Source organism: Oryza sativa, chromosome 8, assembly GCF_034140825.1.
Source record: "Oryza sativa Japonica Group chromosome 8, ASM3414082v1".
Taxonomy (NCBI): domain Eukaryota; kingdom Viridiplantae; phylum Streptophyta; class Magnoliopsida; order Poales; family Poaceae; genus Oryza; species Oryza sativa.
The window spans coordinates 11,483,776-11,555,218 of record NC_089042.1 but is presented as its reverse complement, the minus strand read 5'-3'; the positions used below and the strand labels follow the sequence as shown (position 1 = coordinate 11,555,218).

Below are 71,443 nucleotides of genomic sequence, written 5' to 3'. Positions count from 1 at the left end.
TGTAAAGTCTGTTGTCCGTGATCAAGTGAATTTACCCTCGAGAAAAGAAATTGAGGCACGAGCCCTGTTCCACTGCAAACTGCAACCACCGGATCACAAGTTACACATGCGACATGACCTATACACTTTCCAGCAGAGAAGGTGACATTGGCAACTCCCGCTCTCATTTTATTATGTTGCCAAGTAGGATATGTACGTGGTTGATCCGTGTATATCCAACAATCCGCCCAAATCCTTATGCCACATAATGAATATCACGCTTCTCAATGATGCCGTGCATCATCGTCATCCACTCATCCTCCTCTGCATAGTTTTTTTTTTATATAGGTAGAGCATATCCTTCTTTTCCAGTGAGAATTATCTTCTCAAGAGTGCAATTCATTAGTTCATGAATCGATTTTTGTTGCCTTGCGAGAGGGATGTACAGTACTAGCACAGTAAAAAAAAAAAAAAAGCTCGAGGCTCGCGAGCAGCTTGAGCTTGGCTCATACTAGGCTCGATTCGAGCTCGGCTCGAGCTCCAAACGAGCCGAGCCCGAGCCTGAGAAAAACTCGCGAGCTTTACCAAACCGAGCTCGAGCTTCTACTGAGCTTGTTTGTATATAGATTATATTGTATGTTCACCTTATTAATATAATAAACTAATAGATAAATATATATATATATATTAATATTTATTTACACAATAAATTAGCACGTGTTAACACAATATATTTATTTGAATCATTTTTCTACTTTTTATTAGTGTGATTAACTAGAAAATATTAAACTTATCAAGAGATTATCATTAAAATATATATTATACTACTTATGGCCGAGCTCGGCTGGCCGAGCTCGGTAGAGCTCGAGCTCGAACCGAGCTTGCCTAAAAGCTCGAAGGTGCAACAGGCTCGGCTCGAGCTTGTGTCGAGCTCGAGCTTGGGCAGACAAGCTCGCTCGAGCTCGGCTAGTTGATAACCCTAAACAGTACTACTACACAAACAGCGAAAAGGCGTTTCCGAAATCGGTTAGACGCCCCATCTCCCCCCAATTGGAGATTCTCACAGGTGGACCATCCAACCGCGTGAGAAAAAAAATAATTATTCTAAACGGATCTCTTAACTCAGCCGATTGTGATACTACATATATTTTCGCAGGCCACTGAGTTAAACAGCTCACCTGGACAGAAGGTGGCTAAGATAAAGATTTCTTGCCTATTTCAAATTAAAATTTGAAAATATATCTCAAATTAAAATTTTTCAGTTTTTGAGTGGCATTATTATGTAGTATAGTACGATAACTAGGGGTAGTGTGTAACATATAAAAATATATACTCCCTCCATTAATAAATGTTTGACGCCGTTAACTTTTTTAAACATGTTTGACCGTTCGTCTTATTTAAAACATTTAAGTAATTATTATTTCTTTTCCTACCATTTGATTCATTGTTAAATATACTTTTATGTATATATATAGTTTTACATATTTCATAAAAAAATTTGAATAAGATGAACGGTCAAGCATATTTAAAAAAGTCAACTGCGTCGAACATTTAGGAAGGAGGGAGTATTTGTGTCAACAAATATATTGGATATGTGTGAGTTAAGACATATTAACATATGTTTCTAAATTCGATTACAAATGAGCCATCTCGGATCGCATAACAATAGTCTCATAACATATATTATTTTTTTGAGTAAATTTCACGAAGCTATGGATATATTGACCAAACTATAAAAATGTACATAGATTTAACACAAGATTTATTGTAATGGTTAGTGATAATTTGGTCAAAGTTTGAGGTTAGTGATAATTTGGTCTAATAACAAAATAAATTACAGATTCCGCTAGAAAACCACCAGATGAATTTATTAAGTCTAATTAATCCGTCATTAGCGAATGTTTATTGTAGCACTATATTATCAAATTATAGCGCAGTTAGGCTTAAAAGATTCGTTTCGCAATTTTCTAACGAATTTTGTAATTGGTTCTTTTTTTTGTCTATATTTAATATTATATACATGTGTCTAAACATTTGATGCGACAGCGTGAAAAATTTGTTTGGTAACTAAAGATGCCCTTATTTCGTCTTCCGGACCTTTTGGCACTCAGCCAACGGAAGGCCCTCACGCCATCTCGCCTGATCGCGCCCAGATCTTTTTCACCGAGCCGGCGCTTGCGTTTTGATTGGCAAGCAACGCGAGACCTCGAGACGCTCGTGATCGAGCTCGTCCGCGTCGCCTTTCCCTTCCCCTCCGCTGCTCTGCTCCGCGCGCGCGGTGCACCGTGCACGCCTCTGCAGCACGCATTACTAACGTGCGGACTCAAGGGCCAGAGGCAGCGGCGCTGCAGCGCATGGGCGCGCGAGGCGTAAACCCCCACACCCCCATCGTCATGTGGGCATGGGCATGGGGACCCTGCCTGCCCGTGTTGACCTTGGAGGTGCGGTAGCCGGTAGGTCCACACCACCAGGCCACCGTCTCGTACTAGTACTGCAAGACTGCAAGCCAAGTGGTTTGGACTTTGGAGTCTGGGGCTAACCTGTTGCTGGGCTGTACAGTAGTACGCTCAGAGCCTCAGATGCAACAAAGGCCGGGAGGGATGGCCCACACACAGGACGGTGGGCTTTCCCAACGGAATAAGTTCATTCTAGGTCCCTTAACGTGACGTCCAATTCAAATTCCGTCCCTAAACAACAATACATATAACACGTCACTCAATTTAAAATACCGGCATACTTTACGTTCTAGAGCAGTATAGTCTCCCTTTTTTACTGACGTGATGGCTAAGTCAACATAGACCCCATTATCAGCGGCCTAAATTTTTTCCACTACCTCACCTCTCTTCCCATCTCTTTAGGACTCCACGCTCAACGGCTCCAGGGCTAGGAGCTAGTGATGAGCGGCGCGTTCCGGCGAACGGTGGCGTGACAAAGCAAGCATGCAACACTGGGGGCGCTGCATCCGCGCGTGCAAAGGAGGAACAAAGTAGGTAGTGCTGGCGCAGCGAGCGAACAACAATTGGACAGGCTTGCGGCGGTCGGCGGGAGAGGCGCGTGGCGGGTAGAAGCTCGACAGTGACAGACGACGACCAGCAGGGAGAAGGGTGTCAGCTAGCGGGAGAGACTCTCGGCGGTCCCCTTCCTCTTCCCTCGCCACTAGTGGTCCCTTCCCCTTCCTCTTCCCTGCCCTATCGATGGGCTTGCATTACTACGGCTACCACACCAGGTCTAGCCCACCCCGCATGCCCACTGCTCATGCCAACCCTCAACAAGCCCAACTCTACCCCACTGCGTGCCGCCCCACGCGCTCCGCCAAAGCCGATCTCGTCACGCTACCTGTTGGCGGTGGCTGCCGCGTCGCCGACCTCCTCCACCTCATCCTCGACGTCATCATCTTCGTTCACGTCATTGAACTACTGCTCCCTCTCTACGCAATGTGTCTGGTCATCCACTCTCCTGCCATAGCACTCGACGTCGCCCACCCAGGGCGTGGCGGTGACTGTGGCTTTTGGGGCGTGACGGTGGCCACGATGCACATCCTCTTGGTGTTGTTCCAAGGGGAGTCCTTCTACCAGACGTCGCATGCTCCCCAGGCCGCGTTGTCGGTGTCCCAGCCGGGAGGCGTGGGCCCATGCTGGAGCGATGAAAGAGCGTGTCATCAATGCTGGAGCTCGAGAATATGTGGTCACAGCACCGATGGCTGACGACAAAGCCCAAGGTGTCGGACCTCCTTGCCCACTGCCTTGACTACAGTTGTACCACGAGGAATCAACCCTGCGTGTCGACTGCTGTCCACCTACTCCGGCGTTCCATGGCGTTCGACTCCACCACATCCCTCTCCCCTTCATACCACTATCCTCCTCACCACCTGCCATCAACCTTCTCCTCACACCTGCTTGCCCCGGTGAGATGGGAACAAGAGGAGGAAGAGAGAGAAGTGAAGAGGCCTTGACATGTGGGGCTCACGCTGACTCAACGCTGTTGACTTGGATCAAATTGCCACATCGAACAGAATCATCAGCTATATTACCATGGGACCTATATCCAATTTTTTTATTAATAATAAATAATATTATTTAAATTAAATTATTAGTAATTAGAGGATAACATTTACCAAAATAAGATGGCCGCTACTAGAAACAGCGTCCAGATGTGGACGCTATTACCATTAACGTACAGATGTGGACGCCAATTGGATCGACGTCCAGGTTGGTGCGGTCATAACCTGGCGCTAATCATCGCGATTAGGAAAAAAGAAAAAAGAAAAATCCCCCAACGCTAGGGCAGGGTGCCTCTGCCGCCGTCCAAATTGACGCCGGGAGTCTGCCGCCGCCGCCGTCCGCCTCAACCTCTGGAGTCTGTTCCTCCTTCCGACTGAGCGTAGGGACTACCCACGAGGCAAATGGCGCGGCAGCGCTAAGGCAGAGGGCCGCCGCCACCGCCGCCGCCGTCGTCCACCTCGACGCCGGGAGTCCGCCGTCGCCGTCCACCACCTCAGGAAGACCACGCCACCGCCTGAATCGACTTTTGAAGTTCTGAGAGGTGGCTGCCGTCGGCCGCTTCCATCCGTAGCTTGCTGTCTTCCCTGGAGGCTGCAGCTGTTGTCTGCCTCGACTCCTGCCAAGTGCTGTCATCTGTTCTCATCTTGGAAGCTTGCAGCCACCATTGACGTCCAAGCCCAGAACTCCTACAGTCAAGGTGATTCAACTAACTTATTTTGTTGTAGCCTATTTAATAAACATTTTGGAACACAATTTATGGATGGTAATTACAGGAGATGAAGAATCAAGAACCGGCTTCACAACTTCTAAAAAAAAAGAACCGGCTTCAAAAATATAACATAGGTTCATCCTAATAAGTCTAATGTATAATAGAGATCTTTATAAAATATATGTCTACTACATCAGAGTTGTCATTGGAGTTCCAACTTCGGAACTGAAATTACATTTATTCACACAGTAGAATTGAAATACTGATTTAGCTTATTGGTTGTTAACATTTTGTGCAGCTAAAAAATGGCTGATAGTGATCGGTTCAGTGATTTACTATGGATGCCTCATGGGCAGAACAAAGTATCTAAAATTTCAGAAAATGTGAGTTGTCTACTTAGTTTGGTTTCTTGTCGATTTGTAAATATATTCATCTAGGTTCCCATGAGTAATTGTTTTTATCTTTGATGTAGCCTAGTAGTTCAATGAATATACGGCACCATCGCGTTGGAATCCCTTACCACCCATTGTGCCGATCGGCTCTACAAAATATTGGTTTCTATCAAATTGCAAAGATGAGGAGTATCAAAATTGACAAATATTTGATATCTGCTTTGGTAGAATGTTAGCGGCCTGAGACAAATAGCTTTCATCTACTGATAGGGGAGATGACAATTACTTTGCAAGATATCAGTTGCCTTTGGGGTTTGCCAATCAGTGGAAAACTAATTGTGGGCCAATCTGATGGAAATTGGAGTGATATGATTGAGAGGTATCTTGGGATTCCACCAGAAGATCAAGAAATGAAGAAGAAAAAGAGGAAAAAGGAAGATGATACATTTGCACTGAGTTACTCATGATACTCCATAACTCTGAGCAAATTGCGTGATCGCTTTCGTGCCATGCCCAGTAACCCAACACAACGGGAGATCGATTGGCATAGTCGAGCACTTGTCTTAGAAATTCTTGGCTCCATTATTTTTACTGATTCATCTGGAGATAGTGTGCCTGCAATGTACCTCCAATTTATGGATAATTTAGCGACCCGCACTGAATACAATTGGGGAGGAGCTGTACTTGCTATGTTATACAGGCAGTTGAATAATGGTGCTGAGAAGGCAAGATCAGAAATTTTTGGCCCTCTAGTATTGTTACAATTGTGGTCATGGTCACGGTTGCCATTAGGTCGTCCAAAAAATATAATTCAAAAGACGGATGAAGTGGAGGAGCAAGAAAAAAAAGAATCAGATGGCTATCCTATATTTGGGGCCAAATGGTGTAGTTATCATGAATTCCCCACCCCACATAATTGTGGTAATGTTTTACATATCTTTTGAATTATGTCTCATTGTAGATTCTTATAACAAACAACATATATGTCAACATGCTTATCTTTTTATACTAATATTATACAGGCACTCAATAGTACCGAAACCAAATTGACTTGATTCGAGAAGGTACTGTACAATGACAACCATATGAAGGTCTCATAGAGCATATGCCTATCCAAATTCAGAATGACCGTACTTGGTGGTTTGCTAGACTACCTCTCATCCATTTTTGGGTTGTAGAGTTCCATTATCCAGAAAGGGTAATGAGACAGTTTGGAAGAAAACAATTAATTACACCACCGCCTCCACATGGTGAGGTTGAGCTTCGGAAGCTACGCAAAGTGAAGCATGTAGGAGGAAAAGGGTGCGATTGGAATAAATTCCATGCCAAATATGTGCAACAATATGATGGGATTGAAGCAACAATCGTTCAAGAGGATTGTCCTTTCGACGCAGCTAGCTTGAAGGAGTATAGATGTTGGTTCCAAGCAAATGGTATGTTCACTGTGTTTTTTGATTCTCAATGCTTGGGAGGACTTGAAAACTCTATCCCATACCCTCGAGATAACATGGAGTGGACTGGGTACATGCCTAGTGGTCCACCCCTAGCTCGCATTGTAAGTTATAGATTTCTTCCAATTACTCTTTATATTGCAGTGACAACCTAGATCTGATTTTAACTCATAATTGCAGGGATTGCGTGAGATTAAAAATGCAGCATGGGGAATCAAATGTTGTATTACTAATGGATGCAAGAAGATAGGTAAATCTATATTGATCACATGTCAGGGGAATATTAGGGATCTTAACTTGGAATACAAATTGCAAAACATGTTGTCTGAGGCTGAACTACCAATTAAGGTTGAAGAAATTCCATCTGATGACGATGGCACTACTGCTTGCACGCCAAGTCCTCCAAATGAAAGTTCCGTTGATGTATTTGATGAGTGGATGATCTCAGGAAAATGTTTTAGTAGATATATTGATCTAGGTGTGGAAACTACTAATAGAGTTCCCACAACACAAGATGCAAGCCAAGTGACTCAATGTTTGGAAAATGAAGATCTGGTAAAATTCTAACACTTGTGTGTATGCAAATTAACTTTGTAATGTATTTAATATATGATATACTATTGGGTGACATGACAGGTGGCTTCAAGAGAAGCATCAGCTCCACTGCATCCTGGTGAAAGAACGTCAAGTCATTCAAAAAGTTCTATCCAAGTGGTTGATTGGACTAGTACTGAGAGGACTCCTATGTTCAAAAAGAACACTCCAAGTTAGGAAGACCATATATTCTGTTGGATATAATTTTGTAGAACTTTTGGAGCTATATGTTCTACATATATGTTAACTGGAAATCAGCCACTCCAAGTTAGGAAGACCATATATTCCTGTTGACATATATGTTCTTTTCGACCACTGTCTTATATGGGTGCTATACTATGTAAAATATGGTCACGCTGTCAGTGGTTGAATGGCGTGTTACTTTACTTTGTACTGACTTACTATATTAATGGATTTTTATGTTGCCAACTTACATCCCATTTGAATGAGCGCATGCTATTTACTTCAGTTTATTGCCACGATATGTGTGTGCTGTAGGGAACAAATCCTTGTTTAAACATGTGCTCAGATACATCCTACAAATAGCAGTACAGCAGCAATTCTATTGTGTAAATCAAATCATACGAAAAATTGATAAGGTAATTCAAATTGAACTGTCTGTACTCTCAAATAAATACTTCAAAAACAATGTTCGTTGAGCTCCATTCATGTTCAAAGCCAACCAGAAGAATGTCCTATTCCTGGACAACTATAAGCTAAATTGACACTGTAATTTATAGATAGACTACACGATGCGTAAAACTATATGGTGCCAGAGGGTCCATCAACATGTGTTCTGCTCGACGTTGCACCTACAAAACAATCAAAGAGAGTCATATATCAAGTAAAAGTTAACTAACAATTATAATGCATATAATTCCCATTGTTTGCTACCTAAATTGTCGCTATCTCTTGTGGAACGGTGTGCCTGGTGTCCAAGTCGTCTTCCTTACATTTCATCCATGTACATTGGTATCCTGTTATGCTGACGACGGCCTAGATTTATCTGTCTAGGATCAGGAACAATTATTGGACCAGTAAATGGTGGCCATTCAATTTGATTTCCATAAGGAAGAAATTGTCCAGCCCAGGTAATAGCAAGTGCTTGAGAAGAGTAGAATGGATTGATCAACTGATTTTCATTAAGATTTCTATGTTTGCAAACTGCCAAGACATGAGCACATGGAACACCTGTCAAATTTGGCTTTTGACAATCACAAGATGGTGTGTTGTTGGGTTGCAAAACTATCTTATACTTGAAGTCCCTCAGTGTGTAAACCTCATGGTTTCCTTGTTGCATTGGGACTAACTCTTGTCGACCTTTACCTCATATATTCCAACTTCATCTCCATACGAGATTACATTCATATGTCCAGCCTTATTTCCTCGCTTCACTAATAGCTTATCAACCCTTTGAGACCATTGCTTGCCATTGTTAAGTAAATTAACAACATTTCGCCTTCTCTCAACAAACCATTCTAAGCACTTTGAAAATGTTTCCTCCACAATGGCTGCCACCGGTAACCTCCGAGAAAACTTAAACACATTGTTCAATGACTCAGATCCATTGCTTGTCATCATTCCCCAACAATATCCTCCATCCTTGCATTGAAATACCTTCTCGGGCTTTTCTTGCTCATCTTTATCTTCCTGCAAGTGCTTTCCAACCTTTTTAACATATGTTATTGCCTCAGGACAAATATTTGCAATTGATGACATTCCTTCATCAAATTTTCTAGGTTTCTTTTTCTTCACTGTCCACTTAAATGTCTTGAGCACTATTTCATTGCGACAAAATTTCCATAGATTCTCAGCTACATGCTGTGAGCAAAGGCGGTGCACACATTCACCGGCGCTCTCATTCCATCCAATGTGGGGCTGCTTAAACAACCATTTTATGGCTTTATGTCGATCAGATATAACACACAGAAACTTAACTTTCCATAGCCTATTACCTCACTTCGTAGCCATCTCATAAACCACCCCCAGTTTGCACTATCTTCCTTTTCCACAATAGCAAATGCAAGAGGTAGTAGTTGATTGTTAGCATCATATCCACAAGCAATCAACAATCTACCCTTGTACCTCCCTAACAAAAAGCATGCATCAACACTTATAACTGGCCGTAGGTAGGGAATGGCATCGATACAAGGTCCAAATGCCCAAGCAACACTTTTAAATGCTCGCCGTCCTTCCTGAGTCGTTGGCTTTGACAAAAGGACATACTTTGTACCTGGGTTTTTAGCTTTTATAGCTTGTAAGAAAGGGATGAGGAGGCCATATGAACCTTCCCAACTACCAAAAAGTTGTGCTATTGCCTTATCTCTGCCTCGCCATAATTTACTATAAGATGGCTTCACATTTCTATATCTCTGTTGGACTAGTGACCTCACATTTTTTATACTCAATTCCAGATCATCCCTTAATGCATCACGTATCACATTAGCAATCATAGAAGATGATAACTGAGCATGATCAAATCTATCAGCCGGTGCTCGACAGGTGTGAGCATAGGGACATTTCCTTATCATCCAACCTGAACCTATCTTTGTGGGAGTTGCATAGAGCCTCCACATGCAGCTATTATTCGTGCATTCAGCTACAAGTTTAGACTGACTACTTGTGCTATACTTGATTTCTGAATTTTTACATATATGAAACTCACCTATAGCAATTTGTAGGTGCTCTTTTGAATCAAAAGACTTTCCTTCTGTTAGTGGGTTAGAAAATTGATTCTTACGTCCAAAGAAACTCTCGTATGCTGTTGTCTCCTTCAACACAGATATATCATTAAATGCTTTTATAGGATTTTGTCCAGATGCACGCATAAAAGGAAATGCATTGACAGAATGAACAACTCGTGGTTATGGGGGCTCATCATCTGAACTATTATTAAGGGCACCATCACAATCCTGCTTGTTGTCATCGTCTAGTCCAAATCTATCCTCACCAACATATGTCTCCTCACCAACATATGTGTCTTCTGCAGTATTGTCATCATCTATAGTTGGTTGTGTTTCGGAAACCACATTATCCTGGTTGATAGGTGAAGACAACTGAACTGTTGAATGCATACCATCTGCTAAAGTGGGTACAACCTTTGCTTGTGAATGAACTGTACCTGGCTCCAAAGAAACACCTGAGCCATTCCTTTCCGAATGCCTAGTTGATGCAACCAAGGTTGTACTATTAACCTGACTTAATCTTGCTTCCGTATAGGCGCATTCAACATAAAGCTCAACAACCTGCCCACATGTCTTCTCAAATATCATCCTCCATCCCCTGTCTTCATAAATAGGAATCAATTGAAAATATTGTGGCCCAGGATTTCCGATATCAAACCGAGCTTGGATATTCATTGCACAATGATCCTCAATGTATCCAAGGGCCTGAAAAATTTCTTTTTTGACTTCCTCAAAGGTCGTAGCCTCCACTGCCGGAAAAGTTATTTTTGGAGGAATATTATATTCTGCACCCTTAGCTCCATATTGTATTCTCCCATCAACATATACTAGAACAATAATCATTTTTTCTCAGTCAACTCTGCAAAACAAACTAAACAAGTTAGCAAAACAAGTTATATAATTAACTTTAAGTTAGATAATAATCTGCTGATATATCCTTTCAAGTTTTAAAAAATGTTGTTTTGCTTATTAAAAATGTCAATGAACAATAGTCATTTTATTTCCTGGTTGTGTCTTCCAAACGAACTCAACAATTAACAAAGGCATGGTATATGTCTACTAGTTGGATAATAATCTATACATATATTCAATAAAACACTAATGTCATATATCAAGTATAGGTATGAACAATGTAGTACATATCAATTAATGCTAATTAGATGAGGGTGAGCAGAGACATGCTATAAGTGAAAAGACATGCATGCATGATATAAATTGCAGGGCAAACCTATTGCTCACGACGAGAGAGCTGCCAATGCACACGGCGCCGTGGCTGGATTGCAGGATTGGTGGCGCCGTAAAACACGGACAAATCGAAGGCCCCGGCGTCGACGACGAGAGTGGCTTGGACGACGAAGCGGATGGATCAAAGTCGTAGAGAGGGTGAACTCGTATATGAGTTACGACGATGCGTGGCCGGTTGCCGGCATGCGCGATCGAGCGCTCATCGCTAGAGTTAGGGTTTTCTTTTGATTGTCAGGGTTTTCTTTTGATTGTTCTCACTCTATTCGTGGCTTGGCTGCACCAGGGAGGTGGACGCTGGTTCCAACAGCGTCCAAGTATGGACGTTGTTTACAACGGCGTCCAATTATGGACGCTTTCTATATTAGCGTCCATCCTACTCCTATAAATCCCCCCAACGATTTACTAATTGTTTAATTTAAGGGTAATTATTTATTATAAATAAAAAATTCGGGACCTATATTGTGTTTGTTTTAACGGTTAATGGACCTATTATATAGTTATTTCGGTTCAATGACGAAAATCAAACTCACTTTCAAGTTAAGAGATCTAAAATGGACTTATTCCTTTCCCTGCAATCAACAATTAATGGGATGGCCGACCGGTGTGGTTGTATTGGGACTGGGGGCACCAGTGCACCACCTGCACCGCCTCGTGCTCACGAAACCCGATCGATCGGTGATCTGCACCGTCCATCGCTCCACACCCAATTCCCTCCGGCCACACCGTATCGCATCGCATCGCATCTCGGAAAACGGCATATCCGCGTCCCCCCCGGCGGGGAAGTCATAGAAATCGACTTGGCCGCTACGAAACCCAGAGAAACACACCCCGGCGGCACGGCCCCCTCCGCCTCTCGTCTCCCGATCCCGCACGCGGCCAGCTACAAATACGCGATTTGCCCTCTTGCACGCGTCGCCCCGCGCACCGCACCGCACCCCACCCCCGCACGCAGGAACGGAAGGTGGGTCCCCCCCTCCCTCCCTCCGCTCGCCGCCGCACGAATCTCGAGGCAGGCCGGAACCCTAGCATGGCCGGCGGCAAGCGCCGCCACGCGCGCAGCAACCCGACCGCCGGCGGGCCGCGGCACGGCGCCGGGGCCGGGCGCCGCCGCCCCGTCCCCGAGCTCCCCTCCTTCGTCTCCCCGGCCTCCGTCGCCGCCGCGTTCTCCTCGTCCTCCTCGGGCGGCCGCGGCCGCGGGGGGAGGGGCGGGCGCCGCGGCGGCGGCGGAGGCGGGTCGTCGAACTCCGCGTCCGACTCGTCCTCCCACGCCGTCCCCTTCAGCTACGCCGCGCTCCGCCCCTCCGCCTCCTTCGAGGGGGCGACTCAGGTGCTGGATGTCACCATCGACACCGCCCCCTGCGCCGACCCGGCCTCCGCCTCCGTCCCGGTGTACTCGTACGGCCCGGTTGGCGGGATCGGGCTGGGGTTTCACGGCGAGGAGGAGGATGAGGAGGAGGAGGCTGGTGAGGCTGGGCTGCATCTCGGATTGGGATTCCGGGGTTGCAGCAACGAAGAGGTGGAGTTGGAGGAGGCCACCTTAGTGACGCCGAGGAAGCCGAAGGAGAAGCCTAAGGGCAAGCGCAACGAGGGATTTTTGTCCATTGGGGGAATTCGGATCTACACGGAGGACATCTCATCGCCAGAGTCGGGGGTGGGTGACTCTGATGAGGAATCGGAATCAGATTATGAGGGGAGAGATGGCAATGATGATGGTGATAGTGACGAGGAAGGCAGTGATGTCAACGAAGGTGGTTCGGAGTCTGATGAAGAGTTGTCTGGATCAGATTCAGAGGAAGACTTGAGCATTGGTGATTCATCAGTTGATGATGAGGTTGTTGCCGATTACATGGAGGGGATCGGCGGGAGTGAGGAGCTGTTAAGCAGCAAGTGGGTGGCTGGAATGAATTTGGTCGATTCAGATGATGACGATGAGATGGATACAGATGAGGATGAGGATGGGTTCTTGAAGAAGGTGAAGGGACAGCTTGAGGGTTATGCCTTGATGAATGCATCCGAGCAGTATGGGATGAAGAGGCCGAGCTCAGCAGATCGGTTGAAGGGAAAGGGCACTGCTGTCAGGGCTTGTGACCGGGACCTGGCAAGTATGCGAGTGATGGGTCTGGATGCTGTGATGATGGTAAAGGATGTACGCATGGCAAACAGATTAAGAAAGGGAGCAAAGGTGGCTTCATCATCTTCTCACCTCTCCAGGTCCTGGCCTAATGAGGGTAGGAAGAGCAAGAAGTATCAGAGTGTACCAGGTAAAATGCCTTCACTGTTTTCTGTTGTTTTTTCTTTTATGTTATCCATTGTCAAATATGGGAAAATTAGAACAATCAGCGGGCAAGCACATCTCACTATGTATCTTGAATTGAAAAGTCGTAGTGCTAAGACTGCCAAGCTTCCATTAATCATGGAATGTTCTTACTAGTTGTTTGTGTATGTTAATAACATTTAGGTTTGATTTGTTTTAAAGCTTTTAAATTTTTTGTTTCATAAAGATGGCATAAAGTAAGTCTGGTTGTATGCTATTGTTTCCACTTTACAGAGAATTTGAGATAATAGCTGATAAGTATTGCCCAATTTCCACTCTCTTTTTAATAGAAGTCATGGGCTCATGGCAGATGGTGTGTATTGATTTTAGAAAAATAGCACTAGGTTGATCAGTGATTATCTATTGTGTACCTTTTTAATACATTGGCGCAACTAGCTTGTTGTGTTACATTATGATTGTCCGTCTCCATATGGAGAAGTAACTCAATGTAGACCTTTCAAATTGAAAAGTCTGCAGGGAATATGATTATCCTTGGAAAGTTCAGCTTCTTAAAAAGTTGCTCGGCCACTGTTTACATTAATGCTCTTCTTTGTTCACGTATGTTACAATTATATTATGTTTGTGTGCCTGCTCAAATGTTCATGTTCTCATTATATTTAACCTATATTGCGATGGGTTTGTAAAATTTTTTGTATGTGATTCAGGTGAGAAAAAGAAGCATCGGAAGGAACTCATTGCAAAGAAGCGCCGCCAACGAATGCTAGGCAGAGGAGTTGATTTAGATCAAATTAATACTGTGAGTCTTATAGTTGCTTTCACATGAAGTGACCTTATTCTGAAAGTTATGCCCGTATGATTCTAAATCATCATAGCAGGAGTCTAGTTATTTTCTAATTCTCCAGCTCAATCCCCTGAAAAAAAAGGCAAGCACACAGTCATTAATGTCTATGATATGGTATAAAGATATTAGGGATTGTACAAAGTTCAGTGATAAATGCAAGAAAATAGTAGTAATACAACATTATGTGAAGAGACCTTTTACATTTTGAAACTCAGGGTCTATGCAATGTGATTCTGTCCATTGAGTTTTAAACCGGAGGATGTTAGTGTGGTGCTATCTGGATTCAGTTTTGTACTCTGTTTGTTAAAGTGGAGGTACAAGATAAGATGTGCACAATATGGAGAAATGCACATCCCTAGAGAGAGTTTCATATCCACTGTAGCTCTTCTTATGCTGTCTGTTTTCCTTTATGTTGGTTTTCTTAATCAAGCTGGTTATGGGTAAACTTTGAGCTTTCATACTCGCATAGGATTTCTTATGCTTTCTGTTGTTGGATGGTACTTGGTTATTTTCCCTTCCCCATTCCTTGTTAGTATAAAATGATGTGTGGCCTGGTTCTGTTTCTTATGTGCAGAAATTGAGGAAGATGGTCGTAGATCAGGTTGATATGGTATGCTTCCAACCAATGCACACTCGAGACTGTTCGCAGGTATTAGATGCATGTCTGTCTATCATTGATTGTTTGTATTGCTTGTTAAAGCATTTGTATTCAAGCGCATGCTAATTGTGCCATTATTGTTGTTAAATTTGTAGGTTCAACGCCTTGCATCTATTTATCACTTGAAGAGTGGGTGTCAAGGTTCAGGAAAGAAAAGGTAAGTGCCATATGAGTAAATTTACCGATCCTAGTAGCACTCCCATGTCATGTTGAATCTTGCCACGGACACATTGGTTTGATACAACATGTCATAATGATGAGTCATTTTTCCCATCTCTTCGATGATGATAGGCATGTTAGTTAGTTTCCTTAACTCCTTGAGGTATGCTTATGTTGCAGCGCGGTGAGTGATACCAAACATCATCATTATGCATGCGAGTTCATGTCATTTCAATGTGCCTGGAATTTTTGCATTGCTAGGGCTCAAACTAAAATCTTTACATAATTGTCGTTGTATTAAGTAATGCCTTACTGGTGTAGGATCTTGTTCTTTCCCTATACCCCGACTGCTCTGACTGTTACAGATCCATCCTTAGTTCCTAACCGACTTACCCACTCAAATTGCTCTTGTTTTATATTCGCTATTTTATTTTACTCTTTAAGGTAGGAAGGTGCATGACCTCCTGCAACAAACCATCTGTCCTTTATGGACAGTGGTAAAGGGTGCAGTGGCTTATTAACCACTCCCCTGTTATGCATGGGCACTGATACGAGAGACGTAAGACAATGACGTGTTTCCTTGTCGTGTTCATCGCGTAAGCGATGTGTCTGCGCATATAGCAACTGCCATAACCTGGTTATCTATACCAAGATGGTTATGTGTTAGTTGTATGCAGGACATTGCACCTCCCAACCATCTTGTAGCATTGCATTTTTATGCTTTCTATACTTACCTGCTGTTTACCTATTTTATATCAATTATGACATGTAATGGAGATAATGGTAGTTGCAATCTTTTTCTTGTTTAAAATCAGTTTATGTTGGCTAGTCAAGCCCATGTCCATATGAGAAAATTGACATCATATGTGGTTTTGCACTATATTAAAAATTTAGTTGGTGAGGTTGCAAATTAAATGGATACCCCAAATTTCAATTAACTTGCATTCTAATTATTTTGTGTAAGTAAAAAAAAATCATATGGAAATTCTTTGATCTGCTGAATGCAGCTGCGTTGAGTCAAATGCTAATACAACATTCTTGCCGTAAAGTCAATAATTCTGTCTTGCAGATTTGTCACTGTGACATTAACCGCGGATTCTTCTTTACCATCTTCTGAGGGCCAAATCCGACTTGAAAAGGTGTGTATACACTGCTCATATTGTTAGTCGCCACTCTGTTCAATTTTGAAGTGCTTTGATTCGTTCAGCCCTTCATGAATTCACATCACATTTTTCCTTTTTTTATGCCCCTCGGTTTAATATTATAGTCACTTTGGGTTTGTCCTAAGCCAAATATCGTCAAGTTTGACCAAGTTAGACAAATATAGCAGTATTTTCAACACAAAATAAATATACTATAAAAATATATCCAATGATGGATTTAATGAAACTAATTTGATGTCGTAAATGTTGGTATGTTTTTCTACAAACTTGGTTAAACTTTAAAAGGTTTGACTTAGGACAAATCTAAAGTGACTTATAATATGAAACAGAGGGAGTAATAAACTATGTCGAATCTCAGTACTGTAGTATTTCTACATATAACATAAAACATTGTACATCATTTTTTTGTCTTGATATTCACCAAAAAACATTTTATTTGGCATAATTGGTCTTGATATTTTGTTTTATTGCAATCATGTTATCTCCTTGCCAGTGTTAATTGTTCCAATCTTCTGTCTAAATTGCTTTTCTTCTATATTTCAGCTCTTGGGAACTGAGCCTGAGGACTTTACTGTCAATTGGGAGAACTCTAAACGTCCAGCCCAAGTGAAGGGCCTCTCAGCTCCAGGAAAGTTGGCAAGGAATCAGACTTCCAGTGGAAAGAAATCTTCCAAGAAACAAGTATCATTTGCTGAACGTCCTGTATCTTTTGTCTCCTGTGGCACTATGGCGGAATCTGTTACTGAGACAATTGCAGTTGCCACAACCAGTGGTGAAGTCTCATGTGAGAAAATTGTTGAAAGCGACTCTGTCAAGCTGGGAACCTTTGAGATGCACACCAAGGGCTTTGGTTCTAAGATGATGGCTAAGATGGGATTCATTGAGGGAACTGGCCTGGGCAAAGATGGCCAAGGCATGATGCAGCCCATCCAGCCAATTCAACGTCCCAAATCTCTTGGACTGGGAGTAGAATTTGACAGCGAGGCTGAGGCAATCAAGGCAAGGTCAGAACCACCAACCAAAGCAAGGTCAGAACCATGGCGGAATTTGAGGAAAGTGGAGATTGGTGGCGTTGGTTCCTTTGAGAGGCATACAAAGGGCTTTGGATCCAAGATGATGGCGAGGATGGGGTTCGTTGAGGGCTCTGGCCTGGGGAAGGATGGCCAGGGCATCGTCAACCCCTTGACTGCGGTGAGGCGACCCAAGTCAATGGGGCTGGGAGCTAAGAATAAGTATTAATACCATATGTGCCTTCTATCTATCTATGTTATCTATGTTATGTACCTTTTACAGCCGCTTGAGTTTGATAACCTAGTTGTATATATGCTAGGAGAGCATAACCCCGTTGGCCGCGGCAAACAGCACGCGAAATCGTGGGTTCCGATGCCCCTGGCTGTAGGCAGTAGGTTCTATCTTGTTTACATTGCGGCATTTCACATTTTTCATTCCCTGTTGTTTTGTTCAATTCTCTGGAGGAAAGTTATTTATTTCCATGGTACGTCTCATCTAGTGTTTTTGTGTCAACTTGTCTTTCTGAAGTAATGTGAAGCTGCGATGGATGCCCTGTGATCTCCCTGTGATCTTTGCATCAGCAGGTTGCATTCGTCTTGCGTCTCGAATCCCTCTGCTTGTTTGAACTTGAAATAATTCTAGGATTAAGCTTTTATACTTAGCGGTTGTAACACTAAACCCTAAACTAGTTCTAAAATTGAAAACTGCATTTGGCTTATAAGCCAAATCCAAACTAGTGAGTCTCTTCATACACAGAATGGCTGGATCTGGTTTCTAACCAGTAAGTTTAAACAGAAGTTCTCTGAACGATGAGAAGACCTAGCAAATTGTTTGCCTATCTCTCGTCTCACGAAAAGGTTCCCGTAGACCTAGTAAAGTTGACAGGTTGAATAAAGCTTAAGCAAAGCTATGTGTAGTCACACTTGACACATGGATAGATCTTAAGCAAAGGCAGTGGAAGTCAAACAGCTGACACGTGCAGATATAAATACAAAGTGAAATCTTGTAATAGTGCTCCTTTAAACCAAACTCAAACTCGTTTCTATCTAGTACTACTACGGTGTATACTCATGAAGTACAAAATGGAAAACACCAAAACGAGGAACAAAAAATAATAATCTTATTATCATGTAGTAATAAAACGCATAGATCACCTACATAATGAAATGACGTGGACAGTGCGGACGATGACGCCATGGATCAGTCGAGCTTGACGGCGGAGAAGAGGTAGTAGACGAAGGCGAAGGAGGCGGCGAGCCCGACGGCGCCGGTGGCGAGCATGACGGCGAGCGCCATGAGCAGCGAGTAGCCGACGTAGAGCGCGGCGGAGACCGGGCCGCTGAGGCTGTGCAGGTCGAAGACGAGGTAGTAGACGGCGTAGCCGAGGGTGTAGGCCGCGACGGAGCCCGAGGCGAAGAAGGCGCGCCACCACCACCTCCAGTCCTCCACGCAGAGCCCCATGTAGGTGAGCACCACCGACACCTCGCCGCACACGGCCACCAGCAGCGCCATCACCACCAGCAGGAACCCGAACACGTAGTACACCCTCCCCAGCCACAGGCTCGACATGATGAACAGCAGCTCGATGAACAGCGTCCCGAACGGCAGCGTCCCCGCCACCGCCACGAACACCCACGGCGAGCACTGCGCCGCCGGCACCTGCCTCGCGATCTTGTTCGTCTTCACCGGGTACTCGAGGTGCCCGACGCGGGATGCCACCAGCCCGCCGGCGAGGGTGAGCGGCACGGAGACGAACGCCCAGAGGAGGAGGATCACGGCGAAGAGCAGGAACGGCACGGCGCCCGTGCTGCCGTTGTACCAGAGCACGCAGTTGAGCGCGGTGAAGACGGCGAAGCCCGCGCCGGGGAAGGCGCAGGAGGCGCGCCACGCCACGCGCTTCCACCCGGCGCTGTCCCCGTGCCGCACCGTCTTCCAGAGCCGCACGGCGGCGTACCCCGCCGCGAAGCCGAGGAGGAGGTAGATGCCGAGCATGCCCGTCACGAGCGCGCCGCGCGACGCCGGCGACATGAACCCGAGCGCCGCGAAGAGGATGGTGGCGACGGCCATGGCCAGGATGCGCACCCCGTCGCCGACCATCACGCAGAGGAGCACCGGGTGGGCGGGCTCCCGGAACACGTCCCCGGCGACGAGCTTCCACCCGGCGAGCTCGTCCGCCTGCGGCGCCAACCCCGCCTCGCCGCCGTGCTCGTCGTACTGCGCGAGGTCGCGCCGCACGGTGCGCAGCAGGATGACGAGCAGGATGGCGGCGAGGAACGCCACCACCACGATGGAGTTGAGGATGGAGAACCAGTGCACCTTGGCGCCGCCCATCTCCAGGTACGCGTCCCACCGCGACGGCCACTCGACGCCGCTCTCCACGAACGCCACCTCGTAGGAGAAGACGAGCGGCCGGTTGGCCCGCACGCGCATGCCGACCACCGAAGGGTCGCACCCGGCGGCCGCCCTCGCCGGCAGCTCGTCGTACATCTTCTTGCCCTTGATCGCCGCCGCATCGTGCTCCACGCTGCACGGAACGACCTCGAACCCGACGACGGTGTACCCGCCGCCGTCCTTGCTCCCGCCGGCGAAGCTGATGAGCTCGACGGCGTCGGCGGTCGCCATCAGGGCCTCCGCCCTGGTGGTGCCGTTCCGCGGCTTGTTGACCAGCACGGTGAGCTTGAGGTGGTTGTACACGTAGTACTCGCCGTCGTCGGCGCGCACGCCGACGGGGAAGCCGGTAGACCGGACGAACACCCCTGGCGCGGCCAGGTTCTTGACATACCGGACGACGGGGAGCGTGTCGAGGAGGAGGTTGACGTGGTAGGCGTCGTCGATGCGGAACATGAGGAGGTCGGCGGTGGCGGGGGGAAGCGGGTCGGTGCGGCAGAGGAAGGCGGTGGCATTCTTGAGCATGGAGAAGCGGTACGGCGAGGTCTCGATGCGGTCGCCGAGGAGGAGCTCGCCGAGGCTCTCGGCGGCGCGGTTGACGCCGCCCTGCGGCGCGCAGAACGGGAGGGAGTAGTAGGGGAAGGGGAGCTTGGACGACGGCGAGGTGAGGGAGTTCACCTTCGCGGCCAGCGCCTCGCCGGGGCGGTAGCGGTGCGGGTAGCTGCCCGGGAGATAGAACGCGGCCGCCGGAGAGTGGCCGGAACGGAGCAGGAGGATGAGGAAGATGGCGAACGTGGAGCGGGGAGCCATTGGCGTCGCCATGGCCATTCTCGCGTGCAGGAGGATGAAGAGGTGAGCTGATCAATGTGTGTCGTGCAAAACCTGTTCTTATTGAGTACACCTGCTTGATTATCAAAGAAGAAAAGAAAAAAAAAGGTACTTTACTTATCAGTTATCACCCATGAAATGGGAGTTTTTGAGAGCATGAACTGGGTGTGAAAAATCGAATAGGTTTACTTAATGGGATTGTCCAATTTTTAGATGAATTTTGGTCAGTTTTTCTCAACATTAAGTGAAAATCTAACCATTCTTATTATCATTCCCCTTATTCTCTATTGAGTAAATTTCACAAAACTACGGGTAGTTTAACTAAATTATCACAAAACTACATATTGAAAGTGTTACAAAACAAAACTATATATTTAATATAAAATCTATCACAAAACTGCATATTTAAAATCGAATATTAGATTTAATACCAGAGTTATCATAAAAATAAAACTACAGATTCTATAGTTTAATAATCCTTACCACTACTGCTATGTTACGGTTACAAATGTTGTAGTTTAGTACTAAACATGAAGCTAAATTTGTAGTTTTGTGATAATTGTATTATTAAATGTATAGTCAGTGATCTTTCATCCTAAATCTACAGTTTTGTGATACACCTTTTTAAAATATGTAGTTTTGTGATAGTTTCATCAAAGTATATGTATTTTTGTGAAATTTATACTCTTCTCTATTTAAACACACTCACTTCTATATTTTAGATAAAAAGGGTCAACTAATAAATTGTTCTAACATATACTAAAAAATATATAAGATAAACATTTACAACTAAATACAAAAATATTCAAACTCTACAAAAAAAAGAGAAAATATGGACCAAAGTCCTTCTGCCTAGCTACAACTTAAGTAGAATCGAAGTAGAGTAGCAAACGAGCAAAGTTAATTAGCACATAAGACCAGCGTTAGAAATTGATGATTGCATGCTTGTCGTACATTTTGACTAAGCAAAGCTAGCTAGCCTCACTAGCAAGAAAACCTTTTTGAACATAGATCAAGATTCCAGCACAAGAAGAAACTAGCAGGCCTTGTGGTCGCCAAAGATGCAACCATGGATATATTGGATTTGTTTGATTAGCAAGATTTGCTCCATGTAACAGCATCTCCAATAGCCTCTCCAAATCGGACTCTCCAAACACTTATATAGTCAGCTTTCCAATTGATTTGGTAACCCAAACTCATTCCTCACTCCAATAGGCTCTCCATCAATACTCTCCATTACGAGCCTATGACACTGGGACCCACACGTCAGCTTCTACTACCCCTTCTTCCTCCTCTTTTTCTCCCTCTTCCTCTTCTCACGGCCCTCTTCCCGTGCAAGTGCGCGACGACGATCATGCAGAGGCTGACGGCGGCGGCTCGCAACGGCGACCTTGGCAATGACGGCCTCGACGATGACCCATGGAACGGAGGCGGAGGCCGTGCGGGGCCGGAGGCCGTGCGGGGCCGGAGGCCGCATGGAGGCGGCAGAGGTCGTGCCCCCACCCCGAATCCAGTGGGGGCAGAGCCGAGCGAATCTGGCGGGGGCGGACGCCGTGCTTGGCTAGAGGCCTCTAGACTTGGCGACCTCAGTGACGATGGCAGCGAATGGCGACGTAGCAGACGACGACAGCGACGGCTGGCGACGGAGACCTCAGCAGCAGTGGTGGATGGCGATGGCGACCTTGACGACGACAGTGGTGATGGCGCTCCTCTGTGTGGGTGCGGGATTGGTGCTGCAACGGCGACGCGGGGATGACAGCGACGCACAACGGGCTCCTGCTTAGGCAATGGCGACGCCGGATTCACTCCTCGTTGGCCTCGTCCGCTCCACGCTCCCCTCCCTTATGTTGCTTTTTTTCTGCTTCTCGTTGGTGGCGGCGGTCGCGGAGGACAGCGCGAGCAACGGCGTGGTCACGGCGGGCAACGGCGCGGAGGACGGCGGCAGTCGCTGCTTCGACGCCTCTTCCTTTGTGCCGTCGTCGACACCAGGACATAGCAAGCAAGCCGATGCAAGGAGCCGAAGAGGAGATGGAAGGAGGAATGTGTGTGGGGCCCATAGTTGGCTAGCGACTTTTGGCTAGCCAAATTTGGCTAGTGGAGGGAGGGTTTTGGCCAGCCGGATGGGGCTTGGCCATCCGGTTGGAGAGGCTGTTGGATGACTTTTTTAAGCTGGAATAGCTAAAATTTAGCTTGGAGAGTAAAATAGAGAGGCTGTTGGAGATGCTCTAAGGGCATATTTAAAGATATAGCTCGGTATGTAGGCTCTTAGTTTATTTAGAAATTATCTTTTTATAATGGTTAAGAAGACAAAAGCTGTAATTAGTGTACCAAAATAATTTTCTACGTATTAATTTCTTTCCATTTTTCCATCTCTATTTTATAAGCGCTAAGAGTCGATATTGAGCTATTGCTAAGCTTAACAACGATCCTTTTGTTTCATTTCCCATCTCTCTTCCATCTCGATCAACTTACTCCGATAGGGGGAGTATTTTGTTAACAACTCTAAGAGCTCAATATTAATTGTGGTTTTATATGCCCTACATACCCTACAGCTAGGGAACAATGATTATTAAGAGCAAGTTCTGGAGGCTACTACAACTTATTTTAACCATGTCATCTACTTGGTAATTACCTCAAATACACAAACAACAACAATTTTATTTTATTAAACGGCGTTGCTATATTTGTGGCGCCACAACTCTCATGTTATCTCACTTTCTCTTTGCATGAGTTCAGACTTGTAGTTTAGAGCAGTTACAGGTTCGCGCTCTCATCCAAATTAAATGTTTGAAAAAGAGTAAATTACATTCACGGTACAACAAATTGTTAGGTGTGTGCAGTTTAGTGCAAGAACTTAAAATTTAAGCGTTAAAGTACACCAACTTAACTAGGCGGTGCATTTTCAATTGTAGTGAAAGCCCTGTGGGATTTTCTTTGCCCCAGCGGGCAAGTGGAAGCCACACGACATTTTCGGTCAGGTTTTAATCCCTATATGCTTTGTGGCTTTGATGTCTACATGTTACTAACTGCATAGGGATCATCACATGAACCGAGGCCATGATGAAGGTGGACATGTTTGCATTGTTTTTTAAGCGTTTATTTGTTAGTTTAGCAAGTATGCACCGATAATTTACTATGTTAATCAATGGAGACACACCGGTGGATTTGTTGCTGATCAGTTTAAGGAAGGGGGAGATGGCTCTCACGATATGTGGATAGTGGATGCTGGTGAGATGGTGAATGGTTGGTATTTGGCTGAAATTTAGAGATTGGTGGTGTTTAATCAGTGCCAATGTGCCGCTGATGTGGCAAAAAAATCCAACGAGACTTGCACTTTGACTGAAAATGCACCATCTAGTAAGTTGATTCACTACTCAAATTTCAAGTGTTTATACTGAAGCGCACCCACCCGATAAATTCTTGTACCGTGAATACAATTTACTTTTTCAAAGAAAAAAAGATTTAGCATACCAAAGAAAGTGTACTCGGGTAGGATTTATGAAGCTTCCCAGGATACCAAACAAATGGAAAAAGAAAAAGTACATCTAAGATCCTTCATCTTATCATCGAATTACAAAATCGTCCCTCAATTGAAAAACCAGATACTCCTATAGCATCCCTTAACTTACAAGACTGGGTTACTATAGGTCCTTAGATGGTATTGAACCCGGTTTTATCTGACGTGGCAACCGAGTCAGCGTGGGACCCACATGGGCCCCACATGTCAGGTTGACCATGTCATCACCATCTCTCTCCTCTCTTCTCTCTCTTCCTCCTTTCTCCCTCTCACTTTGCTCCTTGTCTGGGCGGGCTGGCCAGTGGGTGCGGAGGAGGCCGGCGGGGTGAGGCAGGAGAGAAAGAGGTCCAACAGGCAGTGACGGGCGACGCAGCAGCGGAGGCAACACGGTGTTGCGCCGACGAGGATGGGGCCGATGTGCAGCGAGAGCAACGCAATTGGCGCCACCATCCTCCCATAGCTCCTGCAGCTCCGATGCCACTTACGGCTGGTCCTCCTTGTCCTCATACATCGCGCCGCCCTTGCAGCCAACGCCACCGACGCCTCACCAGCTCTCGCGCCCATCGGCCGGAGGCGAGGAGGTCGACGACGATGCGGCGTCGACGAGGATAGGGCCAACGTGCAGCTGGAGCAACGTGATTGACGCCGCCATCCCCCACTGTTCCTGTAGCTCCGACACCTGGTCCTTCCCGTCCTCATCCACGCGCCGCCCTTGCCGTCGATGTCACCGACGGCTTGCCTACTACTACACCTGCCGTCCGAAGGCGAGGAGGTCGGCGGCGAGCATGCACGAAGAGGAAGGAGGCTGGGAGGCCGTCAAGGGAGATGGGGAGGCCGACGGCGAACACACGGGGAGAAGGAGGAGGCGGCGCGGGAGCATGCCGGGGCTCCGAGTCCACCTCCACGGCGCCCACCACCGCAACGCTCGCCTCTACACCAACCATCACGGCGCCTGCCTCCACCTCCGCGACACCCGGCCCTGTCTCCACCTCCATGTACACTGCTACGATGCCCACTTGCTCTCGGCCCGTTGCTGCCGCCGCTGCCGCGCCGCCACATCGCCCCTTCCCCCACGTTGCCCGTCGCAGGCCACCAGATCTCCTCCCGCCTCGACCCGCCGCCCGACCCGCTTAGACGAGGAACAAAATGAGAGAGAGAGAGGAGGAAGGGAGAGAAGAGGGGAGAGAGAGGGTGATGATGAAGTCACCCTGACATGTGGGGTCCACGTGGGTCCCACACTGACTTAGCCGTCACGTTGGATAAAATTGGGGTCAATACCACCTAAGGACCTAAACTGACCCAATTTTATAAGTTGATGAATGCTATATATTTGGTTTTTTGGTTGGAGGACGATTTTATAATTCGATAACAAAATAAGGGACCTTACGTGCACTTGTTCCCAAATAAATAGACCTAGCTTGGGCTTAGAGCCTTAGACAAAAATTGTTACCCAAAGTAACAACCAGGCCCAAGTTCATAATAGCCCACTAACGACGGGTCTACAGCCCATTTATACTCCAGTTTCAATAGATGGAAAAAAAAGCACCGAAGGTCCATCAATTTGTCATCGAGTTACAAAATCGTCCCCCAACCACAAAATCAAATACAGGACATCCCTCAAGTTATAAAACCATTCACTTTAGGTCCTTCGGTCGTTTTTGACCCCGGTTTTATCCGACATGGCGGCTAAGTCAGCGTAGAACCCATGTAGGCTCCACATGTCAAAATACCAGGTCATCTCTCTCCCCTCTCTTCTCCCCCTTCCTCCTCTCTCTCTCACTTTTCTCCTCTCCGCAGGGCGGCTAGTGGGTGGGGAGGATGTCACCGGGACGAGGCGGGAAAGAAGATCCGGCGGCCGACGACGGCACGTGCGACCTCGGGGTTAGACCATCGGAGAGGCCCGGGAGGTGTCGGCGGCGGCGACGACACGTGAGAAGGGAGGCGGCGGCGGCTGCGATGCTTGAGAGGGAGAGGTGGCCGGCAGCGAAGCAGGGGTGGTGGCGGGCGGAGCGGGCGCCGCGGCAGGCGAGCGCGCAGGAATAAGCTGTCTTCGGCGTCGTTCCCACTCTGCTCACCGCCGCCTGTTCCGCCCATCGCCGCTTGCTCCACCCACCGCTGCCTAGCGCTCACACACTCCCGCCAGCCACCTCCCCCCTCCCTCTCAAGCTTGTGAAGAAGAGAGAAGAAAGAAGATGCCGCGGAGCTTGGTCGGGAGGAGGTGGCGGTGGGAGAGGTAGACACCGGTGCGCGGATCCATCCACCCCCGCCCTCGGGCACTTCCGGAGTTGGGCGGCGACGGGGCGTCGACCGCGTCTCCCTTCTCGGGCCGGTGGTAGGGATCCTTGCGGAGCCGGGCGGGCGGAAGGCGGCGGCGACGGGGTTATCGTCGCGGTTGATGCCAATGGAGGAGCCATCCGGTGTCGAAGCAGCGACGCCAATGCCCTCCTCCTTCTCCTGCCTCCCGAGCCTCTCCGACCCTGAGCTCGCATACGCGGCGATGCCCTCCCTTCTCTCCCGCTGCCACCGCCGACGTCGGCGGCCGTCGGTGCGGTGCCACCCTCCTCTCCCACCTCACCCCACCGACTGGCCTACAGGTAGAGAAGACTAAGAGAAAGGAGGAACCGAGGAAGGGTGAGAAGAGGGGAGATAGAGATGACCTGACATTCTGACATGTGGGGCCCACACTGACTCAGCCGCCCCGCCTAACAAAACAGAGGTCAAAACCACCGAAGAAGTGAATAGTTTTATTAGTGAGGGATGTTGTATATAGTTTTGTGGTTGGGGGACGGTTTTATATCTTGACGAGGGAGGGATTGTACTTTTTCCTCGGTAGATCCACACCTCCGAAGGAATCGAGGATGTCGTTTCCTTCCCCACCTCAGCGCGGTTCCAGGCGGACCGCGGGTCCCACGCCTGGCCGCCGCGGGAGCTGAGCGGTGCCACGTCAGCGCGCGACGCGAGCTCCAATCCACATACACCTTCTCTTCCCTCCACACACACACGCCCGCACACTCCTCGCCGTTCGCCTCGCGCTCCCCTCGTCGTCGTCGCGCAAATGGCGGCCTCCTCCTCCTCCTCGTCGCCGGCCGCGGCCTCCGCTCCCTTCGCCGCGCCGGGGCCCCACCGCCGCCCCGGACTCGCGCTGCGCCCCTCGCCGCCGACGCCGCCTTCCTCCTCCTTGTCCTGCTGCCGCGCTTCCCCCGCCGCCGCGGCCGTCTCGTCCGTCTCCGCCACCGCCGCCCCGAATCGCGGGCCCAGGGTTCGTGCGGTTTCGGCTTGGCCCTCTCGTTTGTCCGATCGTGTGCACTGGGCACGCTCGCGGCTGTTCCCATCTGGGGCTAACCGCCTTGTGGTTTGGCAGGGGATGGGTCTTCGTTGCCGGGCATCGGAGGGAGCGGCGGCGGCGGCGCGGAAGGAGGCCCCGCTCAAGGTGATGATCTCGGGTGCACCCGCGTCTGGGAAGGGAACGCAATGCCGCATGATCGTCGAGAAGGTATAATAGAAAAAAAAAACAATCGACACTTTTTCTTAATGCCATTTCCCAGATATTCACATTGACCATTTCTTGTAGAGAGTATGGAAATATGGGTTTGTTGAATCAAGGCTCTTGAAAATTTTCTAGATTTGGTTTCCATTTGAATTACATGTATCCATGTAGGTCTTTGCTCAATGTTATGCATGTATGTGAAAGTACAAACGTTTCATATATGTTTAGGCTACTTCTTCTGGATTCTTTGTAAAATCATTATATTCAGTGTGCAACATGCATTCTATTCAAGCGACTTCTAAGCTTAGTATTGTATTCTCTTCTGTTTCTAGTATGGTTTGGTTCACATATCAACTGGGGATCTTCTGCGGGCCGAAGTATCTTCTGGCACCGAAATAGGCAAGAAAGCAAAAGAATATATGGACAATGGTATGCTAGTCCCGGATCAAGTTGTGACAGATGTATGTAGATTGGTTCTCAGGTATGCCATCTTTATAGCCGGTTGAAATTCTGCAAACTATCTTATACGGGTTGCTCTCTGAAATAGATGGTGGTATCACGACTATCACAACCTGATGTTAGAGAAAGAGGATGGCTTCTCGATGGTTACCCGAGAAGTTATGCCCAGGCACAAAGTCTCGAAAGTATGAAAATACGACCAGATATATTCATTGTGCTGGAAGTAAGTCCATATTTACCATTTAAGACACATTATCTACTGTATACATATTGAGTTTTAACGGACTAGCTAATTGACCCAAAAGATTAAGCTTAAAAGAAAGGATGAAAACATACTTCAATACTATGCCTCAACCTCACAAGAGGGTCTTTAGGCCTAAGACGTGTGGACTAGACATGGGCTACGGTTTATTTTTTGAACATTACATTACATAGACCATGAATATAATACCTCTTGGAGTCTTGGTTTTTATACCAGATTGAGCTTTACAATCAGTTCATCAAATTCTTAGTTCATGAGAATATTACAGGATACTTCAACAATGTATCTACGGTTATTTTTTCATATAACATTTTGGTTTACTAGATTTTATTTTAACCACATCAGTCATTCCTATCTCAGTAAGAACATGGGTATTAATTTTATATAATGCCAATTGTTTGCATTGCTCTGATATTATGATATAGAAGATGCCAAAAGGACATTTAAAACATATATGATTCATTTCTCAAATACTTCTCCAGTATGAGCTTCATTATGTCTTAACTAAAAAAATCTCTGGTTTCATGAAGTTGCTTGTTAGCTTAAATTGGCTTTAAAAGTCGATGACTACAATTTAATATTAGAATTAGGCTTTATTGGCAATGTCGCAACCATGATCATGGGAAGGGAGGGAAACTGGTTGTCTGTGCCCTTCTCAAAATTGCAATCAAAGACTCTTTACCAGATTCTACCATAGGACCTCATGCCAACTCCCAAGTATCTGTCCAATTCCTTGTTTTCTTTACTTTGTTGCTTGTGTTCAAAATGACAGTGAATTAATGATACGGCACTTTACACTTCAGTTGTAAATTCACTGAGTCAGTGATGAGTGAAGAATCTGTATTTAAGTTTGGATCATGCTCAGTTTTATTCAAATTTTATTACTGGTGCAATTACCCTTTTTCAGTCCTAAAAGCGAATGATAGCATGCATTTTATGTTGTTCTCTTACCTGACATTGCATACTACATATTTCTTTGACCTCTCGTTACATTTTTGTTGTTAAATTCAGGTTCCTGATGATATTCTAATCGACAGATGTGTTGGAAGAAGGTTGGATCCTGAGACTGGCAAAATTTACCACATAAAGAACTTCCCTCCGGAGAATGATGAAGTTTCTGCTCGTCTTGTTACACGCTCTGATGATACATTTGAGAAGGTTATGTTGTTGTGTTTGCCATGATTTGTCTTTAATAACCATATGAAGAAGTGCTTGCCTGTTCAATAACCATATGAAGAAGTGCTTGTCATTCTAATCTTAGCGCATAGGACTTTATTGATTTCATGATCTATGCACATTCATCTACTCCAACTTGGACCAAATTTAGGACTATGAAAATGTGGTAGTTTGAGGATTCAGCTGGTTTACAATTCCTATTTATTTGTGAGTTAAAGTTGTGTACACATTATAATATTTTATAGCTTGAGTTCTTGACTTGGAGGCTCATTTCTATACCTGAGACAACAAAATAGATATGTGACTATTCTTCCTCATTTCGGTAAAGAGCATCGTAAATATCTTTCTGTAGATACTAGAAGCTTTAGACACTGTTTATTTACTTTTAGTTCACTGTGATTTCCAAAGGGATGCCTTGTAGTATAGACAATTTTGTGACAGGATTGAAACCTTCCTATTTTATTTACTGTATGTATATGTAGTTTTAAATGTATTCCTTTTTATAATGCCGCAATGCATGTGCTGGAATTTTCCCATTCTTCTGCATTCTAAAACATAAGTTTGTTCTTTTTCTCTGCAGGTTAAATCACGTCTTGATACTTACAAACAAAATTCTGAAGCTGTTATCCCAACATACTCAGATTTGCTCAACCAGGTTCTTATATGTGTTCCTATTCATATCAGAGCACTGATTTAAACTGTAAACTGGAACTAATATGTTATTGTTTCAATTTGCAAGAATATAGATTGATGGAAATCGACAAGTGGAAGTCGTTTTTAATGAAATAGATTCACTGTTACAGAAGATCTGTGAGAATGCTTCATTTAACATGTTGGCCAAAACAAATGGTCAGTTACAAAAATGAAGTTCCTCTACTATTTAGTTACTTCCTCCATTTCAGAATGTAAGACTTTCTAGCATTGTCCATATTCATATAGATGCTAATGAATCTAGATACACATATATGTCTAGATTCATTAACATCTATATTAATATAAGCAATGCTAGAAAGTCTTACATTATAAAACGGAGGGAGTACTTAAATAAGCAAACTCCAATGCATCATTTCTCAGTCATACTTCTATTTTGTTTATGTTTTGAATCTTTTGGAACCATACATTTTGACATACATCCTTTTGAATATTTTAGAACCATACATTCAGGTAACCTTATCCTTTAACTAAAATGTTCAATTATTGTTGGATCATATCAAGTATCAGTATATATCATCATTGCATCCATAAACATAAGGTTATCATCCATAAGATGCAACATCCATAAACTGGTCCAAACCTCGGACTAAACTAGTATGTGTTACACTGGGTTTTGATAGTTTCAAAAAAAAAAAGATAGAAAGAAAATTACATGAAAATTATGTGGATATTTGGGCCAGTAAAAAAAATATAGAAAGAAAATTACATGAAAATTACACAGATCGGTGGCCCTAGACCTGTATACGTGTACTCTGGTATGATCCTACAATTAAGGAAGTACTTGCTCATTGCTATGTCTCTTTATTAGTCTGTTAGTAAATATCCAATACAAACCAGACTTGTTTAAATGTTCCAGCTGTTCTCTATTTCCTTGAAATGTTCCAGGAATTCAGCTGTAAAGACAACTAATTTCAGTATGGAGCAATCAGTAGATGAGAAGTATCACAGATTCATGGTTTTTGGAAAAAAAATGTTGTGTAACAAGTGAAAGTTCAATTATAGTCTATAACTCTCTGACCTGAAAATTGCTGTTTTTTCCTACAATTACAATTTTAACGTTTCGACAGCTTAGTCCAGCAGAAAAAAAAAACGTTCTTTGAAATTATGGGAAGAGAAGAAACTGAGAAAAGTCCTGGTTAACCTTTTATTTTCTGGCTGACCATGAGGCCTAGGTGAGGTAAAAAAAACACTTTATTTGAGCATCCTAGACTCGTAGTGTGTTAGTCGCTGGCATGCCTTCCTCCAGCACCAGCAAAGGTTGGGCCTTCTCAATGTGACAAGTAGCAACACCTTTGACAAACTCAAGGATTCGTAGCTCATTGATGAACATGAAATTAACAATCTAACACAACTATGCAATGTCACCAGTCTAATAGGTTGGAGGTCATCTCAGTCTCAAAGGTGGAAGAAGAAGCCACAGGAGGAGGCATATGCTTGAGGTAGGAATGGCTATGCGTATAGGAGGGTGGAAAGTGAGTCCTTTGGCTGGTGAAAATAGTTGGAGGTGCAGTGGGACCTAATGCGTATCAATGTTACCCTACCACAAATCTGTACCACTAGCTTTCAACAATGATTTTTCGATTCCCCAAAGTAACTTCAATGCCATTGAATTAATTTTATTTTCAATGGAATACCAATGAACCATATTGGTATAAGCAGAAGGCATCTATTCTTGGTGTCATGGAGCTACAGCTATGCTTTCATGGTGTTTCACTAAATTTCACCTGCTTTATTAATGCCCATTAACTTTTGGAAATTTAACTGCATCAACTTTGTGTCAATTCTCACAGTTTTTTTTTTATTTCTGTAACTGTTAACTTTGACACCTCTTGTCTATTTAGTCATAATAAATGCTTAAACTCCGCTTAACAGGAAAACCACAAGATTCTAAGGATACAACAGCCTCAAAAAATGTATGTGTAAAATAGTAAGCCATTTCATATTAATGGAAACTTTGATGGGAAGTTTGTTTACTTAGATTTGTATTGTTTATACATGTTTAAATGCTTCTTGCAGGAGTTTCGTGGGATTCCAACAAGATTAAATAACATTCCACATTCCAGGGAAATCAGGAAATACTTTTACAATGATGTACTAGTAGCCACCAGACATGCTGTTGAAGACAAAAAAACTCGGTTGCAGGTTAGTACTTGCCATTTATTTTTAATGCAAATTGTTTTTCTTTGTTCGGACTGAGTCACAGTGGTTCCTGTTTACTCAAGCACCTTGTAGTCTGCTCTAGTTCTTTTGCACGGTTAGTCTGCTGTAGAATTGTTTGAACTTCATGCTATTAACTATTGCAATGAAATAATCTGGTAGGTTTCCTTTTTCTTTTGCTCAAGTACCTATTTTGAATAACATATGAAAGCCAAACAAGCTCATAACTATCTTCATTTCCCAACATGCAGATAGATATCAACATTCCTGAACTTAACCCTGAAATGGTAAGAACACAAGTGCTTATAAATGTTTTCTAATGTCTATTGGAAGATATTTATGGAGTGCTGGTGTCAGCTGTTAACCAAACGTCTTCTATCTTCAGGATGTTTATCGCATAGGAACCCTCATGGAACTTGTGCGAGAGCTTTCTCTTTCCTTTGCTGATGATGGAAAGCGTGTGAAGGTGCCTATCTTTGCCACAAATGCGTATATCATTTGAATTCTGTCTCTCCCATTCTATAATTTTCAGCTGATACAATATGGCTCATATCAGGTTTGCGTTCAAGGCTCCATGGGACAAGGTGCATTTGCTGGTATTCCACTTCAGCTTGCTGGAACCAGAAAAATTTTGGAAATCATGGACTGGGGTGAATATGGGGCCAAGGGTACCTTCATTAATTTTGGAGCAGTAGGTATGCTACAGTGCCCATCCAATACAGCAAATATTGTCAGATATTCAAAATAAATTACCTATAACGTTTTATTCAAACATATAAAGAATGAGAATGACCAATGAAATCTATGTTGAGATTGATTTTCTCTATTTGAAATGGAGAAGGGAACAGTTACAAATGATGTATCACTATGATAGAAATGTCATAAGGTACTACTGACTTTTGGTTGCAATTTTTTTGATAACACAGAAAAAAAAAATTTCCTGCCATTGCATTAAATTAAGAAGACAAGGTCAAAAGAAATTTGTACATAATGGCATGTTATATAACATCCCTCTGGAGAAAGGAAAGAATATGCAGAAAAATCAAAGCTTGGCTGGTTACAGATAGAGTGGTCAGGCAGGTAATCAGCACAAGGAAACTACCATCAAAATACATTAATCCCAACCAAGTTTCAGATTTGCCACTCTCGGCCATATCTGTTGCTTCCCTTCATCCTGTAGGAATTTTGGAAGTTTTGGTTTGTCTGCTAACTCTAGCAGTTCTCTTTGCCCATTTCTTGCATACCATCAGGATTACTAGGGAGCCAAAGTCTTCTTGTTCTTTTATATCTCTGCTCATGCAAGACAACTGCTGATCCTTGTTGTTGGTGTTTTTCTGCTTTTCTGTTGTGTACACTCCAAGGGAACTCCTCGAATATTTCCTCACACAACTTATGAATAAATGCTCTGCTGATTCCTTACTGTGAGCACATAGGAGTAGACAGTCACCTTAGCGGGGAAAACCATGCTTATCTAGAACAGCTAAGCATTACAAGAATTTGCACTTCAATGGTGCCCATGATCGAGAATTGAGATGACGAGGTCCATTGCCAATATATTTGATCCTCTTCCAGGGTGCAGTTGCATACGAGAGATCACATTTCAGGCATATGCTATCCACAAGAGCCCTTGATGTCTCTGATCCATTGGCTTTTTCATTGCCTTCTGTTAATTGCTTGTCAGGGGAAAGGGTCCAATATTCTGATGCACATATCTAACCGATTGTCCTGCCAAAATAGGGTTAGGTTTTCACTGCTTCGGTGCTTCCACCTTGGAAGAGATTGCTTGCACTTTCTTGTTCATCATACCCCATGTTCCAAGCCTGTCTGTACAGTGAAATCACAATCATCGAACTTTTCCACAATCCAGTTCATAAATATTAATTCTTTTTGCAGAGTAGAACCACAAAACATAGCCACACCTTGCCTGCCTTTTTTTGTGGTCCTTTGTTTTTCTAGAATTTCTGTGTTTTGCTATATCTTAAATACCACTCTTTTGACTTCCTTTTTTGTGAAATTACAGGTGCTAGTGAGGTTGATAAAGAAGATGACATGTTCATCCTCATTGCTCCCCAAAATGCTGTTGGAAACTGTATAATTGATGTGAAAATTCTGTCTTGGCCTTCTCTTTTGTATATATACACTTCTCAAATATAACTGTCACAACTGAAAATTTTCAGGACATGAAAGCAATGACTGATGCTGCTGGTGACAGACCTGTGATTCTTGTAAATCCTCGCTTAAAGGTTTGAAAAGATCTATTCTCTTTGTTCTGTTGTCTTCCTAGTTATGGTTGGCATCTTGTTCCAATCTCACTTCTGAAGAGGTTCTATCTTCTATGTCAACCTACAGAAAAACTGTTCACATGGTGCCCACAGTTATTGTCTCACAGAATGAGTTATCTTTAGATTTCCTTATTATCTCCATGTTATGCTTGTTCATTATTTGTTTGGCTTATCTATTACTATCTCCGTCCCAAAATATAGCAAGCTATGTATTTGGACACATAGCTAAAAGTTGCTATATTTTGGGACGGAGATAGGAAGTTGGAGGAATTGATAAGGTGCCTTGTAGGGAAATTTGTTTATTGAATGATCTTGAGTTTAATTTTGTTCCACCAAAGTTCATGGTCACATTTTGGGGGTGGATTCAGTCGATTTTCTCACCATTGGACGTTGGATTTATACTAAGATTCACGCCTCTTCCCTCCTGCTCATTAGAGTTTCATATTTGGGGTGGGCATCTTCTTCTTCTCTCTCTCTTTTTTTTTTGGCAGTAGGGGTGTGGTGTGGGTGTGCGGGGGTGGGGGAGCCGTGGAGGTGGAAAAGTCAACGGGAAAAATAGAGTGGTTAAGTATGCGGCTGACCTGATGCCTCATTCTTTTGTTGGATACGGGAGAGATGGATGGTTCAGGAGGTTGAAGCCAGTGCAGGAAGTCCAGTGGGGCAGGTATCAGGGCGACATTTGCAAGATGTGGGGTAGTGGAGTGTGTGAATGGTGGCTGGAGAGGCGAGTAATAGTGCATGCTAAGGAGTTTAAGACCTGAAATAGTGCTGGGGCATGTATCTGCAATCAGGACATCCATAATTTCAACGCAATGAACCAAAAATCTACTTATTTTGATGCCGTGTTGTCACATGTATGAAAAACCCCTAAAATTTTCTTTTCTTTCTTGCCAAAATAATTCCATAATTAAGCTTTCATCTCAGGTGGTACATCCCTTTTTGCTCTGTATTTCTCATGATTACCCTACTAATCCATTATTCTAGTGCTCCATTCCCATCATAGATGGTCGGTTGAAGCCTCAGATGGCATTTGAGTTGTCAATTTGAAATTGCCTCTCTTAAGTTCTAATTTTTGAATTGTCAAATCTAATTTGTTAAATTTGCTGTTCCTTGGTGCTTGTAGATGTATTTCATTTTCATATGTTTTATGTGGGAAGAGGATTGATTTGGTAAATTGATTTCTCTGATAAAGTGAGTAGAGATGTAATGAGACTATTATCCTTTTTGAGTAATAAATGAGAGCACGCAACAGGCTGGTTTTGGCCTTGTGATATTATGTGCTGGAAGATGCATTCTACAAAGTCATTAAGAGGTGCTCCTTCACTGCTATACCCATGGGGGCAGTGGTGAACCCAGAACAGAAATTACCGGGGGTCCAATACATACTAATTATCTAATTATCGACTGATATAACAATTAACATGGCATAAAATAGCTAGAATGGAATAATCTATCCAGGGTCTTATGACCCCCGGAAATACTATGTAGGAATGCCACTTTATGGGGGTCGACGAACCTGAGTGTCCCGACACTATGGCTCCATGCATGGAAGTGGAGGATGACAGCATGGGGGAGACCATGAGCGGTGGAGGGCAATAGTGAAAAGGAATAAGAGGCAGAGGAGGCAGTGGGAGCTGAGCGCTGGTGGTGATGCCATATTGGTGCTAGTGCTAGGGATTTGGTGAAGTGAGACAGACGAGCAAGTATGTGATGTTTTATGGTCATGTGATGGAACTTTTGATGATAAACTAAACAGAGAAGTTTCGGTGGAAAAAATGTAAACATGAATTTCAGTGGTATAAATCTGAACTTGGGATCTTTCAATTCTACTTAAGTAGTTTTTCCTCATCTCAAGTCCTCATCTTGAGTTTAAGGTTCATCGTCTAGATCTATCTAGAGTACCCCCCCCCCCCCCCCTTCAGCTGTTGCTGTGCAACTCACAGCTTAACATTTACCCATGATGATCTGGGGATCATTTCATTCCATCTACATAGTGCAGTCTTCTTTGGATTAACTACCAAATGGACGTGTGAAAAACTTTCAGGCTTCATCAGATTGAAATGGATTGAATCTTGTTATTCCTACATGACAATTACACTATCTCCTTTTTAATTTAATTTTTTTTGTGCTAATTTCAATTTTAGTATGTTATAGCTTTTGAAGATTTCTCTGTAGTACTGAACTTCTCTTCAGAACATTAAAAAAACTATAACTTCTCTTCACACCATTGCTGACATTTTCATTTACAGGATATGCCTGGATCAAGTGGTGTAATGCAAGTAAGTTCTTTTGACTTCATTTGTATCTTTAGCATGACTTCCTGTCCAACAGTACTGAACCTCTTGACTTTTCATGTTCAAGACAATGGGAAGAGACATGAGGCTAAAATATGCTGCATCTTTTGAGACTTGTTATTCCTTCCGGCTTCTCTTCTATGCTGGCTCATTTTATCCTATTATGGGAGCTCTAAGGTTTTTCTCTTCAATTTCTGTACTTCAAACAGTACAAATCACTGGCTATTTTAATATAGTTGCAACTTGCAACGTAGCTATATTTTTCTATTTCGAGAAAAAAACTATGTTTCTAACACTACAGTTTCTATTGACATGCTACAGGATGGCTTATCCTAATAAATATGAGATTTATCGAAGGGTTGATGAACCCAATGGACAAGAACGATATGTTCTCTTAGAGGAATTTGTGGAGAAGCCAACTCCTGATGAAATCACCAATGCATTCAGACCACGTAAAAAGTAAGATCTCAGTAATGGATGCACCTTCCTTTTCCTTTTAACTATTTGAGTAAGCTGCTTTAGCATTTAGAAGTATATAAGATCTGGATACATAAAAGAAGAAAATGAAATTTCCCCACTATAGATTGAGAGGGGGAAATTTTATCGTCGATAGATCTAAGACTGGTTCTGATTTTTTGTACTATTCTGAATGGTATGCCCATATGCTTCTTAAATAAATGTCGTTTGGAACACTTTCTAAAAGTACTTGTTTCTATGTCAAAAGGATCAAGGGTGCATGGGAAATGTTTCTTTTTTATTCAGTTATCCTTGGAGGAGGTGATGATTTGCAACTTGGTGTAGGATGGTAGCAACATAGCTGTCCCTAAATATTCCACATCAGATTTCCCCCTAATCATCCAATATGTTTCACATAATTTAGCTTTGGTACACTAGTACATTCACGAAAATAGCATATCCATTTACAAATTTTCATTTCCTTTAGTGTGTGTTTACAATATTTAATAACATAATAGATGTATCAATCATTGGTCTTGTTTTCATGCAGCGAAAATGAAAAGTCAGCGTCTGGATTCTGGTAAGTTATGAAGTTTACCCATTTATGTCGACTTGTCATTCACATTTTAAATTCTTGGATACTGAACTGTTCATCATTTTGTAGGGGTTTTTTGAGTGGTATATTATGAGGCAAACATTTCAGTAAAGGCTGAGTAAGAACAACTGAACCTTGGCCTTTTTTTTTTCTTTTTAATCGTCCATGTAAATATAAGCAGCCATAATGTGAAGCAAATAATTGATTCACAGGTTTAGTAAATTCTCCCAGGCATCCAACATTCATAGAGCGAAATGCTTGTTTTCCTGTTCCTACACTCGACCATTTCTAAATTGATGTATAGCTTCATGTACCATATTGATAAATAGTGGGCAAAATTTGCTACAGATATCGAAAAAACGTGTAATTAGCTAACGGACATTGCAAGATCGTGAAACGGCTGTAACACACTCCAAAAACCAAAAACGTATAATTTGCTGATGGACACTATGAGCAATAATAAAATAATATATACATCTGCTTGAGGAGAGAGAAGCCGTGTGAAGTGCCAATTTTGCCCTTTTCTTTTTTCACTTCTTCCTTGTTCTAGCATGATGATGGTGCGCTCGCACCTGCTGCTTGCTTAGCATGTCACGTACGTGCGCCGGCGGCGCTGCTTGGGGCTTGTACCCGAGTGGTCCTAGAGCATGGTACGCGTGGGCGTGGCGCATGTGGTGAGCAGCTAGCTTGTGGTCGAAGCACAACGGCGGCAGCAGCGGCGCCTCGGTAGAGCCACGGGCAATATCTGCTCGCCCACGTCTTCATGAAGTGCGACGTGTTCTAGGCATCGACAACCGAGCTGAGCACAACACCGCCGCACTAGAGTTTCTCGCCCAGGTCTCCACGAAGTACGACGCGATTTGGGCATCGACGACAGTTAGTGTGGTGCGTTGCCAGGCTGAGCACGACACCACCACACTGGAGGTACATGACCTGCACCAGCATAAGCATGCATGGTAGTTTGGCGCTAACGAATAAGTCGTGCAGCTCACGGAGCGGCGCGGCATGAACCCTCACCGGTGTAGTCGATTTGGATGTGGCCAGCTCCGTCGATGCCAAGCCGACTAGCGAGCAGGTAGAACGACACAAGCGTCTTAGCAAGGCTCGCCCGCGAAGAAGCCCTGATCGCCATTGGACCGGTATGTGACCTGCGACGGCAGCAGCACGCACAGCAGGCTAATTAAAGCGCACGGCCGTTGCATCGTGGGAGCCATCACCGTCGAGTACGCATCCCGATGCTCGTCACCACCGCCAATAACAAGTACTCGCCGTTGTTCTGCGACGTGCTTTGAGAGTCCACCGCCTTCCGCTGCTGCTCGCCGCTGGTCAAGGCCGCCATCACGGAAGTCATCGCCACCTCATCGAAGCTATGTCTAGCCCAAAGGTAATATGGTCCTTTTGAATTGTTTCTGTAACAAATTACACATTTTTTTAGTCTCTTAGCCGTTTTACTATCTTGTGGTGTCACTTAGCTAATTACATGTTTTTAATGTCCTGTATCAAAATTTGTCAAAATAGTGCTACCAATGGAGTTAACATAAAGCTTTTAAAAAATGGTCTACCTAGTGTAACGCACTACAAGACATCTTATGATAGATGACGTTTCATTTACGTCACAAACATTGAAATTTTTGTCACGTTTCGTACTGTGACGCTCGCGTGACGAAAATTTATTCGTCACCTATCATGCGTCTTTAATGACGTTCTATGACGAAACCTTATTTTTTCGTCATTAATCTAGTGACTATCCTTCAGTCGTCATAACTTTGTGACGCTCATATTCGTCATTATCTAGCCTAAAAACGTCATAAAATACCTGATGGACATTAAAATCCATGTATTAAGCACCCTTTTATGGGCTTAGCCCAATGACAAGCCCAACTAGATTTTAGCCTAGCCCATATATGATGTAGCATATTTTCAGCCCAATTCTATTATATCCATTTGCTTTAATATCAAACAATAAATAGGCCAAGTCCATTGCAAAAGCCCATAGGCCCAAACATTATACCACACCATTTTCAGCCCAATCATATTATATTCATTTACATTAGTATCAAATAACAAGAGAGCTAAGCCCATATAGGCCCAACAATCAAACACAGTAACAACCGATACAGCACACAGGTTACAACCCTATTAGCATCCATCGGAACCCGACAAACATTCAATACAACACAAAATTTACAACCCAGAATCTACAACCCAATTAAATGTAACCATACAGAATTTCACCCGATGCCGCGTGACCAAGATCTTCCAGGTGAGCTTAGCAGCACTGCATATGCACAAGACAAAACATCAGTAACTGCTGAGTTGAGCTCCTGCAATCAGAAAGTACCCGGAGAACAAAATCACAGTAGTACACCATGGTAATACCTTAAGTTTTGTATCAGGCAGCAATCTTGTTTTGATTTGCAAATCGAAACATCACCCCCAAAAAAGTAACCTGAGAAGAACAAAAATGAGTACTCGGTGATGTCAGAGCAACGAAGACCACAAAGCAGTTAGTGCCATGGAATAAAACTAAAGCATCCAACATGGAAAATGATTAGTAGCATTCAACCAGGAATCCATGACAAAAACAGAGATCTATACATTTGTAAAGTCAATACATAAAGCATGTTAAAAGACTAAATTTTGGAACAAATAATCAAAGTCATAATAAGGTTCCTAGTCACAAATATTCAAAAGTGGTTCCATCATATTCTAATCTAATCTGAAAGTTCACCTGTTCCCTTATGCATATGTAATCATGCTATAACAAATCATGTAAGCTTAGCAGCCATTCAGGCCACACAGCCACCCAATAGGCCAATACCTTGTTTAGTTACCCTAACAGAATCTTGTCGATCAGCTGACATATCATATCTTAAGTGAGCAAACCGGTATTACACGACAGCTAGTCACAAGCGCAAAAAAAAAAAAAAGATGAATGCACAGGACAGCTAGTCACAAGGACAAAAGACAAATTATGTCTACATACACTCCCAATCAAGGTGAGCTACAATGAAGCAAATCTGGAGCGTCAATGTTCCAGAAACTTAAAATCACCTTCAAATTTCACAAAATCATACACTGGAACTAAAAATTACAGTGGTTTGTAACTAAAATTACATTTGTAAAATCAATAGATAAAGGATGTAAAAAGTGCAGTGTAAAATGAAAAAATAGGCTTTTTTGCACATAACACATGACATGCATATGCCACCCCCTTATCATTGGGCTGCTAAGCAAATAAACTAAGCAGCTGGCATATACAAAAAGATATACAAAGCAAATATGTGCAAAAAGATATACTGAACTAAGCAATATGTGCATAAGATATACAAAGCTCATAATCGAAAATTGCAGCTGGCATATACAAAAAGATCAGATCATCATAACTAAATTGCACAAAAGTTCAGTACATATAAGCTCTGAAATATACTGGAGCAACACTGCATGCATGTCTAGTTATATATTCTGACTTTACTATTTACCCCTAAAGCTACACATGAGCTACTGGCCATACAATTGGACTGATGAATTGCACACTATATTGTACACTGGTGAAAACTATATATGGTTTACCACCATGATTAATAAACTGAAAGAGAACTCCACTATTGTGTGATTCCACATCAGATGCATACAAAAGGAGCATATATCAATGGTCTGTAAGTGTTATCCTACTATGCTTGATCGCCCTCTTGCCAGTTATATGATTGGATTAGGTGATGGATGAACCTAGCTGCTACTAGTAGAGAGGTTTACCTTTTATACTACCTTTTTGCATAATCGCATATCGCAATATTCAAACAGCATGTTTAGATCGATGGACACGCTTAAACATTATTGGTATAGTGGTTGAAACCTCATATATGCATGATTTGAAGTAGTTCGCTTAGCTTCTATATATATATATATCAATTCTAGAACCATGAGGGGGGTGCTTCTTAACTTAAACTAGCAGTTCATGCAAGACATTGGGACTACGACATTCCTGCTGCTGGAAACTACCACAAAATGGCATAAACAGACGAACTCATTATGCACTTTTAATGCAGCAGAATTTAGTTTTCTTCTGATTTGAGCATTGTAGTTACCGTCGGTAGGCGTCCCAGGGTATACTGGTGCTGCTGATGGCGGAGGATAGAGGAAGAGAGCACCGCCGCTACTTGCATCACAGCGTTGTCGTTTTCATCACAGCCGCTGTCATCGCCGTCGTCGTCGTCGCAGCTACCATCGCCGCTGTCGTCGTCGTTGCAGCCACCGTCACCGTCGTTGCGAATCTGCGTGCTGCCGGCACTCCCGCTCACGCCAGGGCACTCCCGAGGACGGAGGCCGCTGGATTCATGCGCCGCCGTCGCTCCCGACGACGGGAGGCGGCAGATCCGCGCGCCACCGTCCTTCCCTGGCTAGGGGAGCGAGGCGGGGAAGGGTGAAGAGGTGGCTGGGGGCGGAGATGGAGGTGGCGCGGTGGATGGAGGAGGTGGTGCCGGATCCGCTCGTCGCCGTCCACCGCGCGCCGTCGTTGTCGACGAGGCCCTCCGTCGTCGCGGTCGTCGTCAAAGTCGCCAAGGCCCCTCCCTTGTCGCTGTCGTCGTCGTCGCCGCTGAGCCGCCGTTGCCGAGCCGCCGCCCTTGTCCCGCACCTACACCACCCCACCGGGATTAGAGAGGAGAAGCGGGGATGAGAAGAGGAGAAGAGGTGAGGGAGGAGCCGAGCTCCCGCCGTCCTTACTTGTCGCCTAGCCGCCGCCGGGATTGAAGGGGAGAAGAGGGGAGGGAGGAACCAAGCTCCCGCCGCCCTTCCTTGTCGCGGAGCCGCCGCCGCCGCTGCCACCGGGATTGGAGGGGAGAAGAGGCGAGGGAGGAGCCGAGCTCTCGCCGCCCCTCCTCTCGTCACCGAGCCACCGCCGGATTGGACGGGAGAAGCGGGGTGCTGCCCCGATCGCAACGAGCCGCCGCCGCTCGGTCTCAGCCAGCGCCCCGACCTGAGGAGAGGAAGAGGGAGATTGGAGAGGGAGAGGACGAATTTACCAAAATGTCCCTGGTGTGCTGTAGTAGCAACAAAATTGTATGGACAAAATGGACGTTTCACCTTAAATTTATGATAACTTAAATTTAATTTTAGGCTGATTTTTGTGTTTCAAATGCAAAAATTATAAACAACAAAATTTTAGAACACATCGAGATCTACAACTATTGTATTCGTCATTTTTACAAATAAGTTCATTTGAACAATTCAAATTTTGAATTTTTAAAATTTGACAACTTCGAACAAAAAAAATGGGGTTAATAAATGATTTCAAATGGAAAAGTCACCAAAACCAAAGTTGTAGAACTCATCGATATGCAAAATTTTTATTTTTGTCATTTTTCCATCTGACTCTATTTGAATAATTTGAAATTGAAATTCAAAGTTTGAGCACTTCAAATAGAATTTTTTATCAGTGAACGACTTCAACTGAAAACGTCATCAACAACAAAGTTGTATAATCCATCTAGATCTACAATTTTTATTTTGGTCATTTGTTCATCCGATAAAGTGATTTGTAACGGTATATACATTTTGTGAACAATATTACTGTCGCTTTATCGGATGAAGAAATGACCAAAATAAAAGTTATAGATATTGATGAGTTTTACAACTTTGTTGTTGATGAATTTTTCAGTTGAAATCATTTAGTATTTAAAAATGTTGTTTGAAGTTGTCATAATTTGAAATTCAAATTCAAATTATTGAAACAAAGTCATATAGCAAAATGACCAAAACAAAAGTTGTAGATATTGATGAGTTATACAACTTTGTTGTTGATGACATTTTCATTTGAAATCATTTAGTATTTAAAAATGTTGTTTGAAGTTGTCATAATTTGAAATTCAAATTTTATATAGGTCAATCAAATTTAAATGGAGAAATTACCAAAATAAAATAGGTAGATCTCAATAAGTTGTACAACTTTGTTTTTGACAACTTTTTCACATAAGTTCATTTATTATGATAAAATTCGATTCAAAGTTTTCATATTTTGAAATTAATTGACAGGAGGGAGATAAAATGGACTTATCGGTGAGGGAGGAGGAAAAGGGCTGGCCCGTAATAGGCCTTCTTTCATTCCATATATGTTTAACCTTTTTTTTCTTTTTATTTTATTATACCATTATGAAGGAGCACACAAAAAATCATACTAAATGAACTTATGTGAAAAAGTTGTCAAAAACAAAGTTGTATAACTTATTGAGATCTACCAATTTTATTTTGGTTATTTTTTCATCTGAGTTTGATTGACCTATATAAAATTTGAATTTCAAATTATGACAACTTCAAACAATATTTTCAAATACTAAATGATTTCAAATAAAAAAGTCATCAATAACAAAGTTGTATAACTCATCAATATCTATAACTTTTGTTTTGATCATTTTGCTATATGACTTTGTTTCAATAACTTGAATTTGAATTTTAAATTATGACAGCTTCAAACAACATTTTCAAATAGTAAATGATTTGAACTGAACAAGTCATCAACAACAAAGTTGTATAACTCATCAATATCTATAACTTTTATTTTGGTAATTTCTTCATCCGATGAAGTGATAGTAATATTATTCACAAAATTTACATATCTCTTACATGGTTTTATAAACTATAAGAGATATATACAAATTTTGTGAACAATATTACTGTCATTTTATCGGATGAAGAAATGACCAAAATAAAAGTTATAGATATTGATGAGTTATACAACTTTGTTGTTGATAACTTTTTCAGTTGAAATCATTTAGTATTTGAAAATGTTGTTTGAAGTTGTTATGATATGAAATTTAAATTCAAATTATTTAAATAAAGTCATATAGCAAAATGACCAAAACAAAAGTTGCATATTTTGATGAGTTATACAACTTTGTTGTTGATGACCTTTTCAGTTGAAACCATTTAATACTTTAAAATGTTGTTTGAAGTTGTCATAATTTGAAATTCAAATTCAAATTATTGAAATAAAGTCATATAGCAAAATGACCAAAACAAAAGTTGTAGATATTGATAAATATACAACTTTATTGTTGACAATTTTTTCATTTGAAATCATTTAAATACCTGAAAAATTATTTGAATTGAGAGGAGAGAGGTAAAATAGACTGTTCGGCGAGGGAGGAGCAAAAGGGTTGGGCCGGCGGCCCAAGAAGTAGGAGGGGAAGCCGGCCCAATGAGGGAAAGAGTGGCTGCGGGCCGAGGGAGGGAGGGAGTAATACTTGGGCCGAAAAAGACCCAAGGACAAAGGGAGGGATTTTAATTTGTTTTTTATTTTATTTTAATATGTTAAATGAACTTTGTGGTATTAAAATTAGTTATTAAGCTCCTAAAAATTGATGGAAAATTTCAGAGAATAATTTAGACCACGTAGAATATTACAAAAATATTTCTAGCCATCATTTTTATAGGAAAATTTTAGTTTCTTTATTAATTCACTTGACTAAATTGCTTTAACTTTTAATATATTTTTCTATAAATGCATTATATAAATCTATGAAGTTTGCTTTGTGCCCCTTATGACAAATTAATATTCGTCACGATCTCCCATAGAAATACTTTATGACGATTTCTAGTTGGTATTAACGACGAACACCTTTTTTTCGTCACTAAGCCACCCCATCTCATACTAATCGTCATAAAATAGAATGTGCTAATGACGAATAGCTCCGACGTCATGAGGAATTCGTCACAGAAGGTCATATTTCTGGTAGTGACGTCACTATATATATATATATATGTGATTTAACATGGGTTTGAAAGTGACAGGATCTCGTAGTATTTTATTTTAAAACTTAATTTCGAAATATTTTTCATCAAAATTTTCAATCGCACATATTCCAAAAAATATACTACAAAACCTACTCAAGGAACACACTCTCTGTGATATAGCATCGCCCGTTTCGGCATTTTTGAGTAGAGAGGCTCTGATTCCAAAAAATATGCATCATGCATTTCCATCCCATTCTTGTATTTTTGTCTACTCCATTTTGCATCACGCGTTCCTAAATGTTTTAAAGGTCGTCTTTGGAATGCATGATGCAAAATAGAGTAGACAAAAATACAAAAATGGGATGGAAATGCATATGTAAAAAAAATGGGATGGAAATGCATATGTAAAAGAGAGAACGGGAAAACATACGAATTCGAGGTAAATAGATGTCTGGATAGGGTAAATGAAAATTTAGAAAATTATGGGCCCAGAGGCCAGAACAACAAAGCTATGTTTGTTAGCTAATTAAACAGTTCGTTCCATCAAGCTGTATTGAGCTACTCGTCTGTCTTGGTATTCGCGAATGAAGAGAAAAGGAAGACAGACTGGATGGTTTTTTTTTTCCTGTAGAATTTCTACGGAATCAGCATCGTAGGAAGATTTCCTTTGTTCAATTACTTTGATTCAAATGAAACTAAAGCCATTCAATCCAAAGGAACTCAAGTCTTTTTTTTTCTCCTTTGTTGATTGAATGACTGTAATCAACACACACATACACACAGAGACCCCCCTCCCCCTCCAAGAAAAAGAGAATTTAAAGCAAACTGATTAAATGCCATCCGTATGAATTACAGATTGCCACTTTGAAGCAAATCGCGTCGGCTTTTTGAACATCTACATTTAAAGTTTTCTGAAGAGTAGCAAGGACGAAGATGATTCGTATCACCTGCCGTTGGGCAATCACAAGATTAACCTAATGCAAAAGAACAGCCCAAATCCCTCCCATCTCTTTTCTTCCAAGCCACCGAGAGCTGTTGCAATTTTCAGCAGCGATATAGCATAGCCCGTCAGTCCTCGGCTATTGTCACCACGGATATGAGACTGCTTGTTTCTTCTCGCTTTGACCTCCGTCTTTCTTGCTTTTGTACGGCAAACAAGAAAGATTCTATGCAGGAGGTTTCAACAGCTTAAAAAAAAGAAAGGCTCTTCTAGTTTTTTCTGCTACCTTCATCTTGGTAATGTCCATTTTAATTTTTGTGAGAAGTTCAGAGAATGAGTTATTCTTCCTTGTGGGGGACGGAAAAGATAGAGAAGGGAAATTAACTGGAAGAAAGGAAATCAACTTGCAGCCTCACCGTTGATTGAAAAAAAAAAAGAATTCTATTCAAGACATGACAAGCAATCAATTTTGCCTTACCCCATTGTTCTTTGGAAAGTCCCATAGCGTCTAACATGGCATTCACCAACTCAGTTAGAGTCTGGGTTGATAGGGATACGTCATCTCATGAATAATTTCAAACTTTTCACAGAATGAAGTAAACTCATTAGAAAAATACTCTCCACCTCGATTAGACCTCAACCGTTTAATTTTCCTTTCAAGTTGGTTTTCTACCTTATCCTTATAGATCTTAAAGTAATGCAATGTTTCATCTTTTGTTTTCAATAAGTACACATAGCAAAATCTAGTGCAATCATCTATAAGACTATAAGTGTCATGAAATATTTCTTTCCCCATGTAGTCAACACGCCGTTCATTTCTCACAGATTAGAATGAACAAGTTCTAGATGTGCCAAATTTCTCGCCTCTGAAGCCTTGTGAGGCTTGCGAGGTTGTTTCGATTGAACACAAGTATGTCACTTATAACCTTTGACTAAAGTGAATTTCGGGATTAAACTCATGTTAGCTAAGGGCCTGTTTTGGGGAGCTTCTAGCTGCTGCAGCTTCTCCAGAATCAGAAGTTTTTGGTCTAGATTCTAAGAAGCTGTAGTTGTAGGATCTACAAAATGAACTAGAAGCTAGAAGCTAGGAAACCCAGCTTTTCCAGATTCTCAGAAGCTGGCTACCAACCAGCTGCTTCTCAGAATCTTAAGCTCCCCAAACAGACCCTAAGCGTGTTATACAAAATTCACATGACATAGTCACAAATGCCACACATTGGACTCATCATCATTGCTTACATGGTTTACAACTTTATTACACATTCATCCAGAAAAAAGCAGAACAAGCCTCTGCTGTCATAACTTTTTCCAATAAAAATTCCATATTTAGAAACAATACATTTATTGGACTCAAACACAAGTCTAAAACCATCTCTACACAGTAGAGAGCCGCTAACTAGATTCTTCTTTATTAAAGGGACATGTTGCATGCTCTTCAGCTGCACGGTCTTTCCCGAAGTAAATTTCAGATCGACCGTACCAACACCATGAACAGCCGCAAGCGATCCATTTCTCATCAACAAGGAGGAACTTCTCCTGACCTGATAAGAGGAAAACAGAGAAATGTCAGCACACACATGAATATTAGCACCAATATCAACCCACCAATTAGTTGTGTGAAAAACTGATGCGAACCCGCTAGGGTTTGTGGCCCGATCTTTCGATGAGAGGTAAGGGATAACTCGATTGGATGAAGACGACGTTCACGGCCCGACTACAACCGTCCAAAGACGTTGCGCCTTAGCAACCGATACACCGTCTCCAATGGTCGCCGCGAACTTGTGGTGCGCGTCAACCCGGCCACGAGGGCACTCGTCCTGCAAGCAATCGAAGAACAAGCAAGAACAAGTAGGACAAGCACTGAAATTGCTAGATAAAGATGAAAGTTTCACTATCAAACACAATATGGTGGGGTTCCGATTACAGGCAGACGGGCGGTTTAGCCAACACGCGCGCTGCGAGCCGGTAGCAAGTAGCTATCTCTATCATCAAAACCCGCCTGTTCTTGGCGGCGACTAGAGGTATAAGAAGAGGGGAAGAACGACCATAGGGTCGTCCTCCAACCCTAGGACGCGCCCCTAATGGGCCCAACTTGGATACACAGCCCATTGGGCCAAAAGAGGTGACGCAGCACCATGGACAGAAAACAGTCGGGAGTAAAATGACAATTGCGGCCGCTCCAGAATAGATATGTACATGTGGCTGGATCCATTTGAAAGTAGACTTGATAAGCTTTCCATGAAGTACTTGCACGCCCAAATCGGAGTTCGCATGAAGTCGTGGCGGCCGTCAGAAGTTGGCACTGCCCTGCAGTCCGAATCCACCCCGCGCGAATCCTCTTCCCTTTGGATCCTCTCCATCGTTCCTGAGTAAAACATGAGTGCACGCGTCTCCAGGGTATAAAGACGAGGAATATGAACTCAAGAAAGAACTCACCTGATAATTTAGTTGACGTGCACGAGCGCGGGTAATAGGACCATCATGCTGTACATGGGGGGACGTGGATGTATCGATGGTGTTGATGTCCTCATCAAAAACAGAGAGAACTGTAGGTAAAAATTTATTGTACCTCGATGTTCCTCCACCCTCGCAAACAACTATGTTTGCAGACTTTTTGTCCTTGAGACCAGGACAGTCCTTGGCTCAATGCCTAGGCTTACCGCACACAAAAGCAGTCACCCTTAGCCTTTCCCTTGCCTTTCTTCTTAAAATTGGTTGACGCCTTGGGTGTGACGTTAGGTTTGATTTTCTTCTTGTTGTTGTGGGATGCATGAGGGTTCTTTTTCTGCACCAAATTGGTGCTAGAACCTCTCTCGACCTTTTTACCATTGATGTCCTTAGCCCTTGCCTTCTCCTCAACACCCAAAGGGCGAATGAGATCAGTAACACTGAACTCTTGCCTCTTGTGTTTTAGAGAAATGGCAAAGTCCGACCAAGAAAGCGATAATTTGGCAATAATGCCTCCCGCCACGAACTTGTCCGGGAATTCACAGTTGTTGTTCTCAAGTTCCTTTGCCAGCATCTGAATCTCATGAGCTTGTTCCACTATAGATCGGTCATCGACCATCCTGTAGTCATAGAACTGCTCCATGACATACAGTTTGCTGCCAGCATTGGAGACTATGAACTTGGCCTCAAGAGCATCCCACATGTCCTTGCCTGAAGGCATGTGCATGTACACGTCCACTATTTTGTTGGCTAATACACTGATCAATGCTCCACAGAACAGGCAATCCGCAGCCTTGAACTTAGCCTCCTCCTCAGGATTGAGAGGCGGTTCACTCAGTTTGCCCCGTGAAACAAAGAAGCACTGCATAGTCATCAACCACAATAGTGCACGTGCTTTCCATCTCTTATAGTTTGAACCATCGAAAGCATGTGATTTTAGTGATGCAGCAAAGCCAACTACCGAAAAAGACCTATCAAGTTTTTGGATTGTTGGAAATATCGTCATAATTCGGCATATTTTAATCCAGGATAACAAGATAATAAACATGACATTTGCAATATGAGTAGATCTAGTGATGGTTCTAGACATGAACAACATGAGCTTGCTTTTTATGAAAAAAGCATCAACATTCACATAGTAACGCAATGTTGACATTGCGATGAATACTAACAATGAGGGCATGTGCATGTACACGTTCACTATGTTGGAGAGAATGGAGGTATACCCTGAGAATGGTCCTCCGCTGGATGGTGAGGCGGTACTGCCTCCGTTGGTGTTGATGTTCTCGGATCCGTCTCCTCTAGTACCAGTGCGGGTGGTGGTGTCGGTGACGGTCGCCTTGGAGTTGCTGAGGAAGGAGAGCTTGACGTAGATGATGCAGAGCAGTCGCGCATGAGAGCGCTCCCCAAAAACTTGATCGTCTGCCTACCCGTGCAGGTACACAAGTGGATGGAGTTTCGGAGGCCTGCTCATCCTGATCACCCATGCGCGTAGGTGAACAGAACCGGGGAAGACCAGAGCAACACAGGAACAGGAAGGAGATCACCAAGGAGGTCTCTTCTATCCATTGGTGGGAGAGAGGATAGCACGAGACTAACATTCGGTTTCAATTCGCGAAATCAATCCTGTAATTAACAATGAATTTCAATCCTGTAATTAACAATAAATGAATTCGCTCTCATTTTCGTCCATTACAAAACGAGAGAGAGAGAGAGAGAGCAGCCACTGCCCGCCTCGCCACGCCCACGGCTATGCTCGGCTCGGCGCGCGCGCGTGTGGCTGTCCCACCATCATCTCAACTGGTTAGTAGGGGCTCTCTAATAGCTCCCTATTTAAGTTGGGATCTCTCCAAGGTGGTATTAACCCTCATAGCATTGATTGTGGGCCAATGGAATTAATTGCAAATAAATTGGGCCTAGCCCATTATTCCAACAAAAAGAGGGCCAAGATTGCCCAACGGCAGGGTACCCTTGCATGGACCAACGGCAATACAAACCCCCAATAGGAAGGAGGTCAAATTTAGGCATCGCATTTGGGATATTTGGTAGGACTAAACAGCTGCACGTAAGAAAACTCATTAAAACATGATTAATTAATTATTAATTATTATAAATTTTAAAAATAAATTTATTATATTTTTTATAGAATAAAGTTTTTGAAAAAACACATCGTTTATTAGTTCGGGAAACATGCTCAAAGAATATTAGGGAGTAGATAAGCCAAAACGCTCAAAAGAACTCAACCTAATCTAAAGTGGGAATTGCTAGATCAACGCCATGTAAAATATGGCATTTGGCAAATTCTACCCGGTCCATCTAAGATCTACAGAGTGACATACAATCCATTATGTCTTGGAATATCTCTATGGAGTATGTACAGTATAAAACTTTAGAGATTCTGCTATCTTTCCACTCTTGTAACAACAATCTCTCTCTCAAGTCTCAACTAGCTTCCCCCACTAATCTCACCACCTCACACTCTCATCTCACTTTTCTCGCATCGTCATTCCCTTACCAAGCATAGAAATTTAGCTGGATCTCCATTCCATTCTATTCAAGGTTGCATGACACCCTATCGTACATAGGGCCCACAAGTCGATAATATTCACATAGTGTTTATGTTTAGTTAACGGTTTTTCTCTGTCCTTGTGTGCACTACTTTCTAAGATTTTCTTGAAAATAACTACACAGTTTGGCAGGTAGGGTTAACATTTTCACGATTTTGGTGAGCTGATGATTTTTCACATGACATTTACCAAGAGACAAATTGGTCTAGCTAATATTCAAAGTCAAGTATAAAATATTTACTCGGGGATACCACCTTAATAGATAAACATAGGCACATTTTGGATTGATGTCAAAACGTGCCCTACCAATGTTTTGGTGGTTTGAATAGCATGTGATGATTTTTTTTAAGTCGAACCATTGGCATTACCAACACCCAATTTGGCACCAATCTAAAGCTTTCTAGATTCTATTAGTGCTAGAAGTTTGGCTCCTAATTAATTGGCACTAACTAAAACTTTAGATAATGAAACTTTACCTTACCAAATAATAATTGGTAGTGCCATAGCATACCTGGGTTTTGACTCTCTACCAATACTTTTGTGGGATAGTGAACAAAGTACAGCTCAAAAACAAAAAAGAAAATAAGAAGAAAGGAAAAAAAACTATGAATTACTCAGAACAACAGCAAGAGGGAAAGGAGACACAAAAAATAAGCCTTGGACCACTAGAGAATGAACATGAACAACTCCAGCACATACTCCATATAATTCTTGATATCTTTCATCGGCTTCTTGATCATCCCCTTGTCCCCTATTCTGGAGAAGCTTTCTACTACTGCAAAGTTGGCATGATAAGATAGATCAGTGTCACAGGAATGGGGATCTTTAAAGATCATTTCATGATCTCGATAAGCCATAGGAACCAAAAAATGGACACCGTCAATTTTATATTTAGCACATTTTCATCCCTTGCTATTGTACCAACAATTTCAGTAGATTGTTGCTCAAAACTGGAAGGAATAGGTAACCCAGCTAGATGCATCTTTATCTCTTATGCGCATGTTGGCAAGATTATTGGTTGGCTGTGAGATGGGAACACTAACACCAAATTGCTCCATCTCCGCACTCGACATCGCAAGTGCAATAATTTCATTACTAAGCTCAAAGATGGTGAGATGGTTGTATCTAAAGATGAGGACAAAGCACAAGTAATTTTGAATTTTTATTCTAACTTTCTTGGTTCTAGTGAAGATCACACAGCCTCTATTGATCTTGATGTTCTTAATTTGCAAACCCATGATCTTGAGCTACTTGATGCACCCATTTCAAAAGAGAAACTGTGGAATTCAATCAAGCAACAAATGACAGATTATAGGAGGTTTGTTGGTATATTATAAAAGGGGTTTTGATGGCAGCAATATCTACTGTATGGACAATAGATTTTTGTAATCTTCAGCTTCTCAACCGTGCTTATATCACCCTTTTGCCAAAAAAGGAGGAGGCCATGCATGCTAAAGACTTTAGACTCATCAGTCTAGTTCACACTTTTGCTAAGTTATAACCAAGATCCTAGCTAATCGGTTTGTCCTCTACAACAGTTGGTTTCTCCAAACCAAAGTGCTTTCATAAAATGCCGGTTTATTCAGGATAACTTCATACTTGTACAACAAACAACCAGGTTCTTGCATTCCCAAAAAATGCCTAGAATTCTTCTGAACCTAGACATCTCTGAAGCCTTTGATTCGGTATCTTGGTTGTTTTTCTTGAAGTTTTACATAAGCTTGGATTTGGCCAAGTTTGGAGGAATGTCTTAAGTGGGATGTTTTCTACCTCTTCTACCCAGGTGCTCTTGAATGGGATTCTCAGTATGGCAATAGCTCATCGGCGTGGGCTTTGGCAAGGGGATCCCCTACCACTAATGCTCTTCATTTTGGTGATTGATGTCTTGAATTTAATGCTCAATAGGGCCACTGAAGCTGGTTGTTGTAGCCTTTTTCTTCTTGGGCTTTACAACACCGAACGTATCTTTATGCATGTGATGTGGGGGTTTTTCTTCACCAACGACCTTATACATCTCTCCCACACTTGATATTCTTCACCTTTTCGGAAACACATCGAGTTTAAAGACTAGTGTCCAAAAGAACAATGTTCTCCCCATTCATTGTTCAGATAATGATATTGTAGTTGTCCAAGACCTCCTAGCGTGTGAGATTTCAGATTTTTCCTTGTAAGTATTTTGGGCTGCTTCTCTCCATAAGGAAAGTCACCAAGTCCCATATCCAACCTCATTGATCATATTACTAATCAACTACCAGGGTGGAAGGCTGATCTTATATATGACCCGGGTTGGTCATATAGTCCAAGTTTAGTTTGTCCTCACCTCTATGCTCATATATCGTGCGATATCAATTGATTTGCTTTCCTAGGCCTTCAAAGCCATTGATAAGATAAGACAGAGATTTCTTTGGAGAGGAAGAAATAAAGTAGATGTTGGTTATTATTTAATTGCTTGGCCCAAGGTTTGTCAACCTTGGGAATTTAGGGGTCTTGGAATTTAGGATATGAAGTCTCTTAGTTATGCTCTAAGGGTAAGATGGCTTTGGTTGCAAAAAGTTAAACCATTGTGGCCTTGGTCGATCTTTCCTATCCAAGTAAGTGAAGGGGTTACATATTTGTTTTCCATGGCAGTAGTCTCGAAAGTTGATGATGGATTAGTACTCTTTTGAAAGGATAATTGGCTCCTTGGGAAGCGTATTGAGGAAGTAGCACCTCGGCTTTTCACTTTGGTGCCAAAGGGAAGAGTTAATAAGTGCACTGCTGAGACATTACTTGATCATATATGAATATCTGATGTTCAAGGAGCCTTTTCTGTTGGTGTTATAACATATTTTCTTGATCTGTGGGACACCCTTTTCTTGGTAGAGCTACAACCTAGAAATCCATATGTGAATTATTGGAGGCTTTCAAATATAGGAGTTTACTCGACCAAATTTGCACATGATTTTCTGTTTCAAAGTGCCATTTATTTTGGCCCTTGGGAACACGTATGGAAATCTTGGGCCCTAGGAAGGCGTATTTTTTTTTCATGTGGTTAGTGCCACACAATCATTAATTGTTGGACAATGGACTGCTTGGCACGACAAGGCCTCCCACATCGTGATTAGTTCCCCCTATGTGACCAAGAGGATGAGACCATTCAACATGTCCTTGTCTCTTGTGTGTTCACCAGGTAAGTTTGGTTTTCCCTCTTGCCCCAAGTGGGACTTAGGGCTCTTGCGCCACAACCCTTAGATGTGGACTTCGATGAATGGTAGAACCGAATCAATATTTTGTTGGATGGCAATATCAAGAAGGGCTTAAATATATATAGTTTGGTCATTCTTGGTGCTTGGACTATTTTGGAAGCATCGAAATGATTGTGTCTTCAACGGAGTTTCTCCTAGTTTATCTTCTTCTTTGGCACTAGCAAGGAAGGAAGCACACCTATCGAGTCTAGCTAGGGCTAAAGGGCTCTCTCTTATTTTGGACCCCGGTTAGGCTTTTCTCTTTTGTTTGTTTTTTTGGGTTGTGTAACCATTCTTGCGATAGCTTCTAGTGGCGCAAGTTTGTACTTCATGTTGTTTTGGCATGTTTTCGACACCTTTCTCCTTCTATTAATGCAATGACACACAACTCTCTTGCATATTCAAGAAAAAGGAAACAAAACACACCAGGCAAGTTGAACCAAGGGATAATAGAATAGAACCTTTTTAGCTCACTCTAGAGCAGTGAGCAGAGTTTACTGATAATAGGTCTGCTTCAATTGCATTGATAAGGATTCAGTTGGTAGTATAATTGTACAATACAAACAAAATTAGAACATACCTATTCTTTGCAAACTATGAGTGGACATTTGTTGGATCATGATATGATCAAGCCAAAACAAGATATGTTTGTGATCTCCAAGTTGCAAAGTCCTTCCTAAACCAGAACCAATTTTTTCCACCACCATGCAAAAACTTTGAATGACAAATTGACAATCCATTTTTTTAACGTACCGATGAGTCGAAAATTTCATTGAATAGAGCAGAAGAAACATATGTACAATGTGAAGGAAAAGCGAAGTAGCTACTATATACAAGCTAGTCATGGTGATCTGGGCTAGCGACTATGGTAACCAAGCTGCGAGCCTTCTAGCCCCCATGAGGTCCCATGTTTTGGCCTCTTTGATTTTTTTTGGCAAGTTTGGTTGCTGAAATTTCCTTGACCTAAAAGGCCCTTTGATTCCCTTCCTTCCATAACTCCCAGGAGACTAGAAGAGGTAGTACACGGTCTACTTGTTTTACCATTGCTCTTGTGTTTGTGACCGGCTCCCACCACTCCTGCACTATCGTAGTGGGTTTCCACCGAGTAGGGCTTAGTTGCTCACAGGACATCCATGAGATGAGAATCTGATGAACCCTGAGCTCCACTCGAGACACTCAAGGCTGTTGTTGGCCCGATCTTTTGGTGAGTTGATGATAACTACGATTTGGGAGAAACGTTGACGACCCGACTACAACCGTACTAGACATTGTTGTGTTGAGCCTTAGCGATCGATACACCTCTCGGCGGGTTGTTGATCTTGCCGGTGCAGATCAATCTTATTCATGCAAGCAAATCGAAGAAACAAGCAAGAACAAGATAAAAGCAATCTGAATTGCAGATAGGAATTGAACCAATGATAAGTTGCGGTTCCATAACGAGCAAACCGATGATCTAATCGATCACGGGATTTAATCTAAACAAAACCCAAGAAACCCTGAAGGGGTACCTAGCTATTTATAAAGGTGGGAGGATGACCTAGGGGTTCCTAGGGTTGTGCTCCACCTGGTTGGGGCGCACCTCACATGGGCCCCACTTGGGCCGGGGTTCCTGATGAAATTACAAGCCCATAGGCCCATTACAGGTATCGCATCACCTTGTTTCTTCAATTGTTGCCAACTAGGATGTAATTTTGCAGTGAGGCTAGATTCATTGGAAAGAGGACACCGAGTGCGTTCCATCAAGTACTCAAGGGCTGAAAACGGAGTTCGTATGCATATTGGGTGGCCGTTTGAAGTCAGCAATGTAGCAGGTGGCTGTTGATGCAAAAAACACACACTGGCCTGGGAGATCTGGTTAACTGTAGGTCCTAAATCTTGCTCTTGGGTTCAAAGGCGTGCCAGTTGGTTTGATCCTATAACCAACAAGAAACAAGGAAAGAAATAAACGAGGTTAAATCCATAAACGATAGCCGATCGGCTAATGGCCGATGACATATCGTTTATCCTTAAGCCGATGTCATCTTGAATTCGATCGACAATGAAGAATAAAGCAAAACAAGATTAAATCTACTCGATCGGCTGTGGATATCAGAAATATATAATCTATGTCTTGAAATACATTTAACTCAAGTGATTGGGATAGATCAAATAGCTAGCATGCCGAAACAGTATAAATCACTTATATCCAAAAGTACTTCAAGATAGGGATTATATATACTCATAGCTTAGCCGATGAAGATAGATCTAATATGTATTGGCTAGTGCTCCGATACTTCTCTATATTAAGATATTAAAACAAGCAAAAAATACCAAACGATAGGCTTAATATATTTTAATGCACTAAGATCTTAAGATAAAGAGCGGATCTAGTGTATTAAGTAAACATATAGATGACATGATAACTGAATCAGGTAAGATCGGCTAAAACTCCGACACTATCTCTGTTGATGATCATAAAACAAGCCAGATATTGCGGTTCTAGATATTACTTAATAGATCGAACCTAACTGATGCAGCACTAAGCATAACGAGAATCAAAAGATCTAGGCAAGTTTATGACAACCTTTTAAAGATGACAGACATGTTATATAACCTAGATCAACATTGGCATCTAACCTTATCGGTCGCTTTCTGATGGTAGATGTCAGTCGATTCAAGGTTAGATGACAATATTGATAGAGATTATATAACATATATGATAATTCGACGATTTACATAAACAAGATTAGAGTGTCATGAAGATGTAAGCACTAATCCCGAGAACGCAAGCCGCCATAACAAGTTTTACCTCTTATCGGAGATCGAAACCGATGCAACCCAACTTGAAGCAAGAACTCGTCAAAAGTAATGGAATAGAAAAGGTGGCGATGCGCCGAAAGTGTTATTGAACTGTTGTTGTAAATTACATGGGATCAGGTTATATTTATACCCGAGATACATGACTGGTCCTTACCGGACACGACTCTTATCTCTAACAAACTCTAAGATACGAACAAGTTTTTACAATAGACTCTTGCCGAAGCATATCTCTAAAGAAACTATTTAAAATATCCTAATTAATAGATACAATTGCCTATCCGTGAGCTTATCTCCATCATGACAATCCTAGTGGAGACGATTATATAACCATCTCAACGAAATCGGCTACATCGACTGTCTCCTGTCTAACCCATGCCAGCCGATGCGATCTTCAGCTGATGCCTCTCGTAACCGATGCGCACTCTGTTTCCGGAAGACGATCCCCTACCAAATCCACTTCAATTCTGATGCCGAACTTAGTTCATGGCTCACCAAATTTGGTCGTTAACAGTGGCCGAATTGGATTCCAGCACTTGGAGGACTTGATCTTGATGTCTTCTTGTTGATCCATGATGTGAGCAATGGTTGTATCCTTAGTAGCCATGGTCACATCAGAATCCCCCAAATTCTCCTTATGTATCTACATCCTGCCAGTAGATGGAGAGCCGTCTCCAGCACTTGATGACATACTGGGCATATGGAGTTGTTCAGCCACCCTCGGGTTTCTAGTCTGTCCGAGGTCTAGACTTTGTTTTGAATCACTAGTTATGCAAAGGTCTAGCACTTACATAGGGCCCAAGGCTTCCAAATGAGAATGTCGAAGTTGACTTTTGTTGTACTTGGAAATTGTGCATTGTTAGCTGTTGTAGCTGTGTATTCACCATGGCTAGTTAGCTTCCAAGTAATCTTATCCTCTGTGCCATCCTCGAAGTGCACACCCTGAACAACGTTCCAAACAGTGACAAACTAGTCAATGAGCTCCACTATCCAACATGCACCGGCTAGTAGGTCGAGGTCGAGTAGCCATTGGCCAGTTTGGGCAGCATGCTGGAGCGTTCTACTATTCTTCCTGGAAGCACTAATGGGGCCGCACCCTTCAACCTTCTTCCCTGTAGCTAGCTGAGTCCAAGAACTTCATCTTTATTTCATCGCCTGTTGCTATTGTGGCTGCAGCCGCGAAAAGCAATTTGTCGGTGCCATCACACAATGTTTCTAACCCCTCCCAAGCCTTCTCTGGCGATTTCCATTCGTGCCAAAGTCACGTAGCCATAGGGCTCTTGTGAATTTCTTGAGATGCAAAATACCCAAGCCTCCTGAAGCTGTAGGAAGGCATGTACGTGCCCAGTTTATCTTGCACTTCCCTTCTATCAATGCTTTGCCTCCCGCCTAAAGGAACTCTCTCCTCTGTTTGTCCAAAATTTCCATGAATTCCTTGGTTTCCTTTAGAGCTGCTAGTAAGAAAATAGGTTGGGAGGTGAGCACCGATTTTAGAAGTGTTATCTGTCCTGCCACGTCTACATGTCTTCCTCACCATCCTATTATGCGACCGATGGATTTGTCATAGAGCGGTTGGAGGTTGGTCCTTCACAGTCTTACGGTGATCAATAGAAACCCTAAGAATTTCATCGGGAAGGGGGCTCTAGTTGCCGGTGTGCCATCTAGGATGCTGTCAAATTCTAGGGTGTAGCACCTTTGGAGCGACCCGCGACTTTTGCATGTTTGTGCATCAGCACGTTGCCTGTCCAAAATGACATAGCAGTTTTGTAAGGGCCTACACATCCTCCTTCTTGGGATTTATGAAGCTATATAGTCGGCGTAAATGGACGTATGGAGGAAAACGATTCTTCCTTGAAACTTGCTAACCATCTCTATTTCGGTAGCTTTGTCCAACATGCGTTATAATGGGTCAATCACTAGGATGAACAGTAGTGGGGATAGTGGGTCAGCCTGTGACAAGTCTCTGCCATGATGAATTGCCTTTCCAGGAATTCCTTTTAGGAGAACCTTGGAGCTGGAAGTGGATAGTAGCCTTGTTGTCCAATCTTGCCATTTTTGTGGAAAACCCCTATTTGGAGGGAGAGGAGGTATTTTCGCCTCACCAAGTCAAAAGCTTTGGAGATATCGAGTTTGAAGAGCAGGACCAACCTTTTGCTTCTGTTATGCTTAATTTCTCACCATGTTTTTGACATACATGAAGTTGTTGTGTATATTACGGCCATGAACGAAAGTAGTTTGGTTTGTTGAAATGGGTGAATGCATGAAAGGTCGTAGTCTGATGGCCAGAACTTTGGAGAAGATCTTGGTGAAGCCATGGACCAGGCTTATCGGCTTGTAGTCTCCGACTCCCTCTGCACTGTCCTTTTTTGGGATAAGGCCCAATTGGGATTTAGCCCATGTGGCTCATTGGAGCTGTGTGCGCATGTTTAATACCACCTTGCTAATTTAGCAAAGGTGAAACGAACTTATATGAGCTTGTTCCTCCAACCATACCACTCCTGGGTTAATTCTTTTACACGAAACGAGGACGAAAGTGTAAGTGAGGTGGTATGTGTAAGTGGACCCATCCATCGGATGTGCTGGGCTACGCGGCTGTGGAGGGCGCGCTGTTATATTAGGTGTGCATGTCTAACATCATACAAGGCATTGAAAGCCACTACTACCTCATCCATGACGATGTTTCAGCATGACTTGAAGAACTTCCCTGTAAAACCGTTCGGCCCTAGGGCCTTGTCAATCAGCATTTCACTTATGACCTTGAGAACTTTCGTTTCGAAAAAGGATCTTCCAGGCTAACCATGTCTTGTTTTCTTGGCTCCGGTTCGCTCATTACTTGTTGAAGTGCTCAACAATTATTCGCTATGCATCACATCCCATCCATTTTGTTTATGTAGGTGGTAAATGCGTTTTTCCTTTTGCGCGCAAATGTGGATTTTCCTTTTGCGCGCATTTACTATATGGTGGAAGACGAGCTTTGTGTTTGCATCATCTACTTTGATATTGGTTAGTCGCGCAGCTCGCCTCTTCCTTGCTATTTCTACAACCGCGAGACCAAGAAGCCTTCACTTTAAGGTTGTGCGGAGCCTGAATTTAGCCTGAGTTAGGTCTCAGTGTTCACGAACCACCTCGAGTTGTTGGATGATGTCTAGCACCATATGAAATTTGAGCTTTGTTTTAGAGCAAATGTTCTTTGCCCACCTTTTTAGGACTAAAGTTGTGCGACTCAATTTATCTATTAGGCGGTGCAGGGGTTTGTGATGTGTTGTTTGTTGGCTCCATGCGCACCTTTTTACTTTCTTGAAGCCTGTGAACTTTACCCATAAGTTTTTAAATTTAAAGATACTTGGCTTCCCGGGGTGTCTAGGATTTTAGAGGAGTACGCAGTGGTTAGATGTGCTGGAGGATAGGGCGTGGATAATGTGGTGGCCGAAGGAGAAGTCCCGTTCCTCATTGTAGAAGAACATGTCTAGCTTAACAAGGGCCAGCCGATGCCTCTCATTTCTCCAGGTGTATTTTCTTTCTATTTTGTAGATGGATCTCTTTTAGCTTGCAGTGGTTGAGGGCAGCGCGGGACCAACTCGTTCATCTGAGATTGAGGTTGGTATTGTTCTATCACTTTCTCTATAGATCATGTTGAAGTAGACGATGAGTAGCCAAGGATTGTCGTCCTCTGGTTTTAGTCTCCTGATTTATTGCAGGAATGTCTCTTTTTCTCTATATGTCTCATGGGTCTATAAATCGCCGACAGAAGAAAGCTGGATCCACTATTCAGAAGTATAACTTTAGCTGTGAGGAAGAAGCACCTGTGAGGAAGAAGCACCTCAATTTGATATCTTGCACTTCAATGAAACTAGAGTTCCAAAATAGTAGAATTCCCCCTCTTATGTCTCTTGTTGGTTTTATTGCGTGACTATGTAGTTTGTACCCTCCTAGGTCCCTTGCGAGTCCGTCGTTAATTGCCTTTAGTTCTGTCTCATGAAAACATGCAAGGTCGTGCAGGACGTTTCCACCATAGGCTTGTGGACCACACTGCACTTGGAGGCTGAATTTAGTCGTTGAATGTTCCAGCTAAGAATGTCAATGGTTTACACTATCATGGATGAAGGGTGCACTCTTTTGGTGATGGGCGGTCGGTACCGTTGGTGATGACAGTGACGGTGGTGCACTTGTTTTTGCGATGGGCGGCCATAGCCGGTGGCGACAACAGTGGTGATTGTGATCCCTTTGTGGTTGAGATTGCACGACTGTTAGGTGGACTAGTTGGGGCAGTCGGGTGGAAGGCCCAGAAGATGAACATTTGCATCCAAGGACATTCACAACGCGTGTTACATTAAAACATGCAGGGCATAGCAGCCAACAGTATAGGTTCATCTAGGGCATAAAGTTGCTTAGCAAAGTAGCGGAGGCAGGCGGTGTACGGCGGTGTGTCTCTCCTGAGCCTCCATTAGTTCGACCAATCCGATGCAGGTGCGGCGTCGATGACAATCCATTAGAACAAAGAAGATTTGAATGCACAACACGACCAGCCGAAGTCCAACACCTCAGAGGATGGAACATGTTAATACGTAATGTGTGCTCCATATGATTCAGAGGCTGGGGTTATTTATTTTATTATCTAAAGAAATTCTCTAAAACATGTATAAGCACAACAGAAAAATTCGAAAACAAAATGGCAAGCTACAGGAGAAGCATCAATTTTACATCTAGGGTCCAGGAAAGGTAGGAAAGCATGATTTCCTATTAATTTGTCCCCGGGAAGGTCAGGAAATCATGTTTACGAAATGACATGCATTAGCAGCACCCTAGGAAAGCTCTTATATATAGAGTAATTTTATAGTACTTGAGAAAATACCTTGAGGTATCTAAATTTCACATTAAAATTTTTGTACTAAATTTTACAATAGAAAATATGGTATCTTCTCAAGAATGATAAAATTGCTCATAAATATAAGATGAACACTCAGTCACCATAGGCACTTATAGCTAGGACGGTACATTATGGATAGATCGAAATCTTAATTAGGGGTTGACGCTTGTTCAATCGTTCTCTACCTAAACTGCATGATGTCATGCACTAGAAAGGATCAAAGGAAGAACTTCATGAAACGACTGAATCAGGACCCTTCCAGAATATTATTTTTTTTAAACTCATAAAACACTTTATCCTAACATAGTTGAGAAGAATGAACCCAGTACATCGCCAAACCGATATAAAGAAAAGCAACAAAGCATCCTAAACAAAAGGAAGGGTAACTGGACTAGGGAAACTAACTTCCAAATAAGACCAAATAAGACCGAGCAGCAGTAGAGGAGCTACGGTTCAAAATTCTCGAACAAAATAACCAAAATTTTGGTCATACCAATACCCGATACAAATGACTAACACGAAAGATTTGAATTCAAAAGCAAACCTACGAGGCACTGCGGTATTGCCGCGAGCTATGCTTGAGGCAAAAGCTGGTGTCATGGTGCGGTGTGGCCGCCGTCAAATAGACTGTACGTACCTACCGGCCCAAGAGGCGGACAGAAGAGAACACGAGAGAACAAAACAAAACAATCCCATCACGTAACTGAAAATATATAAGAGCACATGCATATGCGAACAAACAGCTCGCCGCGCGGCGCCGACACGTACGTCGCGCGCGTGTCGACGTGCCGTGCGCCGTGCCTTCCTTTTTTCTTTTCTACGCGGCCCTTGGCGCGCGCGGGGGCCGGGGCGGCGCCGCCGCCGCCGGCCGCTGCGAGGGGCACCATGCGTGATCCGTCGGGTCAAGCCGCGACCCACGGGAAGGCCACGCGACCCTGTCGTCGCGTCGCGCACGCGGCTGTCGCCGGTTGGCCCCGTGCTGGCTGCTAGCGGCGGCAGGGCGATGGGGGGAAAGGGAAAACACCGCGTCCGCTACTGGTCCAGATTGCAAGCTGTGCTCCTCGCCCGCTTCTGTTCCGGATTCCAGCTAGAGGACTCGCCTCGATTGGATTAACCTTTTCATTTTGTTCTGTGGGCTGGTTGATATAGAGCTTTCGGTACCTATAACTTCTATTAGAATAAAAAAAATCATATAAACAGTTCAGTGTTTCGATTAGAATTTATTAATCTACAGTTATAAATCTAGAAAATAAATTTTAAGCTCGTATATATCTCTATCAACGTGGGTTAGTTCTTTTTAAGAATCTCGATCCGGTGGACAAAATAGAGATTTACTATTATGGAAATGGAATGGTGTGCCGACATGGAGAACAAAACTAGATGCGGTGGTAGTGGGCAGAAACTCTCCGTTTTGGTAGTATAAGAGATAAAATCGATCATTCCTAGAGATTAACCAAAGGAAAAAGATCTGACAATCTATTCATCGTGGTGTCCAAATCATAAGGCTATCGTACAAAAGGCTCCATGAGCTTGCTATTTGTTAATTTTGGATTTTGGAGTTATCAACAAAATAAACTATAATCAGGACTCAAGCTGACTAGATGTTACTTGATACTCCCTCCGTTTCGAAATGTTTGACGCCGTTGACTTTTTAGCATATGTTTAACCGCTTGTCTTATTCAAAAAATTTAAGTAATTATTAATTCTTTTCCTATCATTTGATTCATTGTTAAATATATTTTTATGTAGGCATATAATTTTACATATTTCATAAAAGTTTTTGAATAAGACGAACGGTCAAACATGTGCTAAAAAGTCCACGGTGTCAAACATTTCGAAACGGAGGGAGTATTTATTAATTGTGAATTCTCATATTATTGAACTAATAAAATAATACGGTGAATTCAAATCCAAATACAATTAAACCTTATAAAATGTTCAATCATCCAATCAATAAACAAAAGCAAAATTGACACTCTAGCTAGCTAGTCTGGATATAACATTTTTATTCATGACGACTTACCTTTCAGACCAAGAAATATTCAATTTATACTCGCATTGTGTATATTCATTCTGAAATTTTGTATTAGTAAATTACGAAAAAAAATTACGATGGATTCATAGCTTGGAAGCTAACAACTTAGTTGCATTTATAGATTCTTTTTCTTCAAACTGTTATTGAAAAAATAAGAATATCCCTAATTATTAATCACAAAAAAGTAAATTAATTTCTACATGATCATATATTTTCCAATAGAAGAAAATATGATACTAGTGATTTAAAAATATAAACTTTGTCCTTACATTTTGTGTTTTATATTTTATAAGAGAGAATTATCCAATAATTGTTAACAATGTGTCTGGGTGTTTATCTTCCTTGTTATTAACAGTAAATAAATAGAGGACATTATATATTATGCATTAATGTTTTGAAAGGGAAAACTTGTGAAGTGTGCTGTTTGAAATCTAAATGATGATTAATGGTACGTGGACGCATGATTCCTATTGATTTTCATGGGCATGTACCCATAAAAAAATGCTTTGTATTTTTCCTGATGAATATCTCTGCATACTCAGGGAAACATATAATCCTGGGTTCTATATATTGCTAGCACAAGGTATTAGTGCTTATTTCTTACACATTTGGAACTTTAGTTATCATGCATGTAAGTAGAATCAAAACAAAGTGAATATGAACAAGTACTAGTACACGTTTTTCTTTTCATTTTTTATGATTTATTATGATAATACTCCCCCTGTCACTTATAAGTAACCACAAATAAATGATATTTTAGAATATGTGCAACCGACACGTTTAAATTATATCTCTTTGAATACTTCAAATTCAACTTTCAAAATGATATCGCTGGATTCATCTTAAAAAATAGTTTAAAGTATTGCTATATTTTTTTAGATTTTATATTAGTAACTACTTCCTCCGTTTTAGGTTATAAGACTTTCTAGCATTACCCACATTCATATAGATGTTAATTAATCTTGTCTAGATTTATTAACATCTATATGAATGTGGGCAATGCTAGAAAGTCTTATTAGGTAGTAATAATCAAACTAGTATATTGTTGACTACTTCTTCTGTCGAAAAAAAAACCCAATCTTAACTATGAATCAGCATAAGTGTTTGTACAGGTTTATAGCTAGGCCTCGGCCTTAAGAATTATACTACAAGAAGTTTTGTACAGAAAACCCAGAAATACCCATATTCCATTAACCTTCACAAAGAAGTTCGTCAGCTCCCCATTGTCATACTCCTAATGAAGTTGTAACAAAATATGCTGATCTAGATATATCAAATCCTGATTACAACTTCTTCATTCGGTTTGCAGCCATACCGTGTAGAGTTTCAAATGCCTTTCTTTGAAGTAATCAGATTCAAGCAAGCATCCTAGCAAAACAATCTTTTGACAATGGGCTCTGGACATGGGACTGACTGACTTTATACAGGGATGAAAAGGCAACAATCCAAGCTCTTTTTTGAATAAGATATTGGATAGGCTAAGCTAGGTGTAGCCCTAGGTGTAGCGAAAAGCGAAAGGGCATGTAGTTTAGTGGTTGCAGTGACCTTAGTAGCATCCCAAGGTCCTGAGTTTAAATCTCCATAGAAGCGAATTTCAGATAGAGTTGTTTAAGGGATTAAATTCCCAATTTAAATGACTGCATATATCCAGTTGGATGTAGAGACTGGGTAAAATAATATCCTTCTCTAGAAAAAAAAAAGGCTAGGTGTAGCCCACTTTCTATACTGTTTTGCTGAACTTGTCAAGCCCGGGTGTCTTTAGGGAATTTTAGGATTGGATTTTTTTGACAAAGGTTGAAGGTTGTATGTTGTTGTCAAAATATCGCTTATTTTTTACCATAGGCAGTAGAATAAGAATAGTTCAAACATGGATATATGGACAAGAGTAAATATCAAATACTCGCTCCATTTCATATTGTAAGTCGCTTTAATTTTTTTTCTGAATCAAACTTCTGCTTCAGGTTTGATCAGTTTATAGAAAAAATATAGCAATATTTACAACTCCTAATTAGTTTCACTAAATCTAATATTGAGTATATTTGATAGTATTAAAAAATACACTTCTCTAAAAAAAAGCTAGGTGAGCCCACTTTCTGTACTGTTTTGCTGAACTTGTCAAGCCCAGGGGTCTTTAGGGAATTTTAGGATTGAATTTTTTTTTGGATGAAGGGTGTATGTTGTCAAAATATCGTTTATTTTTTACCATAGGCAGTACAATAAGAATAGTTCAAACATGGATATATGGACAAGAGTAAATATCAAATACTCGCCCCATTTCATATTGTGATTCACTTTAATTTTTTTCTGAGTCAAACTACTTAATTAGGTTTGATCAAGTTATAGAAAAATATAGCAATATTTACAACACCGAATTAGTTTCACTAAATCTAATAGTGAGTATGTTTGATAGTATTTTTGTTTGTGTTAAAAAAATATTGATACGTTTTTCAATAAATTTAGAAAAAAAGTCAAAACGACTTATAATAGATGTGTTCGGCTGGGCTAGCTGCCGCAATGGCTGTAGCTGCAGCTGGCAGCTGGTTTGATCTGCCGCAACCCCTGTGGTTGCGGCACGGCAGCAAGTGCCTCTGAACATGGCCATTATATTTTGGAACTTGAAATCGTTTGATGTCAAAATATATTTTTTACCAAAACATTGGTCCATTATGATTTTTTGGTAATCGGGTAATAAGCCATAAGATCAAAATGACAATAAGCATATTCATTAAAAAAATTACACAAATAAATAGTTTTGAGTCATTTGAGTTCATCGGTAGATAAAATAATTTTTAGGAGAGCATTCTCAAGGGTTTTCCCCACTTGTGATAACCGGACTTACCACAGGTTCTGTAGTGGAAACCGTTGGCAGGGTCCATAAAATGTGTGTCAATTCAAATTTAGAAAATAAGGAGAAATGCATTTTAAAAATCCTATAAGTATTACCTAATTTCTTGTCGTATGGTGAAAACAATGTGAACATATTTTTCTGCCAAACAAAAATTGAAAAAAATTAGAAAACTATAAGTCAAAAATAGCAAAGGCCATGCAAAAATTTCCCTACATTATTCCTATATTATTTTATATTTTCTGAATATTGTTCCAAAATTATCTGCAATATATTCTATTGAATTTATCATATTTTTCTACTTGTTTTCAAACCATGAATTTAAAAATTTTAAAAATTTTCAACATATACCGTTCGTCTGGTTTTTTCATGGTAACCACGCGGTAGCCGTGTTACCGTGGGCTCGGTAACTCCCAACCAGGCAACCAGTACGGTATGATGGTGTAAAGTAAGGTTGTCTCTAATTAGCAGAGGCACATCTGTTCTAGAACACTCGGAAGATGATCCATGACCAGCAGAAGCGATCGATCGACGGTGCAGATGCGTCCGCGTCGCCCTGTTTCCTCGGTCAACGATATCATGATTGGTGATGACTGAGGCGAATCCACGTCGACGCGGCCCAATGGGCGCGCGGAAACCCGTCACGGGGAGACGCATGCATCATGCACAAAGCCCACCACCAATCCGTCCAATCCCCATCTCTTCTCATCTCATCTTTTAGGCGCCAAAAGCACGGCGCTTTCACACTCCCAAAATGGTGATCAGGCCGGGGCAGCATGGTAATTTCGTACTTTTGAGCTCTGCTATTTATAGGTTGCTGCTGCATTGCGTTGCGTCGTTGCGCCAATGTCATCGTTGTTGCTGTGCTCTCTACACTTTTACAGTCCACACAACTAGCTGCTTCCTCCGTTTTATATTATAAAACTTTTTAGGATTGTCTACATTCATATATATATATATGTTAATAAATCTATACACATATATATATGTCTAGATTCATTAATATACATATGAATGTGAACAATGTTAGAAAGTCTTATAATATAAAACAGAGAGAGTAATAATATAAGTCGTGGGTGAGATCTCTCAACGGTGGGGTCATTGGTGTTAAGTTGTTCTTCAGAGAGGATGACGTCGGACGCACTTGACGTGGCACACCCCGTACTTTCTGTGCGTAGCTAGAGAGGTTGGTCGTGCCACGCTGTGTGCGTCTGATACACCCTTTCTTTACGGTGATGATCTGTGTTTGGTCATGATCTATAGATGTATGATCTCCTTTTAGCTAAAAAAGGAAAAAATCTCCTTTTAGCTAGGTAGCATTTTCCTTGGAAATAAGTAAGCTCATGTGCACCGTCTCCATCTTTTTATTGCAAGAATTTTCTGTTGTGTATATTTTTCCTACAAACTCTGTTGCAGGAGCGCTGTACAAGATTAGTTATTAGCTTTTATTTATCTCATGTAATACTGTTATACACCATCATCAGCTATCTGGTACTCCCTCCGTTCCCTAATATAAGGGATTTTGATATTTTGTTTGCATTGTTTGACCATTCGTCTTATTAAAAAAATTAGAATTATTATTTATTTTATTTGTGACTTACTTTATTATCCAAATTACTTTAAACATAACTTTTTATTTTTTATATTTGCACAAACTTTTTGAATAGGACGAGTGGTCAAACAGTGCAAGTAAAATATTAAAATCCCTTATATTAAAATACGGAGGGAGTATTTGGCACACACGCATGGTGGATGGTCTACAGCCCATGTATCCATGAGGGGCCCGAAGGGCGATCGATTGATCATGTCACATGCGTACTGCATGCGTGGGAGAAGAGCAAGGAGGTGAAGTTGACATGATATATATATATATATATATATATATATATATATATATATATATATATATATATATATATATATATATATATATATATATATATATATATATATATATATATATATATATATAGAGGACACTCATATGGGGCACCATGGTGCCCGGGCACCATGGTATCAAATGCACAAAATCACTCAAATTTTTCAAAATTTTCAAATTGTGAGTATATACCTAGTTATAATAATTCGATTCATACCTATACCTATCAACAAAACAACTCAAATTTAACTTTATTTCACAATCCATGATTACATACCTAACTAATTATATGTATGGATGCTATATACCTAGAATCAAAATCTAACAAAAACAAGTTCAAATTCAGTTCAAACTTGCTTTGAACTAGTTAGTAAAGTGGTTAATATTAATACCTAAGTAATTGAAAAAGATTCATACTCATTTGAATTGGGTATATACTCAATTTCAACAATGGTGCCCGGGCACCATGGAGCACCAAACAAATTTACTATATATATATATATATATATATATATATATATATATATATATATTAAATTTGTTTGGTGCTCCATGGTGCCCATATATATATATATATATATATATATATATATATATATATATATATATATATATATATATATATATATATATATATATATATATATATCAGTAGCTACAGTGACAAACATATATAGAAAAGAATTACCGAGGTACTATCTACTATATGTACTTAAATATCTAACTATTGATTTATATATTTATTAATATAATATTATTTAGTTAAAATTCAATAATTTAATCGGGGTTCTATGATCGTGGGGGAGAAATTTGGAACGCCATTGAGTATATGGCACTTTTTTTAATTATTTTCTTAGAGAAGGGTATTTTTTTTCCCGGCCTCTATATTCAACCGGATATATGCAGTCTTTTTTTTAAAAATAGGAACTTAACCTATCGAACATGGAACAAGCCCTCAAATAAGCCAATATGAAATTCGCTCCTATGGAGATTTGAACTGATCAGAATCTTGGGGTGCTACTCAGGTCACTGCAATCACTAGGCTACATGCCCTTTGGCACTTAGCTTTGTGCTCTGCTTATCACCAAATTTACAATCTTTGGTGAGGGTGTACATAGCGGCTTGGATGGCTTCTGATTGGCCAGTACTGTCATTGTTCTAACTATTTTGTAATTAGCTGATCAACTTATCTCATGTAATTAATTTATGGTATTTTCGTTATATATATGTGGCGCATTTAATTACATTGTACTCTTTTTATCATGAATAAACTCACCAACTTATCAATATATTTGGCTATATCAGTCACTATGCAAACTTCTTTTAGGCTGTGTTCTTAGCTTTAAGTTCCCAGCCCTTCTTCCTCGTTTTTCACGCGCACGCTTTTCAAACTGTTAAACGGTGTATTTTTTACAAAAAGTTTCTATACGAAAGTTGCTTAAAAAAATCAAATTAATCCATTTTCAAAAAAATAGCTAATAGTACTTAATTAATCATGCAATAATACGTGCTCCGTTTTGCGTGCCGGGAGGAGGGTTACCAACCCCTCCCAAACGCAGCCTATAGAAAATCTTCTTGATCAACCACATATATGTTGATGGAGCTTCCTTGTCAGTAAATTAAAGGGATTTGCTAGACAACTGCCTGCTGTTTTTTTTCTATTTATTTTTTTTAGGTGGTCGGATTCCCATTGGGATCAAGCAATTTTAATATTATACTAGAACGGTCTCACGCGCTACGCCACGCGGTGCTCGAAGCGGGCGTGAGGAAATCAGTTCAGTATAGCGATTAGTCCTGGTCTATGGCAAGCAGCAAGCAATGGAACCATGTTTTTATTCGTGAATGTACTTTGGTATAATTAGATGATGGCATGATGCAGGTGTATGGAAGGGGAAGCCGTTTTTCTGTTCTATGCTTGTGACTTGACCTAAGTGCACTAAGCTTTTGCGTAGAGTTTTTTTTTTATACTTGTTCGAAGTCTGTTGTCGAAACGACAGCTGCATACGTCGAAAGACGTGGTTACTCAACAGTGGTTGGAAAACAAGTAAAGTGTATTGATTAGAGAATTTTTTCTTAAATCCCCCTATCACATGGCCCTATGAGACTATTTATAGCCCCTATTACAGGTTCTTACTACTAGGGTTTTGGTTATACAGGGGAATTTACATGGTTAAGGGACATTTACATGGGTATATAGTGTAATAGAGGTTTATGAGCCCCTGATGGGCCGTCGGGCGATCGTCGGCCCAATAGCCCCTAGGCTTGATGGGCCGGAAAAGGCTTCTTCGGCCCTCGCGGGGGCAAGCTTGCTTTGGCGAAATCGTCTCCCTTCGG

General features: G+C 42.2%; 4 protein-coding genes, 2 long non-coding RNA genes and 1 pseudogene across 11 annotated transcripts in view; 3 read left to right on the top strand and 4 right to left on the bottom strand.

Moving 5' to 3' along the window:
• Positions 1-4,994: 4,994 nt before the first annotated feature.
• Positions 4,995-7,209, top strand: LOC107281925 (serine/threonine-protein phosphatase 7 long form homolog; annotated as a pseudogene).
• Positions 7,210-11,840: 4,631 nt separating this feature from the next.
• LOC4345179 (uncharacterized) lies at positions 11,841-17,660 on the top strand. Its single transcript, XM_015795102.3, has 6 exons — positions 11,841-13,316; positions 14,035-14,126; positions 14,746-14,820; positions 14,925-14,986; positions 16,058-16,127; positions 16,695-17,660. Exons 1-6 carry the CDS (start codon positions 12,083-12,085, stop codon positions 17,388-17,390), a joined length of 2,229 nt encoding a protein of 742 aa, XP_015650588.1. The 5' UTR covers positions 11,841-12,082; the 3' UTR covers positions 17,391-17,660.
• Positions 17,661-18,147: 487 nt separating this feature from the next.
• On the bottom strand, positions 18,148-20,428 carry LOC4345178 (transmembrane 9 superfamily member 11). Its single transcript, XM_015793977.3, has one exon. The coding sequence runs from the start codon at positions 20,376-20,378 to the stop codon at positions 18,363-18,365; it is 2,016 nt and encodes a 671-aa protein (XP_015649463.1). The 5' UTR covers positions 20,379-20,428; the 3' UTR covers positions 18,148-18,362.
• A 6,462-nt stretch (positions 20,429-26,890) lies between these two features.
• LOC4345177 (probable adenylate kinase 5, chloroplastic) lies at positions 26,891-38,268 on the top strand. Of its 2 annotated transcripts, XM_015792608.3 has the most exons (20): positions 26,896-27,154; positions 27,257-27,388; positions 27,715-27,843; positions 27,930-28,064; positions 29,115-29,261; positions 29,860-29,934; positions 30,026-30,128; positions 31,866-31,906; positions 32,010-32,135; positions 32,402-32,437; positions 32,536-32,616; positions 32,707-32,845; positions 34,171-34,250; positions 34,328-34,393; positions 36,682-36,711; positions 36,794-36,903; positions 37,048-37,185; positions 37,733-37,762; positions 37,847-37,895; positions 37,990-38,152. In XM_015792608.3, exons 1-19 carry the CDS (start codon positions 26,951-26,953, stop codon positions 37,869-37,871), a joined length of 1,827 nt encoding a protein of 608 aa, XP_015648094.1. In that variant the 5' UTR covers positions 26,896-26,950; the 3' UTR covers positions 37,872-37,895; positions 37,990-38,152. The 2 variants fall into 2 exon arrangements, with proteins under 2 accessions (NP_001409456.1, XP_015648094.1); NM_001422527.1 differs by having other exon boundaries at positions 26,891-27,154; positions 37,847-38,268.
• Positions 38,269-39,757: 1,489 nt separating this feature from the next.
• Positions 39,758-42,802, bottom strand: LOC9267516 (uncharacterized). The gene is made up of 4 exons (NR_186340.1): positions 42,503-42,802; positions 41,866-42,413; positions 40,157-40,226; positions 39,758-40,055 (listed from the first exon to the last, which is right to left on the bottom strand). It is a non-coding gene; the product is annotated as an uncharacterized lncRNA (long non-coding RNA).
• Positions 42,803-49,104: 6,302 nt separating this feature from the next.
• Positions 49,105-50,465, bottom strand: LOC136351538 (uncharacterized). The gene is made up of 3 exons (XM_066303717.1): positions 50,380-50,465; positions 50,123-50,245; positions 49,105-50,002 (listed from the first exon to the last, which is right to left on the bottom strand). The coding sequence occupies exons 1-3, from the start codon at positions 50,463-50,465 to the stop codon at positions 49,105-49,107; spliced, it is 1,107 nt and encodes a 368-aa protein (XP_066159814.1).
• Positions 50,466-71,142: 20,677 nt separating this feature from the next.
• Positions 71,143-71,443, bottom strand: part of LOC9272579 (uncharacterized) — a 5,067-nt gene continuing 4,766 nt past the window's right edge. For all 5 annotated transcript variants that reach the window (XR_010734480.1, XR_010734476.1, XR_010734471.1 and 2 more), the window contains one exon: positions 71,143-71,443. This exon is cut by the window's right edge. This is a non-coding gene — a long non-coding RNA (uncharacterized lncRNA).

Excerpts from the sequence above, each read along its gene's own strand:
- LOC4345179 (XM_015795102.3), top strand. The coding sequence starts at position 12,083 with ATGGCCGGCGGCAAGCGCCGCCACGCGCGCAGCAACCCGACCGCCGGC. Across the intron at positions 14,127-14,745 it reads ATTTAGATCAAATTAATACT|AAATTGAGGAAGATGGTCGT; the intron begins GTGAGTCTTATA and ends TCTTATGTGCAG. Across the intron at positions 14,821-14,924 it reads ACACTCGAGACTGTTCGCAG|GTTCAACGCCTTGCATCTAT; the intron begins GTATTAGATGCA and ends TTAAATTTGTAG.
- LOC4345178 (XM_015793977.3), bottom strand. The coding sequence starts at position 20,378 with ATGGCCATGGCGACGCCAATGGCTCCCCGCTCCACGTTCGCCATCTTC.
- LOC4345177 (NM_001422527.1), top strand. The coding sequence starts at position 26,951 with ATGGCGGCCTCCTCCTCCTCCTCGTCGCCGGCCGCGGCCTCCGCTCCC. Across the intron at positions 31,907-32,009 it reads ATACAACAGCCTCAAAAAAT|GAGTTTCGTGGGATTCCAAC; the intron begins GTATGTGTAAAA and ends TGCTTCTTGCAG. Across the intron at positions 36,904-37,047 it reads CCTATTATGGGAGCTCTAAG|GATGGCTTATCCTAATAAAT; the intron begins GTTTTTCTCTTC and ends GACATGCTACAG.
- LOC136351538 (XM_066303717.1), bottom strand. The coding sequence starts at position 50,465 with ATGGATAGAAGAGACCTCCTTGGTGATCTCCTTCCTGTTCCTGTGTTG. Across the intron at positions 50,246-50,379 it reads CTGTTCACCTACGCGCATGG|CAACTCCAAGGCGACCGTCA; the intron begins GTGATCAGGATG and ends CTCCTTCCTCAG. Across the intron at positions 50,003-50,122 it reads AGCGGAGGACCATTCTCAGG|CAAGCTCATGTTGTTCATGT; the intron begins GTATACCTCCAT and ends TTTCATAAAAAG.